This window comes from Tachysurus vachellii, chromosome 13, assembly GCF_030014155.1.
Source record: "Tachysurus vachellii isolate PV-2020 chromosome 13, HZAU_Pvac_v1, whole genome shotgun sequence".
Taxonomy (NCBI): domain Eukaryota; kingdom Metazoa; phylum Chordata; class Actinopteri; order Siluriformes; family Bagridae; genus Tachysurus; species Tachysurus vachellii.
In genome coordinates, this window is record NC_083472.1 from 13,643,580 (window position 1) to 13,704,527 (window position 60,948).

Consider the following 60,948-nt stretch of genomic DNA (forward strand, 5'->3'; position numbering starts at 1 on the left):
TTTATTACAGTATAAAGACCACAAACAATAGTCTGCTTCTATGCTATCAGTCTTTGCTAACAGTCCAATGAGTAGCTAATTATGAGGCTAAGAATGAGTAAAAAAAAAAAAAAGACACAGCAGTACATTAAAATGAGAAATTGACAGTAGGTACAGAGAGTGAAAGAAAAAGTAAAGTCTGATGGAAGCGAGAGATTTGCCTGGAGCCTTTCAGCAGTACTGAGCCCACTGGGACAGATCTGGGAAGTGTCTGCTTAACATGCGAAGCTGACATGGCCTGACAGGCAACAGGCCGCCCCACAGGGCAAACACACCCCAATCTGAAGAGGTTATGTCATCAAACTCGGGTCAGCTGTATAATTGAACAGAAGGTCACCAAGGTGATACGGAACATGACAACGAAGAGGCAGAGTTTTAGTGTAGCTCTGGTAAGAGGCTAAGCCAGGAGGCAGTTAAGCATCCCAGATGGCTCCCCTTACTTCTAGGGGTGAAGCAGTCTCGACACTTCATCTGCTACAATATCTAGTGGACACTTAAGTGTGCTTGTGACTTTACTGAATGTGTAAAGAGTCCAACTAAAGTCACATGAGTGGCTTATGGGTATCAGACGCATGACTATTAAGTGCCTTGCTTAATTATTCTTACTTTTAACTTCAGATTACACCAAATCAAAAACATGTGGGAGAGCTACAGGCACCAAGATTCCACAGGAACATAAAATCATTTAATTTTGGTACAGTACTGACTGATGAATTGATGAATGCGGTTCTGGTTTCCAGCACAGTTATTTTGGATCTTTTACATTGCACTGGATCAGACATCACATTATCAAATCAATGCCATTTCAAATGTCAAAGCTTTAGAATGAACATTAACATCTGAGACAATTAAACACATTAGAGATGCAACAAGGTGCCACTTGAGGTCTGTCACTGCAGTGAAGAGGAAAGAAAACATTGGGACTGCAGCACTAGGCCTGGAGCCAGGTATAAAAAAAGGAAGAACAACAAAAGCCTAATGCACCTCAGCTGTGTTAACAGTGGCAGTTCTGCAGAGGTGACGGTTCAATGAAGTGGTCAAAAAAACAAGACCAGCACAAACTCAGAGTCAGGGAGGTTGTGGTTAGGCACAAATGAGTGATATGTAGAATGTCTATGGCTTTTTTAGGCAGGTTTTCCTCTCTGGTTACTGCTCCAGCCAGTGTGTGGATGTCTTGTGTTTTACTTAGTGCCTATGGGAATGATTGGTTTTGATGGACTACTTCAGAATAGGTGTCTGGGATACACTTGTCCTTGAACTCATTTGCATTATGACTGAGCCAAAAAACTGTCTTCAATTATTATACAGGCAAAGCACTGCTTTGTTACATTACATGTCTGGGCAGATTTGGCACAAAGCCAGGGCACTGTCAGGCTCCTACCCATCATTGTATTATTACAGTATATTATTCAGATGGTAAGTAACAGCTGTTGATCTGTGAGAGATTCAGTACATCCTACTGACTGTTTACAGCACACATGGTGTTTGTGGAGGAAGAGCTGTAACCAGGGAGACTTAAGGGTTCTGAAGGGTAAGGGTGTGTTTATGCCAGTAAACAGGAGTTCTCCAAAGGGACATGGTGACATTGTAAAATGGGACAAGGCCTTGTGCTAAGTAGAATAAAAAAAAATATTCTGTTTTTATATTGGCACAGGAAGTTTATGCAATTATTTGCTGAAATCCTATATTTCTATTTTTCAGAGTGGCATCGTCTGAAGTGGCAACATATCAAATTCATCACATTCTAAATATCAATGTCTCTGAAAATTTCAGTTAATTATTATTTTTTTTACAGCAATGCCTTAGCAAAGCATTACAAGTTTTTTGTCATAGATTAGTAGCATGTAACTAATGAAAAAATGTTTTTAACAAATACACAAAATGGCATGAAGAAGCAATGCTTGGGCTGAAACACTGCATAAAACAACTCCAAGATGTGAATGCATTTTGGGTAAATGCTTGGTAGAAAAGTTCTTTCTTTCTTGGTCAGACTTTGTAATAATTTTCTTAACATAATTCTTCTTATGCCATAAATGAGACATCAAGATATAATGCATCATCAACTCTGAGTTACACTGTGAAGCAACTGATAGATAGCTAGTGACTGATATTGATTTTAGTCCTCCCATCTCACATCATGATCAGCCATCACTGATGATGCCATGGATGTCCAATATTAGCATTTCAATGTGATGTGAAGATTCTTAGTTCTGCAAATCAAATATCCTGAATTCAGAACCAAATATCCAGAACCATTAATGCTTCTCTCTCTCTCTCTCTCTCTCTCTCTCTCTCTCTCTCTCTCTCTCTCTCTCTCTCTCTCTCTAATTTTGAATTGCAATTGCCACAAATAACGTCAGTTAATAACGTCAACAGAATTGACTTCATTTAAAAATTTGAACAAATTACCTGGATATGCATTGTACCTTTTCAAGATATAGTACACAGTTATATACATAATCTATATACACATAGGAGGATGAGTTTTGAGTCTGGTTCCTCTAAAGGTTTTTTCCAGGAGTTTTTTCTTGCCATCTTATCCTTTTGTTTGCTTATTAGAAAAAAATGCTGCATTTTTATATTCCTATAAAGCTGCTTTGTGACAATGTACAATGTTATAAGCACTTCACATATAAAATTTAAATGACATGAATGCCAGTGTTGTATGGCCACTTCTAACAACTTTACTACAAATCATAAGGAACTGTGCAGCAATTTTTACATGGGAATTTTTTTTCAAATGCTACTATTATATTCTCAACTGATTAATTTCATCGACCTCTTTTAAAACTGAAAGAAAGTTGAGTTACATGTTGCTTTGAGGTTAAACACAAAAGTGATTTCACTGCATAAACAATAGAGCAAAACAAGCTGACCTATAATTTGTAGAAGCACTAACCCAGAGCTCTGCCACTGACTGCCATTAGGAACTTAAAAGGATGGGAGCCGTCATGAAATTACATAGGATGGGGAAAAATCGCTGTCAGATGGCTTCGACTAACAAGCGCCTTTTAACAGTGGCTTTGTGCAATGCCATAAACACGCAGATTGCAGTAAGCACTACTGCAGATGTTAATTAAATGAAACATGGCAACAAGGCATTAAGCAGCATCTGTGGCTGTAGAACAGAATCTGACTAGAGGGTTAGCTCTAATGAGTTAACCCTACTGTAGGATTATACTATTCATTCATTCACTCATTTTCTACCGCTTATCCGAACTATCTAGGGTCACAGGGAGCCTGTGCCTATCTCAGGCATCATTGGGCATCAAGGCAGGATACACCCTGGACGGAGTGCCAACCCATCAAAGGGCACACACACACTCTCATTCACTCACACACTATGGATAATTTTCCAGAGATGCCAATCAACCTACCATGCATGTCTTTGGACCAGGGGAGGAAACCGGAGTACCCGGAGGAAACCACGGGGAGAACATGCAAACTCCACACACACAAGGCAGAGGCAGGAATCGAATCCCCAACCCTGAAGGTGTGAGGCGAACGTCCTAACCACTAAGCCACCGTGCCCCCCTGGATTATACTATATAACTTTAAAATAATGTAGCAATGCTTTATTTGTAATCAGCTTCTGAAGTACACCGTGTTTACACCCTACTTACTACACGACTGATTCTTTCATTTAATAATGATGTCTTAATGCGGTTCAATTCTCTGAGACCTCTGAAAAAAGAAAGTGATCAAAACTAGCAAGCGCAAAAACTCCCACTGCATCTCATTCTTATCCATGTTCACAGCCAGCTGAGCCACACACAGACACAGCAGTGCCAGAGTCAGACAAGCTTTTCTGGAACAGCCTGTACTTCACTTCACAGCTCGAGCTCAGAGTGGGGCTGACAGCAAATTAGATTGCAGCTGGAGTGGACCTGCTGTCTTGGTGCTCAACATTGCCTTGTGTGATTGCTCGAATAATAAAAGAGCATACCTTCAAGAGAGTCCACACACTGATATTGAGAGACACTATGCCAACACACTTCCTCTGTAGAACTTTGAATTAGGTTTGAATTTCATCACCTTTACTTTAGGTTCTTAATGCATTAAAGATTTCAGCGTGTGATAATGTTTGGCAAGTGAAGAGAAAGTGGGTCCAACAGCAAATTATAGTAAGTGTTGTATCAGATAATTGCTTCTGGTGAATTGTTTATTAAACACAGACCCTTGAGAGTTTTTTCTTTCTCATTTCCGAGTGTGTGGTGATAGCAGTGCTTTGTCATGTTTGAGACAGACTATAAACACAGACAGTGGGGATGTACAGAACACACAGATGTACTGGACCTCCACCATACTGCCCAGTGTCAGTGTCTGTGGGATTATCACACCACCGCCAAGCCACTGCTGCCACTGCATCACTCCATTACACCACTCACAGTCTATACAAACTGGAAGATTATCAAATATTCACACAGAGAGATAATGAGAGCAGCAGTGAGAAGCAGTTGGGCAAATATATGTGATATTAACATCAAGTTGCGCGACTCGAACAACATGTGCTATAGCGTAATGGCAGTGAGATACAATGTATGGCCAAAAGTATACGGACACCTGACCATTATACCCATTTGTGTGTCTTCCCTAAAGTGTCTCCACAAAGTTGGAAGCACACAATTGTATAGAATTACACAATTTCCCTTCTCTGGAACTATGGGGCCAAAACATGTCCCCTGTGCACAACCTCCATAAAGACATGTTTGGTTAAGATTGGAGTGGAAGGATTGAGTGTCCTGCACTGAGTCATGACCTTCAACCCCACTGAACATGAACCGAAATGCAGACTTTGTGCCTGACCTCACTAGTGTTCTTGTTTTTTAATTTATTTCTGAATCTTTCACTTTATATTGTAAATCGATATATCTGACTCTCCCAGCTGTTAAATACATGGGCTTCTTAAAACATCTGTCTAAACAGGGTGAATAGAACAAAAATCTGTACAAAATATCTATAGAATTTCAATTAGAGCACAGTTGTGACTCGAAACACAAACACTTCTACTAAACCTAGATCCTATTGCCATATGGAACTACAGCATAACAAACCAGGCATTAAAACAAAAAAGAAAATATGTGTGAGAAGCAACAGAACAAACACACATGTAATAATACACACAGATAAGGTTTTCCACATGAAGGATGCTTTAAATATGATTTATTCTTAATGCAAAAAAGAAATGAACAAACAAATAAAATTTCATAGTAACATCTTTATTGAGTAAGCTGAGCTGAATGGTGAAACATGCACATGGGACAAACTGTGAAAATGATCTGTTACAATGAGGGGAATTGATTTAACAAAAATAAAATGAAAATAAACAAAGAAAAGAGGTTTTTTGCTTTACAATACAATTCTGGGCAAGTATACTATGGTCAAAAGAGCGTTCAGTTGTAGAAGTTGACTGGAAAGAACTAATACAGAAAGCATCAGTTTAATATGTATGCGTTGTATGTATATTTATGCGTGTGTATGTTTAATATGTACGCAAAATACTTATATATACACACATAGTGGAGGAGGGAGTTGAACTATGAGGCAAACATGACTTTCAATGACCACCAAACCACTGTGCCCCCTCTGGGCATTATAATTAACAAACAGTAAGAATTCAAACAAGCTACTATTTTTATGGATGCTCAGTATCCTCATCATGCTTCTCCTCACTACATTCTCCCTCACCGTGCTCATCTTCACCACACTCATCTTCACCACCATGATAGGATATGAAGTGATTTAGCACTTTTTTCTTTGCACTTCCACATGAGAACCCCACAGATTACAAATCCAATGATTCTGTTTTCAATTAAATACTATCATATTTTGATTGATTTGATTGATTACTTCCTAATGGACTGTAGTAAATCTGTAGTTAGTATTATCTGAGCTAAATTATTGATCATGTCCATCATAGCCAATCCAGCAAAACCCTGTGCTCCTGATGAACAGATGTAACAAAGTGACCGGAAGTCATTCAATCTCAATAAAAGGTGATTCCAGATAAAATAGATGAAGTGATGGTTAGGGATGCAGGGAGCATGACAAAGCCATGCAAAGAGTAACCTTGCAAATGAAAACCGATTCGCTTTGCCATTTACCGCTAGGAGTGAAGAAAAGTGCTATAATTCTGTCTTTATACGTTATACATCAATAAATATTCCTTCTTCCTTGTGGAGTTTAAGACAGTCAGTGAGATTTGGTACATTGCTTCAAGCTTGATATGATTTATGTAAAACAGCCCTGGCTAAGCAATATGCACTACATGTAGATTTGAAAACATTCACAGTTCTCAACATCCCCCAGATATGTAATCTTGTTCGGTAAACCACATTGTTTTTCTGCACAGGAAATGTGTACAGTATGTGTATTACATGCTACATACAAAACCCATAGCCAAAAGTGTAAATACAGCAGAACCCCCATAAAGAGAAATGCTATCAGAAAAATATCCCTCACTCTTGTTTAGTATTTGTATGTCTTTGTCAGTTGCAAGCAATGTTAGCAGAATGACAGACCATGTGGATGTTTGTGGTTATTTAGAGTCGCTCTTGCAGCAAGATCAAGATCCAAAACCAACTCACAAACATATTGTGTGAGGATACTTTGGTGCAATGTAACATGTATATTTCATGAAACGGAGGACAAAAGTGGATGCAAATTTCATTACAGCGCTAACAAAGCAGCAACATGAAAACAAGGAACATAAACAAGGATGCATTGGTATGAAGCCATACAGACGTACAAGCTATGAGCGACACTAGCACACATGACAACACAAGAACATTACAAAAACTAAATCCTGACAAAGAAACACAGAATCCAGAAGTTTATATAGGAGTGCTAATGCAGAGAAACATAAAACAGGTAGGAGAGATTAGGATGTGACGTACTGGGACTGATGGGCAGTGTTGTATAAAGTACTAGAAAGCAATACTTGAGTAAAAGTACAAGTATCGTACTAGAAAAAGACTTTGGTAGAAGTGAAAGTTTCCTTTTAGGATATTACTCAAGTTAAAGTCTTAAAATATCTGATATGTACTGTACTTAAGTATCAAAAGTAATTTTCTGATATTTAATGTACTTAACTATTTGAAGTAAAAAAAAAAAATAAAAATTTCAGTGATTTTCGGTAGGCATAAGAGGCATCCGGTAGAAAGAAGTCCAATGTACAGAAACATTTCTTGCAAATGCGGCAACGAGTGTATAACGTTATCTTCTTCACCCTGTTCACCGAGTTCACCACTATCATTGGGGTAGTCATCTACGATAACGGGAGGACCTCCAGTAAGTGCTTCCATGGCGGTTTCAGTTGTGCTTCCTACTCCTTTGGCAACATTACGCTGAAATAGAGCGTGCGGAGTGTAATGCAATCTAGGAGCAGTGATTCGCTAAACCTCCCTTATTGCAGTCGCACACATTTTATATTGTAGTAACGAAGATGCTTAGTGGAAACATAACAGAGTAAAAGTATACATTTTATCTAGGAAATGTAGTGGAGTAAAAGTGAAAGTTGACATAAATTTAAATAGCGAAGTAAAGTACAGATACGTGAAATTTCTACTTAAGTACAGTAACGAAGTATTTGTACTCCGTTACATTACAACACTGTAATGTATTTCAGGGCCCTTTGTGAGCTTTCATGACGGTAGACAAAAATCTTAATATCTTAACATATATTAAGCAACAATCCACCACAAACACTCCCTACTGCATTATGCAGTTAACTTAAATGGCTTTTCTTCATCCTTTAATCTCAAATTTCACTTTCAAAATTGTCTCAATGCAGAGCTCATGTACAGGCTTGAAAGAGTTGGGCTATAATAGGACAATACTTTTCCTGGACTCACTTACTACACACACACAACTTCCACTGGACTTTTTGTTTTGCACTGCAAATAGATTGCTCTACACAGATTGCACACATCAGCACTTTATTCCTAATACTCATGCTGTTCTACCACTAATCTGCCTCATGCTTGCTCATTAGGAATAAATCTAAAATTAATTTTCAAATTTTTTAATTGTTATATTTCTGTAAAGTGCTGTACACATAAAACTGAATTGAATATGTACATTTTATATTTGTCCGCGTACTTTTTTCTCTTTCCCACCTCGATTTTTTACACCTCTAGTTTTTAATCATATTTGTATGCTGTAGATGTTTCTATGCTAATTTTTGTGTTTTATTAAAATTTTTATTTGATTCTCACTCACTTTCTACTGCTTATCTGAACTATCTTGGGTCACAGGGAGCCTGTGCCTATCTCAGGTGTCATTGGGCATCGATGCAGGATACACCCTGGACGGAGTGCCAACCCATCGCAGGGCAAACACACACTCTCATTCACTCACACACTCACACACTACGGACAATTTTCCAGAGATGCCAATGAACCTACTGTACCATGCATGTCTTTGGACCGGGGGAGGAAACCGGAGTACCCGGAGGAAACCCCCGAGGCACGGGGAGAACATGCAAAGTCCACACACACAAGGCGGAGGCGGGAATCGAACCCCCACCCCTGGAGGTGTGAGGCGAACGTTCTAACCACTAAGCCACCGTGCCCCCCATTTGATTCTCTTTTATTCTTATTATTCTGATGATGCGGACAGTCGAGCAGCATTTCACTTCATGTCATACGGTAAATAAGTTTTGAACTTGAATTCACCTGCAGAACTTATAAAAATATCTTTTCTGGCTGCCATTCTAGTTACAAAACTCTAACTGACTATATACAGTCGTAGAAACGATACTAGTTATAATCACAGATGAGGATGGGTTCCCTAATAAGTCTGGTTCCTCTCAAGGTTTCTTCCTCATGTCGTCTCAGAGTTTTTCCACGACTCCGTTGCCTCAGGCACCAACAAACAACCAAAACAATAGCAGGTTGATCTAAAGTGAGTGAGACAGCATCAAGTAGAACACACCACTCTCCTTTCCCTCATTTGCAATGGTTCATTACCTGTTGCGTAAACATTTCAAATCTTAGCTGCAAATACAACAGCAAATGATAGAAACAATGGAGCTGTGTAGATATGTACTGTAGAAACTCCTGCCAGTGAGAAGCAGGATAGAGCCACCAGTCATCCAGACTAAAACACTCTGTACAAAATTCTGGATTGAGTTTCATATTCAGAAAACATGTCAAACATCTCTTTATTGGAAGCACAAGAGCTTGTTTATCATACCTGTCACTTTCGAATCTCCCTCAGAGAACAGCGGGTGGACAGCTGCAGAAACAGGACACAGCCACAGGTTTGAGCTGCCCTCATTCACTCATTACACCCGAGTTCAACCTATTTGTCATCATAGACAATACTCTGAGACAATTCTCTAATACAATTTTCTCCAAGAATTACTGCATTAGTGTGGAAAATTAAGATTATTAAGAATGTTTATTTCATTAAGACTTTTGAGACAGACTGTTGCCAAGTGCTGACAATGCTAAATATATGTTTACAGAAAGTTTCACCACAGAATCTATTCTGTACATTCTTTATGCATACTAGAAAGTTTAACAATAAAAATAAAAAATAAATTATTTTATCCAACAACACCATGTGAATGTATTTTTTAGCCCATAGAGACCACATTTCTTTTTCAATACCAATACTGACACTGAAACCTTGTGTATAAGCCAAAATCAAGTCCCAACTACTAAGTTTTAAAATGACTTTGCAGCACTTAAACTTTCAGGAAAAAAATGACTAAAAACACGACAAATAAATGTTCTACAATTGAAATATAACAAAAATCAATTCTAAGATAAAAAGTCAAGACTCTTTATATGTAATCATTTCCAATTCCGAAAGTATATATATTTTCAAGCCCAATTCCAATCCCGTTTGTTACAAAATTGCCTGAATTCATTCATTAGCATCAATGTAAAGCTGTTCATTGTTGTCTTGCAGCCAGGACTCCTGTTAGAACTGTGCTATTCTACAAAATGACCAAAGAAATGTTAAATAAAAATCAATGAATTGGCTGTGCTAAACAGCTGTAGGTTTGAGTGTGTGAATGTGTGTAAGTGTGTCATACAGTGGACTGATATCTAGAGTGTATTATTACCTTCCACACAGGTTTTCTGAGTTCCACTGTGATTGTGATTTATATAACAGACTTAGTGAAATTGGCTGGATAAATGGATGGATGGATGGAAAACATTTGTCTAACCCAAGGCTACAAAGCAGAGGAATTACCTCAGTAAGGTATAGATGATATATTAGCCGTTTGCAGAGTACTTAGCCTTTACATTCTAGAAAGTTCCAAGTCGATGAAGCCATTTAAGTTTCGATACAAGCTTTGATGAGTGACAAGGTTAGGACCATCATCTTTACATTATAAGAGGGGAAATTCTGGTGAGTACGTATAGACATTCGAAGGTCACCAACTATTCATGCATACTGTGTGCCCACAAGACCGATATTAACCTATTTAGAAAGCAATCACTCTTTCAGCTTCCCTGGGGCTATGAAAATCTCTGCAGTCGGGTTCTGCTGCACAGAAGCATAATCCCCTGCTGATGCTTCATAAATTGCACCTTCAGAAATTCCCTGCAGATTCACCCTGGGAGAGAGGGTCTGATGTTTATGCAGTTGCCATGGCAAAGGATGTCCTTTGGAGAAAGGCTGAGGAAGTGTTAACCGATCAGCACCATTCTCTGGCTGAAACTCTTTTTCTATTTGAGCCTGTAACACTCACTCTCTCTATACCTCTGTCAGGTTCTGTCTCTCCTATAGTCTAAATGTTGATGGATCCAACAACAGCTCTGTCAGACACTGATATGTGTTATTGTACATGTATACACGTCATATATTCTATGCACATGTAGAAAATAAATATACAGAAAATGTATCGTTATTTACTACTTATAACTACTTATTGTTATTATAAATGCCACTGTATATTTCATAAGAAACATTTAAATTTCTAAAACTGTACACTTATAAAACCTATAATTTCACCCAAAAGCAGTTCCCATTAACCATGCAATGTATCAAGCCTGTGATCCTCCATTCACCGTTTTTCTGTATTTCTTGTACTATGCTGGGTCGTGTGAATTTGAAGTCTATCCCAGGAAACTCAGGCACAAGCACATGCTATGGACAAATTTGAGGTGCCAACCAACCTACAGTGCATGTTTTTGGACTGGGAAGGAAAGTGGCAGACCTGGAAGAAACCCCCAAAGCACAGGGAAAACAAGCGAACTTCACACACAGGGTGGAGAAGTGAATCAAACCCCCAGCCCAAGAGGCGTGAGGCAAATGAGCTAACCACTAAGCCACCACCTAAGAGCCTTTGAGTGCTATAATAATAAAATAATGTTGATATTCAAACCATTCACAGGCATTAAAAATTCCCCACTTTGTTGTTGTACCACTGAAAAGTTCGGTTCTGGTGTGTGCAAAATACTGTATATACTTTTGCTGTGCTGTTCACTTTTGGCAAAACCTCTGCTCTAGGTACTTTTTCTTAGATCACATTTGTTGAAATATATTTTAAGCAGCCACTGCTTTTGGTTTGGCTCAAACTCAATGCATTTTTATTAAATGACTGAATAAATTTTAATTTGCTGTGATGGAGTGTAAACTTCCTCCACAGCTCACCCTCAGCTCTGGCCTCTATACCTGAGTCTCCCAGAGTGCAGAGTGTCAGCATCATTATTAGCCCTTTAAATAAGTAGTGCTCCGAAATGTCTATTTACTGATAAGGTCTGTTTTAACCCCTCATTTATCAGTCTGTGGATTTGTATAGGTCTGCCTCTCTGCTTTGCTCTCTTTCTTCCCGACAAGGCAGACCTCAGAGCCCTCGAGAATAGAGTGTGGGAATATTTGCCAAATTGGCTGCAGATGTTGCATGAGATTGAAGTAAGACCTGTTTTGTCTAGAAATTGGAGGCATGACAACATCTCGTAGTGAACTTCTAGTCAGTGATTGAATTAAATCAATACCATAATGAACATTTAATGGTTACTTAAGACACAGATTTACAAAGCATAAAGCAAGAGGAAAACATCTGAGTTGTTATAAAGCATATGGACAGTATTACTTTAAAACACCTAAACTCCAGGATAAGCATCCTTCCATCAGTGGCTAATAACTATAAGCTCCACATGCTGTTGGTGTTCTCTGCAAAATCATCCCATAGCTTTAGGCAGATAATGGGGGACATATAATGTGCAATAATTTCTTTACAGTAGATGCCTCATGCAAGATAACGGACACTTTCATCAATAAGAATAGACGGGTACCAACACATACCCTGAGCGGCTGCCAAATCTGATAGCATCCCTTCACTAAAGCTAAAACAGAGCCTCCTGCTTCCTGGGGAATCATGTCACAGTGCTGAGCATAAGCAGACCGGTGCATGCAGTAAAATGAATGAGAACGTGTCTGAAAATTATTTTAAAGTTGTTGTTCAAAAGCCAGAAATATATATTTACTCTTGGACAGAGACAAAATACTAAAAGAGTGTTCACACAACGATTTAAGGCAAGCCAGTTGCCAGGTCAATTCAAATATATCTAGTGATATGGAATGGTAAAACTTTACAGTGACAGTACAAGAATAATCCTGCATTAACTCCTGAATTAATATTTACATATAAAGTAATGCTGCATTAAGGCATTTCCTAATCAGGAACTAATAAATTAAACTTAACTAGAACATGAGTCATGAATTCATGTGTAAAGAATACGTTAGTACATTTGTTAAGTAACGTGTTAACACACAGAGGTAAACTAAGTCAAAACATCAACACTCAATAAAAATAATCTTAAGCAAATTATATAAACAATTAAAAATCATATTCTTTTATACAAAGTGTGTTTGATTTAGTTTGTTTATCTCCACATGTTCATTAAAATATTACCTAACAAACATGTACTTCTTCCTTATTCACACACAAATTTATAAGACTCCTGTCATAGTTTAAACCATCTCTTCGTTGCTTTGTGATTAGTTTATATATACCTAAGTATTAATTCAGGTATTAGTGCAGGATTGTTTATGTGCAGTTATTGTAAAGTGCTATCCAGGACTTGGAAAGAGACATTGAGACAAACAAGCTTCCAAATCAGTTGAAAAAGGACGTTCACTTATGCAAACATACGAATATGATGGAACTTGGATAGAAAGAAATGTTGCGTAGATCAAGTGAATCAAGATTAGATAATAGACAGAAAACATTAATTGTAAGGGGGCATTAAAAAAAAACAAAAGACAAAATGCAATAACCTAACATGTTGAAATAAAATGATACACACAATCTCCCTATATGTCTGAGCTCTAATTATCAGTTATTGCATGTTTCATTGTTTTTATAATTTTCACTTTTGCTGATTCTCATAAAGCGCACAGTTGTAGACATATTGGCAAAACAAAACTAATCCTACAGTGTGAATGAATGCCACTACAATATGGAACTGCTGCCAATTCACAAGTGGGAACGTATCAAGACTTTCTAATTTTTCACGAAGATCATCATGTAATATACAGTAGCTTAATTAGGCACATTAAGAGAAAGAATAAGCCTTGTTATTTCCCACAGTTCTAATGTTAAAGAAATCTGGCAAATAGAAATAAATCCACCATAAATGGCCCATTAGGTGGCACTGACACAGACAATCTGAGAAAATCATGTAGAAGTAATACATTGAATATTCTGCCCTGGCATGTTGATTTAAAAAACCAACAGAGTCATTTGCATTGCCAATGCACAAGTGCTACTGATCTCCTCCAGAAAAAATGGAGGTCCACTGAGCATCTAAATCATTTATTTAGTGGAAGAACTCAAGAGTCATCTTGCGGTCAGCAGTCTCATCATTAACGGAACAACGGTCATTAGAAAACATTTAAAACACCCAATCACCTCATCAGGACAAGCACTGTAGACCAGGGAACAAGCAGCAGTATAACTCTTCCAGTGAAGAGAAAATGTTTACTCAGGGATCTCCTTCCCAATAGCTCTAAGAATAGATGGAAGAGCAACTGAAGAGAGAGCTAGAGATGAAAAGGATTTCAGTCATGCCAGACAGAGAAGTTCCCATAATTTATTATTGTTCCACTGTTAGGGAAATACTTCTGAATAGTCTCCCCTTTTTGTATATATCTAGTCTTTATTTTTCTCCTTAATCACCATCCCTTCCCACCCTGTTTATTTACAGTAGAAATATCTAACTCATTGCATACTTCTTACAACCTGTATTGAATTGTAAAATATTCCTCTCTTTCAGCAGGACACTGTTTGTTTGCATAGCCATCAGGCTGCTACGTATAAACCCGGTCCAGGACACCTATCAGGAGAAGAGAGTTGGATTGAGTTATACAAGCTGCTCAGGTCAGCACCACCACCATTCTCTAATTCAATTCTTCATGTCCGAGGCAGAAGAGGTGTTGACTGATAGGGCTTGTTTTACTTGGTTCAAATATCAGCAGGCATAAGCAATGTCTGCTCTTCATGTAGGCAAGCACCATGGTCCTACATGTGGTATCTGATGTGTTACCTTGCTATGGTCAGCATACAACAATCACAATTTCCATAAACTTACTTGTATAGTTATATTTCTACTCTCTTCACAAAGCCCAGTTGTTTTGCTCAATTACTTTCTGAAAATCTAGTCAAGAAACGTACCTCCAGGAAAGAAATGTTAACAAAGTTTTTTTTTTTTTTTTAATCACGGATGGCACTCCCACTGTCTTCCCCCATACTCTATCCTTATGAATGGTATTGGGATTAAAAGGCCAGACCTGTCAGTGACCATTGACCCAAGCTCTTTGATGACCAACCTCATGACTGAATACTCGAGATTTGGGTGTAAAGGGAGGAATGACCTCAAGGTGCTGCTAGGCTGTAAGGGTTAACAGCTATCGTGCTGGTGTGGTGGAGGGTAAGTGGTAAGGCATGCTTGATGAATCCCCAACCCACCAGCAGGTCTTTAATCAACAATCAGGCCATTAAATCAGTGTTTTGGAGTGCTGCGACAAAGAGCAATCATTTCCATTTTAATGAGGCCATCTCGGCGTAGATACGTACTTGTTTTCCACTGAGCTAAAACTAAAAGGATGAAAATGGAAAATATGATTAAACTGTTTAGTAGAGAATATGATTTGAATTTGCATAGCACAATACAAGTATACAAAGACTTTTATCAAATCTAATTTGTGCTTCAGCAAGTAGAGAACATATTAGGAAATAATTCTATTACAGCATGTTAAATGCAAACAGAGATGTCAGCAAAGAGAGAATAACCTGAGGGAGACAGAAAGGCACACAATCAAACTAACATAAATCTTACCACAGTTCCACAGTCAACCTTTTGCTTGCTCTCCCCCTCCACTGAACCCCATAAAGGCCAGGAACTGCCCGCTTGCCCAGGGGGCTAGGCTGAATGTGCCATACTTCTCCAGAAGGTCCCAGAAGGCACGTGTGTGTAAGAGTGTGTGTGTGTGTGTGTGTGTGTTTGTGACAAAAGTGGTTGGGGGAGTAAGTCATAAGAGATCTGGTGCCCTGAAGCACTAAGAATGATGGAGTGCCTCAGCAGCAAAAACAAGGGCCCCAAAGACAGAGTGACTTCCTCCCATGTCTGTCATGTTTCATATCCACACAATTAAAGTAGTCAGCTTGCCTGACTAGGTCGGTAAGGATAATCTTAAATTCATTCAGTTCACCAGTAGCTGTAATCTTATCTGATCCATTATTAGTAACATTTTGCAGAGCTAACAGAACATTAAAATTGTTATCTCATAGCACAAGTTTAAAGACAAATGAGTAAACTATAGTGGACATAACTCAAGACAGGTTAAAAGAAGGACATTTAAGAGATTTCTCAGGTGGTCAGCAAAATTGGAGAAAGGTGGAAAACATGAATTAATTAGACTGAGCAAAAGATTTAATCATAGAATTTGACAAGCTTATTAAGTTGCACCTCCAGCAAAAAAAAAAAGCTCAGTAGCATTTGGACAGTGCAGAAAAGGGCAAAGGTTTAAGAGGATGTCATTGATCAGTGTCAGGTGAGAATTCAAGAGATGACTTATTCCACAGTGCCATACTTAATTATGGGTTTCTATGCATGTGCTTCAGACCACTGTTTTAGGAGATGTAGTTTTTGAGACTCTGAAGCTACACATGGAAATTTCCATCACTACACCTACACAGAAAAGCACAGACATTTCCCTTCTTTCACAAGTTGCGGTTAACAGCCACTGATTACTATGAGCATTATCAATGATCTGGAAAGATTCTTAGATGCCATTTATCTTTGGGAGCAGGTCTGTATTTGCTCAAAATGTTGTGTCTAATGGTCTTATTCAAGTATGACTCACTTGCATTGTAGACACATTCAGTACTGAGTTTTTAGGCAACCCTAGCACACAGGTTCACTTTGTAGCTTTATACAGTTGTAGCTTATGATCCACCACCGTATAATATATGATCAATGAGCATTGGTCCTATATGTGTACCTTGATGGATAAGGTAGAGGGAGGCTGGAAAACTGTGCACAGTAACAGCTAGGCTGATTATCATTTAATAATTACAAAGAAAAAAAAGAAGTAGAAAAAGAAGGGCTTTCCATGTAAGGCTTTGGATCAACAGTCCTTGTTGTACTACGTTGCACAGTAGACCTGTTTTTGCTTTTCAGCTCCTTTTTTCTTTTTTTTTTAAATGTGCAGCTATAAAACTAAAATAACCATAAACTATCAACACATCCTTCATACAAAAAATTGTATGAGTTTTAAATAGATTTCCGGATTGCTGTACAACCAATGATGTTGTGTCTTATTGCTATTTTAGACATTTCAAAACTGAGCATATATTATAATTTTTTTATTTCAGCATGTTAGCACCATCTTGAGAGTTCTATATGTGTTAAGGTTAAGAAAACAGTAACAAATGTGATTATTTGTAAAACAAAACAAAATGTAGCACCCTTCAGGAGTCTCACAATATTAGAAATGACAGTAATGTATCCAGTCAGAGATGGTTTAACTTTCAAATACATCTATACACTATGTGTACTCGATAAGACATCCAGTGAAAGTAGATGCAGGTACAGACACCTTTTAAATGTGCAATTTGATGTAAGTCTGTTAGTTCAGCAGCAATACACAAGATATTGTATGTCTTAAGGGTAGCACAATCTCTCCTCCTCCATCTCCACCAAAACCCTGGGACAAAGACATAAGAGGAAAAAATACAAGTAAGACTGCAGTTATTTGACCTTAGCCCTAAGGTTTTAAAACACTGACTCAGTCTGCATTGGATCACTGTTTTTCTCACTTAGATCCTTAATGCCAGTCATGAAACACTATAGGGCTCAAATCCTCTTACTAATGAGAGTTGTTTATTGTATACAGTGTGTTCTGTGTGCAAATAAAGCTAAAGCTCTACGGTAACTCTGTAATAGGCCGGATATGTAGACATTCTTTTGGACAAACAGCTTTAAATATAAACTGTGGGAAGAGCAGTTGCAGAGAATCTTGGTCTAAAAGGACTTTCATGAATAAGAGATGAACACGTACGGTATGTAGCCCTTCTGTATTTTAATCACAGAACAACCTAACAGCTGTCAGCTAAAAGAGAATAAAAATAAAGACAGCCTGGTAAGAAAATGGAGTTTCCAGACCTTGGAGTTTCATGCAGCGCTGAAGTAGCAGAGCTACTTTTGCTGTTTGCTGCGAGCTCTGACATTAACAGTCTGACAAGGCCAAGTTTGCCTCCCGCCTATTTTAATGAGCCATTGTGTGCAAATGCGAAGAAGGGCCACGTGCGTCACAGTGCATAACAACAGGTGACGGTTAACAATGCAGTGGAAGCACGCGCCTTCAAGGATACAGGAAATGGCATCATGGTTTCTACGACTGCAGACGGATGCATTTCCTGCAACCGAGTTCTTTCTTGTAAATGATGCTATTCTTAGTAATGTCTTCATCTAAACACGGGTTTGTTCAGGTGTGAAGACACATAATGATCTCATCTTTGCTATTCCCACTCTTTCTATTGGGACTCGATTTTAAACCACAGCAGGAGCTGCACATTTCTATTAATATTATATTTCTATTAATATTATTATAGAAATTATATTAATATTATAATATAATATTAATTCATAATAATAATAATAATAATAATAATAATAATAATAATAATAATAATAATAATAATAATAATAATAGTGTGTATTTGTGCATTGCTGATTGTTATATTTTAAGAAGATAAGCTTCTCTATTAGGACTTAAATAAACTTATACTACCTGATTAAGCCTAGCTACTGAATCACATTTACACTGGTATTGTTTGAATCTTACCTGTAGGCTTCAATTTCTATGTCCAGTGCCATCTTCTCATTGAGCAGATCCTCATAGTCCCCCATCTGTTCCTTCATCTGTGCTTGTAAGTCAGCCTCTTCTTTCTCCAGCTGGCAGATGCAGGTCTAAACACACAGAGTGTGTTAGTGAAATGGGTTCATGCCCTTCTACAGCTCTGCGGTATGGAATTTTTCTCTATATAATAGTCAGTGTTTTACTTCCAGCTCCTCTATCTCTAGCAGATGAGCCTCTTTTTTTGCTTCAGTCTCTGCCTCTAGTTCCTCACCACATGCCTCCAGATCAGCGAGCTCCTTTTGCAGTTTAGCAATCTAGAATCACATGTGGTGCAGATGGTTGTACTTTCAGTGCAAGTAACTGTACATGTTAACACACAAGAGTCAGACTTAATAGAGTGTCGACATATTTTGTTTTGAAACTTTGTCTATCAACATAAAATGTCTAGGCTGCCATGATATGGTATGCATGTTAATATGAAGACTGCCAGAATGTCAGGTTGCTTTTGTTTCCTTACAACAAACACAATGCAGACAGCTATATGGCCCACCTCAGGGCAGTCTAATGCTGTGAATAATTACTGTAATCAGGTAAGCTAAACAGTCAGCTGGCAGAGATGGATGGAAAAAGCTGCCTCTGTTTCTCTTTGAGGTAGATCACAGGAGCCTCCAAGCTGCCTTATTAACTGCCGATGAGCCACACCACAGAGGTGGTCGTTGCTCTGCTCCAAGATTGATTGGTGAGGTGACTGGTGTCCTTTGTCGATGGAAGAACATCGGTGATGCTTCCCTTATTACACAAAGCCCAGGGCGATCTCGTTTCATCACAAGCAGTTTGCTTAGCCATACTGGGTCTTAGGAAGTAACCTGCCTGAAAGCATTGAACACTGACCACAAGATGAAGAGAGAGAGAGGGAGAGAGAGAGAGGGAAGGAAAAATATAGTGAAAAGAAGAACCGAAACCAAGAGCTGGATGCAAGGTGGACATGAAAAAGAAATTGAAAGACAGGTTTGAGTCAAAAATAAGAGTGTGATTGTGGGAGAGAAAGAGAGGAAGAGGAACAGGACAAGGCAGGCTGTCCATCAATGCCGGCCTGCATGAAGCAGATTAAGGAAGAGCACATGGTGTTATGAAAGCAGCCAGAGTGGTTTATTTTCTGTTTATTTTCAGAGTGGGCTTTGACTACAACCAACATAATTAGAACCAAGCCGCTGTGTTTGTTATTGCAAATGAAAAGGTGTCAGCTGTGATCAACTGATGATTTCCCTGTCTTTTAAAACGTAAACTGAGAGAAATGAATGGTTTTTAATCATGCAATGCTCAAATTCGAGATGCTTCTCGCTACAGTGAATTATACTTCTTTTAAAATGATTAATAATAAGTGTGTCTTAATAAACAGATACAGTAACAAACACACATATATACACACACACACACACATATATATATATATATATATATATATATATATATATATATATATATATATATATATATATATATATATATATACAAAATCTTAAGTGAGAAATGGTGACTTAAGGTGATTTGATAGGAATTGATAGGTGAAGTGTTATTATTACTGGGCTTTATTTTTTCTGCTACCTTCTCCTGAGACTCAGCTGGAATGTGTGAAGTTTATAAAGTATAAACGGGGAAGGGCTGGTTGGCAGACTGTGAAATGTGATAACTTTAGAAGACAGATAAACACTGGTATGGAGACGCTGCAGCACTCTCATCTCCCAGTGTTATCACTCAGTGTAAACACTCCGGTCACAGGAACACTCATGCTTTATTCCCTGCCGTTCCTGTTCAGCCTTCCGACCTCTCATGACTCTTAAGCACTCGTTTGGTTCATTCAAGCAGAAACATCGAAGGGCTTTCAACACTAAACTGGGATAGGGCCATCATAGGCTTAAAATCGTTTGAAATCATGAGGTATCAAACTGTTCCAAAACAACAGTAGAAGGATCAGGCTGTTAAAACAGCAGGTCGATGGCTCGAGTGTAGCACAGAGGAAATGTCACTCACCAGCTCCTTCAGACCATTCACGTCCATCACCTCAGAATTATCCTTAACCTTCCCTCCAGTAAGTTTTTCCAGGTTCCTCCTCTTCTCTTGTCCTCTGGCAATCTCAACAGCCCTGGACTCAAACTATTAACACAAGAAAAGCATACTGCATCAGTCATGTCCAATCACTCAGATCATCTTACTACACAAAGTGACTCTGGCATATACGAAGAGTAGGCCGTGGGCACTGCCGAATTAATCCCCACTTACATTACCTCATACTTGTTCCCAATTAACGCAGGCATAAATAAGAGTGAAAGAAAAGCAAATGAGGGGCCATCACGTAAGCTAACATGATGAGCCAAAATCAGCTGGTAATTATCATTAGTCCAAGACCCAATCACTATCAATTGTGACTGAGACAATTGGCCCTTTGGAGCGGTAATGAGGCCCAGACTCAAAGATGGGCCCTGGATCCAGGTGCCACAGGGCAGGAGAAGAGAAGACAAAAAGTACAAAGGAGAAGAGAGACATAGAGAAAACAACTGTAGAGTTTAACATAGCTGTTTAGAAAGGAAAACCCACTCTCTCTCATGCCTTTGAAAATCTCTCTAATACACACACATTCACAAACACTGAAGGCTCTCTAGGGACTCCTGAAACCAAGCTCCCTGTGCAATAGCCCTCTTACCTCTTACCAAACTCCCAAGGAGCCTGGGAAGGAGGCCAGGACACTGATTACTGGCCATGACCCAATGTAGAGCCACCATTCTAGGGGCAGGCAGGGTCAAAGGGGAATGGTGCTAGTGGATGACCTGTGAAGAAAAATCTCTAAACACACAATAATACTCTGTGCTGGAAAAAAGTGGACAGAGCTTCTCTAGAGTGGGTAAAGTGAGAAAGAAAACACGGATGCTGGTCCCACAGAGACATGTGAAAGCTCAGGTTTGCACGGTGGGAAGAGAATTGAGACTCTATGTTTGTGTGTGTGTGTGTGTGTGTGTGTGTGTGTGTGTGTGTGTGTGTGTGTATTCATAACTATTGGGCAGGACTGTAGATTAGTTTTCAGTGGGTACACAGATTCTAGAAGATTTGCAGTATAAATTAAAACAATGTAGCGCTGAGTTAATAATACTCTCCACATAATCAGCCCAATTATTCAGTCTAACGGTATAAACACATAGAATAGAAATCAAATTACTAGTTTATTGTCTTTAAAATGGACAGAAGAATTCATCAGTGATTTGCCTTCACTTTTGGATTGTTTTCACCTAAATGATCATATTTCCAACTTGTGCCTTTTTTACATTGAGGAGATGAAATATCATGTCTTAATTACATAATTGACTTAAATGCTCTTTAGGCCTTGAACATACTGTTGAAAGAAGATATGAAGGCTGCACCATGTACAACATGCATTCTCTTGTTTGTTTGAGCACAGAATAAATCTTTGCTAGCCTGTGCAAAGTGACCATGTGTACACAATTGCATGTTTAAAAGGTTAAGTGTCAAGGTAGAATAGGCTCTAAATATACCCCATAATGTACCTGTAGGCTTTCAGCCAGCTGGCAATAATAGTCGTTGATAACCGTGATGGCTGGAGTGAGGTCGATGGAGGGGAATTGCAGAGATACGGTCGGATCATCCCGATCTTCAGCTGCAGGCTCACAAAGACTCTCAATACTCTGTGGACCAGCACACCATTAAGAGGATACATTTCTGTCTTCATGTTACAGTTCATACTCCTCTGCATTCCTAGATGCCTAGAATAATTGCCTGAATAATAATAATAATAATAATAATAATAATAATAATAATAATAATAATAATAATAATAGCAATAATAATAATAATAATAATAATAATAATAATAATAATAACAATAATAGTGCAAGAGTTATCCAGAGAATGCAAGTTGCTTTGAATACCCTGTCAATGGGAGCTAACATAAAAATGCCTGTCCTTATTTAATACTCCAGATGAGTCCATGGACTGCAAGCATGGCTATGAGGAAGTGTGTTAAACATGAGATAACTGGGGAAAAAGCATAATGATTAAGTTTTCTCTGCCTCCAGCTCCCATTCCTGATATGAGGGATTTGCTAGTCTATCACCTCCTGTAGGAAAAGCAGTGAGGGTAGAGAATAACAGATGAGAAAGGTATAGAGAAACTGTGAAAATATGGTTTGCATAAGAGAATGTATAAAAAGATAAAGTGAACAAGAAAGAAAAGCCGGGAGAGAGGCAATACAGACAGAGAGAAAGCTTCTTTCAAAGCTTATGTTGTTATGTGGGCCAAAGCTCCATCAGCTGTGACATCTAAGTCTCTATGGCCAGGTCTTGGCTGTTATTTGCTCTCTCTCACTCGCTTCCATGTCAAAGTTTAATGGAGTGTGCTAACAGCTGATGAGAGTGGCTACTTACCACAGCACCCTTTCTCTCAGCATCAATGCATGTTTATGAGTGTGCGTGTGTGTGTGTGTGTGTGTGTATGCGCACGTGTGTGCATGCTTGCGTGCGTCTACTAACCAATCATACATACACTATGACAATCATCTACTTATCATCATTTACATATTGCTAGAATCATAGCAGAGGATGGATTTTTCTTGTGTTTTGACTTTTGTTCTTGAAACCAAAAGAAGCAATATGATTGGAATGACCAGTGTTATCCCTTAGACCAGAGGTGTCAAGCATACGGCCCATGGGCCAGGACCAGCTCAGTTACTCCAGCCTTTTAGACTAGCAGGCAAAACAGAGCAATAAATTCACGGCCATAAACTTGACTACTGAAAAAACATGCTAACCATATAAAAACCATCTTTAGCAAGCTTAAAATTTGACATATGATCCCAATGAAATTAATTCCTAGGTTGTAACACTGCAGAAATGTGGAAAGGTAAGCAGGAGTGAATACTTATGCATGACTCTATGATAGGACTGTAGAAAGAAACATGTGTTTTCTGGGAAATTATTATGCAGTCTGTTCATCTATTCTGTAGGGGATGTATACTGATAAATATATATGAGATATATTTCATATATATGCTAATGAAGGAGCACTTTTGAAAGAGTTCTTGATTTTCAACTGATTCTTCTGGATCATACCCACTTCACAGTGGACTAAGAGTTACGTGGACTGTTACCTAAAATTAGTCAGACATGTGGGTACAAAATATAAATAAATGAATAAATGCATGGCAGAATAGGACGTCAAGTAACAGTAACACTTCGGAACTGAAATTCAGATAGAAAACTGTATAAAGAACAACTGCAATGGAAAAATCTCAGAATACAGTACAGTGTTTTCTTACCAACTCATGCTGTTGCTCCATGGTAGCTAACTGCTCCTCATAGATCGTTGCTTGTTCTCTTAGTGCCAAGCAGTCAGCAGTCACTGAATCTACCTCCTGCAGAGGGCAGCACACACCATCAAACTATGTGCTTCATAGCCATTGTACAAGCAGCATGTTAACAATATGTCAAAATAGTGCAGAAATGATGGATTTAGCCTAACCGGTCTATACACATACTGTAGTATTATAAAACTATTTTGACCTGCTTATTACACTGATCACACCTACCACATAGTAAGCAGTGTCTAATATAGTGTCAGTGCACCCTTAGGTAGCCAGCTATTTTGACAAACTATTTAGTGTGTTAGCATGTGCTTTTGGCATACCATTCAGGGAAGTGGGAGTGAAACCCAAGTTGAGTTACTGCCTCTCCAGCTACTGTGTACACACAACAATGTATGGCAGAGGCATGGTCCTTGTGAGACAGTCCTATTTCACTTAGCTCATCCGGGCTTCTCAGGGTGCCTGATTAATTGGCGAAGAATTCAATTACTCTGAATGAAGGCATTTCCATATGAATGTGCCAGAGTGGTGATGGACCACAGGAAGCTTGGACTCATGACACAACACACACTTTTTCTCCAGCTCAAAGATGCCAGAGGCTAAATTCCATATGATGACCTTATCTGTTCTGTGGCCGTATTAAATCTGCCTTAATCAGCTAATGATACATTTCAGGATGATTGAATGCCATGCCAGCAACCAAAACTTTTTAAAGATTTAACTATTTTCACCAAAGTCTGCCATCTCTATTTTTGACCTATTTCCCTTTGAGTGCGCTGTGTCTCTCACGCTCGATTTCTGTGTTTTATAGCAGCTTTTTTCATTCTCCATTCAGATTTCAGTGCAGCCAAGCACACCATAGAGCATGTGGCAGTGAGAGATGAGAGCCTGCATGAATGAATTATAAACCGTTGTAGCAGCTTTCCCACATCTGTTCTTTTATTGGAAGAGACATGTGTGGAGTGATGAGATGTTCGATGAACACAGCGTCTCATGTTTCGGCATGGCCGCTAGCCCAGAGTCAGCATGGGAGTGCTAATCAACGCTCTCTAGAACAGATTTGTGCCGTTTTTGTCCTCTCTTTTTCAAAGTTATTCTCTTCTCATAGTAAGGGCGATGTCATTACACACTGATCTGGATGTAGAGGCTGCCATCTACTGGAAAAACTCAGTGAAAAAGGTCTGTTCTCACAAACTGAATAGTAAACTGAAAATTAAATACTACATATTGTTTAGATTTTTACAAATTATATTTTGCATGCCAGTCTGGCTCTGGAAGAGATGAAACATTGTTTTATAACAATTTACATCATTGAAAAATGTGAAAAATAGAACAAATGGTGTGTGGAAATTTCCACGGTATTACACATGAAGGAAGTAAGTAAATATTGAAATATATGTGAAGGTTCCCCTATACCACTAAGGTACCTTACTAGTGCAGATGCCATTTGGTTTACTAGAAGAAGAAATGAACAAAGAATAATGGTCAATGCACTGTTCAGCTCCATAAGGTTTTATGGCATTACCACGGCAACATCCTTGCGCTCCAGTTGGAGCTGAGTCCGTTGCTCTACAACCTCTTCATACTTTATTTTTATATGATGCAGGTTTTTCTTCAGCTCCTCCTTGTGACACAAAATTTCGTCCTGAGGATAACAGAGCACAGGAGACCATATAAGGCCTGGATTTGAACTTAATTAATAACTCAGCATGTTGCATTTCTAAACTCTGTTTATTATATCAGTGAGGGAAAATTATTTCCAAGAGTCATGACTATGCTAATGAAACAGCCAATATGTGAATGTGATGCATCCATACTGACAATATTATGCATTTTGTATTACTGGTCCATGCCATATGTCTATGAACTGTGAACATGATCTGATATGTAAAATGGCGACATTTGGTATGTCTAATGCTGGTGAGTTTAAACACCTTCTCTCTGCGCAGTCTCTCAATCACAGCCTCCAGGCTGGAGTATGATGGGCAGTCGGGACTGCTGGAGCTGGAGGCAATCGGTCTGGCTGCCAATCTCCCTTCCATCTCAACAATCTGAGCCTCCAAAGACTCATTTTCTTCTTCCAGACATCGTACCTGACATACACATACAATATGAAGCTACAGAAGTACTGCAGGGTCTTCTAACACTAAACTCATAAAATAATAACTGTTATAGTGATATTAAAAACAGACAGACACCCAAGTTAATTACTACCCTCTGTAATCAATCACAATAATCAGTAGTATCAAAGTAATAGTCTGGAAATAAGTTAATTGGCTCTAGAGAAAGAATCTATTACTTTCACAAATGCGTAATAAGCTTTTTGTACTGAACACAGGAGTAATAAGGTTGTGCTCTGTGGAACCTTTAACATGTAGCCAGGTATTCTGTACCCGGTTGGCAATGTGCCACCACTCCCAGTCTCACCATGTCGATAAGGACCGCCAGGCGATCATTAAGGGCAGCGATTATGGAGCGCTCCTGGGAGAACCGCATCAGACTCTCCCTGTTTAAAGCTCGAGCTGCAGAGAAGTCCGGTTCAGGGCAGTCGATCATGGAAACTCCAGTCCTACTAAACAGACTTTATGATGATGTTTGACTTGAAACCACAAGCAAACAGAAGAGCATACAAGCAAATGTCTACAATGTGAAGGAATAATCGAGCAATCACGCCATCAGATATGACTAATGTGAAGTATGTTTACCAGTCAAATGGGTGAGGTCAGAATTTCATGACTCTACTATTTAAACAACAACCCCTACCCCACCCCCAAAATAAATAAATAAATAAAAAAGAAAAAAGTTAAACAAACATGGGCTATAACATACGTCCTGATTCTAATAACTGGACATAGTGAAACTGGAATGCTAAAAACAGTGAAGTTTCAGTTTGACTTATCTTAGCACAGAGCAAAATAAAGAAATACACTGGAAGGATTTCTATGATTTCTAAGAACATAAGGCAATAATGAAAATACACTCCATCACTAAGCCCATTTCACTTATTCATGCATATCATGATATGCATGATATCAATTGTATTTGATATCATGCATATCATGATATGCAAATACATATGAATATCATTTAAATGTGTACAACAGTATGTTTGGCTGTTTTTGGAAAAATAGAAGCTTGGGTTAAATCATTTCAATTCAAATGGCCTGTAAATAAACATAACAGTTTTGTTAATGGTGGGTTTATGGAATGATTATGGAGCATTCCTGGTAGAACCACATGACAATTTTCATTACTGTAACAAAACATCTGTTTCCTGAGTCCTTGAACTCCTTTCCTTATATAAAGAAAACGTAAATAAACTTAAAATTATTGAATAGACTTTCTATCCCTCATGAAAGCAAAATGCCATAAAAATGAGTTTCATGTCTTCAGTATATCTGAGTAGCTGTAAAATATTGTCAGATACAGTAGGTCTGACCTGGCAGAAGAGGAGAGGATCTGGGTTCCACAGCGCTGGCTGAGCCATGAAGTTGATCTTGGATGTTCCTCCTCAAAGAGTTTGCGGTATGAGGACACTCTCAGCATGGCCATGGCTGCTCCTAAGCTACACAACAGGTGGGGAAAGCGATGGCTTCTGCTTCAGCCTGGAGACTTTATACACGGCTGGATGGAGAATGTCACACACACACGAGGGATCTCTCATAGAACACTGAGCAGGCTAACTATAGGAATGGTATCAGAAGCTAAATGTTTCACACAGGAGAAACAACCCTGCAACAGCAACAATGTCGAGTCCATTGCTGTCTGTAATAGAGAAGAGAGCACTATACAAAGACTAGCATTTGATCTTCATTTCTTTCAAACAACGTTGTCTGACTGCATTTCCTATATCACCAAGGGACAAATATACATTAAACACACCCGGGGGATGTGGTAGCCTAATGGTTAAGGAGTTGCAATTGTATGTCCACCAAGCTGCTACCACCGGGTTCTTGAGCATGGCCCTTAACTCTCAACTGCTTAGTAGAATAAAATTAAGATAAAAAATGTAAGTCGCGTTAAACGTAAACACTCTCTCTCTGCTTAGTCTCTCTACACTACACTAAAATCCACTGCAACACATAAAGGTATGTTCATATATGGTAAACACTATACTAAAAGCACACTGAAACACCAAAACTCAAATTTATAACCCAAGGCTACATTTTGCAGTCAACTTAAAATGACACTAATCCTAGTGACTCTTAGCAAAGAAATAACATCAATTATTCAAATGACAAAACTCAAATGACATACAATCACAATGTTAGGTTTGAATATTTTATTTCCATTAAATAAGTTAAAAAATACCAAAAAAAACAAACAAAAAAAAAACCAGAAGTGCAAGTTGCATTTGTACCATAATTAGAAGGCGAATCAGTGCAGAACCCAACCCATGAAAACAGAAAAAGAATGCACGACAGGAGACAATACGAATCAGTAACCTTCCAATTCTATTTTCCCAGGGAGCTTGATGAGTAAGAACATAGTCATCATATCAGCAAGCAGACTTCCATATAAAGAACATTTCAATTCAAATCTCAGGTCGCTGAGCGTCTCCCAACCAGAGTCGACAAGCTCTGGCAAAGCTGAGCAAGTGCTTAACACTTTGAGGAAAGCAGAAGCTGACTGCTGTACCCTTTTCAGGAATATATATGATCTGTATTTTAGAGGAAGTTTCAAAATAAGTGACTAAATTTATCCAGAGACACAGGTTTAGAAAAAAAATGCTAGACATGGATAATTGGTCAGACAGTAAAGATCAGCATGTCTGTGTCTGAGGCAATTTGAAGAAGCTGAATGTGAAAGCAGAGTCTGGTGGCATTGGATCAAGATTTTTACAGTGTCAGGGAAAAAGGTTTTGGAAACAGCAATAGCTTATACTTCTCTTTTAGTTTTTCAATTTGAGCTGATATTATCAATGACCTTTCATTCCTTGCTCTTACATAGCTGGCATACCACAAGTGTCTTGCATTGCTAACTTCAGGGCCAACAGGTTTTACTGTTCAAGTTGGTTTCTTACCAACGTGACGTGGCAGATTATCTCAATGTTGCTATGCTACATAAATCCTGACCTGTAATCAGTAAATGTCGCAGTGCAGTGCAAATCCAATGACTAATCAAACTACATCAAGTCAGGTCAAAGGGATCTCCTCATTTCCTCTTCAGCCTAAAAATATAATTAAGAACTGATTCAGTGACCCTCGGGTTAACTCATTAGCAGTATGCATGATTAGGATCTAGAATTCTAAGTAATATTTCATGACAAACCTAAACACAAGCTTTAATATGGACCGAAATACAGAAATGACTAAAGACAGAATTTAAATACATGGATTAGAGAGCTATATACAGTATATGTAAATGTTCAAGTAACACCCCCAAGAGACTATTTAGGGTGTAGACATTTCTATTAAAGGAACAGTACACAAAGGAAAATTCCTCTAATGATTATCTTATACAGTTTTGTAGGGTTTAGGTTACTGCACAGATAGGATCAATATTAAAATAACAGGAGACATTTTGCACCAGTGTTAAAAGTGAAGACGACACAGAAAACACCCATTATGTAACAAGAGTAAAATTTTACATCAGGTAAGACATCAAGAAGACATGACTTTGACAACCAGAATGCTCATAGCTGGACTTTGAATAAACCATCAGAAACATGCGGAAAATGAACAAAAGTGTCCACAGCTCTAATACGCCACAGCTCTCTGGAGTGTAAAGTGTCCGGCTGAATCACAGTGTGAGGGATCCAGGTTCATGGTCACAATGTTTAATAGCACTTTAGCAGCACTGGCCAGAAAATGCTGAATTCAGCTATGAAGGAGCTAGAACATTCAGTTATACAGATATACATGATGAACGAGAATGGATGGGTCCAAAAGCAAATTTCAATGTACAGAATATGATTGAGGTGGGATCTTACTAAGTTTTGAGAAATCCCCATAGTCAAGTGGTGGAAAAAATTACCAATATAGAAAAAGAACATAATATATAAATAAATGTTTACACTACAACGGATAAACACCACTGTGACTCACTGTGATTCACTGCCACAGAAAGCCTTCCTTCAAAAGTCAAATAATTGTCTAAGACACCGGAAGAATAATAGAACCCCACCCAATAATACCAAACTGAGAGAAACAGTCTCTCTGTAGTTACATGGTAAACTCACACAGTCCACTTCTAGCTGGATTGGGGCAAAAAAAAAGAAAGATGCCACAACACTCATGATTTCTGTCAAAGCAGTCAAAATTGTACTTACTGGTTGTATTTAGTGTACAAGTCAATTTATATTGACTCATTTCAGATACAGGTAACACATACATACACCCACACAAATAACAGTTTTTGGTTTTGGCATTAAAATTTCTGAAAAGTTTAAACGTCTATATATATATATATATATATATATAAAAAAAAAAAAAAAAAAAAAAAAAAGGTACAGACTGAAATTCTCATATAAATTACGCAAAGATGCAGATATGCAGCTATAACTCAGAGCGACACCAGTTCGACCTGAAACTGCTTTATTTATCAATGGACAAGGCTCTAATAAACCAAAATAATATTAGAGCCAATCGCAGCATTTGTGCAAATGAGATGCTGCCATTTTTCCAAATGGGTATGGGTGTGCAGGGAGGGCTCATCATCTACTCACTCACTCAACTCACTCAATCACTCTCACGCTTTCTCCCTCATATATCACCAGGGCACCTCCTTCATAAAAGGTTATGGCCTACGATCTCACAGGAGCTCCTCAGTCATCATCGGTGCCCATTAGGAAGCCTAAGATGAAATCGTTGGCTCTCTGCCGATCGTTTGAGGTCTGCCTGCTTGTGAGGTTTGGTGGAGGTCTGATGAGAAGGCTTGCAAAGAGAGTAGCTAAAAGAAGAGAACAGAAATTACATTCATAGCATTTGGCTGTAGATGTACGGTAAATGAAGCTGAAAAATATTTCTGAATAGTTAGTGTGGGTATATAGAAGAGTGAATTGCTGACATACCTATAAGGTTGGCAGTGAGGTTGTTGTCGATTGCATGCTTCAGCAGCTCCCTCAGGAAAGCCATCAGGTAGCGGAACACGTTGCGGTGTGCTCTGGGGAGCTGTGATATTAACTGTGAAACAAAACCAACAGCAATAATCCAATAAGTTTGATGACATTTTAAATGGTAATTTTATGGTATTCTATTTTAAATGCTTTGAGAATCAAATGAATGCTGTATTGTGTTTGATATACAGTACATCTGAAATAACCTCCTTCAAACTCTATGAATATTCCTAATCTGAGGCCCTAACTTTAGAGACAAAAATGAATTGCATGTGGTTGCTAAGCAATTATAAGCATGTGTACATGCATAGTAAGTAATTTATGTACAATTGTATTTCACTAATTTTTTAAGTGTCCTTTTTCTGCCTGTAACAAAACTGTCAGCCTAAAGGTAAAGGTGCTTTAATGGTTATCTAGCCAAGTGTGCTTTTCTCATACAGCGTTGTTTACACGCAGCACAATGGACATAAGCCCAAGTGACCCAGTTGTCTAAACTAGCACAGCTTAGCTGAACATCAGCTGTCAAATTCTCAATGAACACACACAGTTGATTACAGTGTTCAAACTGCAGAATGGAATCTTTAAAAGCAATTTCGTTTTCGGATTCTGCCACTTTAAAATGGAACAGCCTTTTTCTGCTTGAGAAACATATTTCCACAGAAATTCATATTGCTTCACATTACACAGAAACTGTCCATATGAATGGGTTTGCTGGGAAATCAGCTGTGTAATTATTGAACAATGTTCAGTCATCGGCGGTTTTAACTTAAAAAAATCATTAATATTTTAACAATCGTGAACTACAGAGAATTAGATTAATTTACAAATATCCTTCTAGAGGAAATTTACAAATATCCTTCCATACCTGTTTACAGAGCCGAGTGTCATGTGAGGATTCAAGACATCGTTGATAGAGTTCATAACACACCACAGGCTCAGGCAAAGCCTCCAAGAAGATCAGTAGTGCTTCAGCTACTGAGTGGTTACTGCCAGCTGATACACAAGGTTAGGGTGCAAACACAAATACGAAACACACACAGTAGCCTAGCAATTTGAGAGCCATGGTGACATTTAACAAAACTGGAGAATGGAGGACAAAGTGGACTGAGAGGACCTCCGTGTCAGTGTGCAGTGACAGACTGCAAGAGAAAGTAAAGCAGTAAAGACACAGAAGGAGGGCAAAACATTGGGTGTACCGTGTCTTCTTAAAGTAGTTATATTGTAAAAGGACCAAAAAAAAAATACCATAAAGAAAAAACCCCCACAAAAGAAGCCAGGTTAGGGTGCAGAATTAAATCATGTGAGAGGAAAGCAGGTTTTACGCCTGACTGCCATGTTTCTAATACTTTCTAACAGCTACATGCTTTGTACTGGCTGCAGTTACTGCAGAGAAAGATTAACAAGCTCACACTTAGTGGTTGTGATGTGAAAAGAAGATAAGGACATAACATCCTTGTTCTTCTATTTTTATCCCGGAACAATAAATAAATGAAATATGGAACAAATAAAACACTGCCGCATGATGTTGTAGAAAAATAATCATACAAATAATTGGTTTGATACAAATCATCACAAAGCAGTGTTACTATCACCACTCCAGTGTTAATTCTTTTCCAGTATGCTTAAGCTTTATTCCTCTTACACCACAGAAATTTGCAAAATATTACAGATTTTTATTTATTAAAGAAGACACCATATGTTTTATCTGAAACAAGTACCTGTAATCTCCTGTTATAAGCAGCTAAAAAGAGACTTTCATTGACCACCATGTCTCTTGAGTTACCGATAATTAGCACAAAGCCCTAGAGGTTTGTACCAATATAATAATTAATCATCTTGCAAAGCTCCGATCAACAATAACATTTTGTGTATATAGAGCATCTGCCATGTAAGTAAAAAAATATAAATAAAAAAATAACTAAAAAATGTGTGTGTGTGTGTGTGTATATATATATATATATATATATATATATATATATATATATATATATATATATATATATATATATATATATACACACACACACACATATATATATGTGTATGTATACGTGTGTGTGTATATATATGTGTGTGTGTGTGTGTGTGTATCTCCGTCTACAGGAGAAAAATCGTGCTTGTACAATTGTGCTCAAGCAAAATATGCAGTGCTAAATAAACATTCAACTGCAGTGGAGGAAAAAGGATACGGATGGAGTCTGGAATACTGGTGTCCAAACAGTCAATAATACTCTGCAATTCTTCCTGCAGGCCAGGGGTCTGGAAAAGGTCCTCCTAGAAGAATAATTATAATTTTACTTAAATCATGATCTGATCAAGTAGTATATAAAAAGATCTTGGGATTAGCAGCTGCACTGCTCATCTCGTCTTGATAGAGGGGGGAGGGAGGGAGAGAGAGAGAGAGAGAGAGAGAGAGAGAGAGAGAGAGAGAGAGAGAGAGAGAGAGAGAGAGAGAGAGAGAGAGAGAGAGAGAGAGAGAGAGAGAGAGAGAGAGAGAGAGAGAGAGAGAGAGAGAGAGAAAGACAGCATGTATGTAAGTATATAGAAGAGTAAGTAAAACTCAAGTGGGTTTATTGATGTTAAACATTAGGACTTGTTTAACATCACTGAAGGTTGGTGAATCTTTAATCTGGTCCTGTTTTTGAAGTCTTTACTGTAGAGCAGTGACCATCAGTCCTGTTCTCTGTTCCTATAGAAGTAAATGGGTCTCAATGTTCAATACAAAAGTTTCTTCCTACTGACGTGTAAACGTTGATGAATGACTATTATTAATAAATTCCCAAGTGCATGCATGATACATCTGATTTGCATATGGTAATGTACTCACAAGTCTATAAAACACAAAGCTCACACAGCTGACATTAGAAGCAAAAGGCCAAACTTGACCTTGTTAAATGTTGAATATTATTTAACATTAATAGTGCACCCGAATGAGGTGAAAAGAATATGGGCTGACATGAAAACAGAGGAAAATAATAGATATATGCTGTCCTCAGGTGATGATCAAACTTTAAACAGAGAAGCTGTTTTTCACTTGCTTTATGCATCTCAGCAGATGTGCTGGAAAGTTGAACAGAATTTAAAAAAAAAAAAAAAAGACCACACAGACAAAAAATGCAGGAACATTTCTTTTGCAAAATTGGATTCAACTTATTTCTCTTAATTTGTGAGTTTTGTGTTGCCACGCTTTCTTTGCTTTTCATATGATTTAATTACTGTCAATAATAGGATAATAATTAGTCAGTCTTTTTGAAAAACAGGACTGATGGAGGAGTGAGTATGCCACCTCTCGCTCCTTGAGAGTATGCCCATGTTTCACCCTCTTTGCCACTCTACCAGAAATGGCTGTGGCATCAGCACTTGAATTCAATCTCTTGGTGATATGACAAACACTTTTTTGTTGCTCTGTTTGACAGTGTGAGGATGTGTTTTTGATGGATTAGACTAGATAGACTCTGGATAAGTAGCTATAAGATCTAACTACTGTAAACATAATAAAAATAAGCAATTTAAACTTGACAGTATATTCCTTGTATACAAGTGCAAGTTATACAGGCACATTATATGGTATGACGTTCATCAAGTCGAGGTTAACATCAATTACTTTTCTTATGCAACTTTACACCCACTCAAGAGCAGGATCAATGTTTTTTCTTTTCTTTTTTTTCCAATTATACCAGATTTCTTTGTTAAAACTCACACACACAAATAAATATGTTTCTATCCATCTTGATTAATGAGGTCCATTGTGTGACTGGATTAGGGTTAATGCTTAGAAACACTGAGTACAAAGCAGCTTCTATCTAGCAAGTTCTATCATCATCAGAAAAGAGCATGACAAATGCCATTTTCAAATATTGTTTTTCTTATCTTTTTTGCCTATATCAATATGGCAGCTTTAGAGTTGATTCAGATGAATATGCCAGCTGTGGAAGCTGTGGTTTACCTGGTGACAGGCCCTGGTGAAAAGATGGTTGACAAGCAGCCAGATCTCCTTGGGGATCTTTAATGGTTTGTCCTCGGTGGTGCCACTATCCAGCAGGAAATTCATCTTGGATTTCTCCTGAAGAGATTCATGTTAACATGTTTTTTTCCCCAGTGTTTACACTGTGCTGATAATACTGTACAGAATTTTGACAAAAGAATCACTAATTCCAGCAGGAACATTTCACACATTAGCGGTTAGAGGGAGCTTAAGCCAGTCACATATTATTTACAGAAGATTGTTAGAGTAAAGGAGGTCTCTTTTATACCAGACATATCACATTCCTGTGGACACTGTAAATGTATCCCTTAGAACTTAAAAATACACCCTGATGTGCCCTACATTCTCTCTCTCGCTTGCGCACACAGACAAACACACACAGTGCCATTACTCTTGCTCCCCTTCACACATCTCATAGGAAGCACATGTTCCCCCGTCCTAACCCTGGTGATTAGGGTGTGAGAGTTAGCTAGTGAGTGAGAAATGGCAAGACCAAAACTGGTGGATAGGTAATTGACATGTGAACTGTAAAAACCATAAAAATAGCATACGTTCACTCATTTCACTTCTCTTTGTGCTGCAAGGTTTATTTTTAACTACTCCTTAGTTAGAAAGTATAAATCAGGGCACCACACATTTTGACATGTGATTAAAGGGCAGGAGCAGACAAATCATTAGGAATATCAAAACTGAGCAAAATGAAGGCAAACAATTTGAATCTTATGTCGAGTGAAAATGAACATGTGTCTAGACTTAAATAATGTGCTGTGCAAGAGCAACACAGCTCAGACTAAAAATGTTAGCTAAAGACAAAGAAATCAGGACAGAACCAGGACAATGGCTACACAGAGTCATCCACGTCTCTGGACTGACTATAACAACAACAAAAAAAAAAAAGGAAAACATAGTTCATTAAGTTTCTGGGCAAACCAAACATGAGAAAGGGCAAGTATACTGGAGTTTTCACTTGCACAGGGGGCTTCAATGGTCATCAACGGAAGAGCTTTTTCTTTGTTTGGGCCTGACAGAGAAAACGCCAGTGTTGTTCTGATCCGATTAGTCCTAACAAAATATTTCTACAGCTCACTCTAAAGCTTAGGCAACCCCTGCAGTAAACACCATCAACACCTGCTACTTATACAATATGAACAATTTATTAGACCAGTTGTGTTAGTCTTTAAACACCACATGAAGTATTGTAATGTCAGTGCCTGTGAGTTTTGGAGATAAAGCAGTAGCGTTGTTTATATACTGGACATGCACAACCAAGCATCAGAACTGAAATACCAGACAGGCTTAATTACTGACTGAACAACACATTGAGTCTGCTGCGTAGAAAAATTTGATGGGGGTCTGCTGATCGTTAAATGTGTTAGAGGAGACAGCGCAAAGCAAACAAACCTTTGCAAAGTGCTTCCACACATGCAAGAATGTTAACTGATACGTACACAGAAATAAACAAAATCACACCACACATACAATGTAAACAAACTGTCTAATTCTGTAATGCCATTTAGCAAGACAGACAAAACACTGCGATAGCCCTTACAGTACCACAATCTATAGAGCTTTACCTTCTCCGTGTAGCTATCTTCTCCCTTAGTGTGAAGCAGTCCCGAGAATTATTGGTTGGAAAGGAATGGACAATGCATACGGGGGAGATTGAGGAGGACAGGGAAAGAAAAACAGTGAAAAGAAAGCATTGCATAAGAGAGGGTAAGCATTTTCACTCACCACTGGTAAGCAGTTTAGAAAATAGAAAAGCAGAAATGAAAGAAGAGATAATTCATGGTCATTCATATTTGCACGTAAGAGATGTGTCAAAAATGCAGATGATAAATGCTGGCAAAGAAAAAGAACAAAAGCATTCAGAGTTACTAGATCATGCTGTAATCTTTTGGAGCAGTGAGCTATACTGGAGACTTACAGGCATATGAAAACAACATAAAGAAAGACTAAAGTCTACATTTCTATACAGATATGACAATGCAGTGACCCTCGCTAGTGCAAGCTATGACCTCTCAATACAACTGTAGTGCATTATAAGACACTGTACAGCACTTATATCCATGTGAAAAGGGGATTTTAATCCAGCTTAATCCCACTAAACTGGATTTTATCATCTTTATAGATGGGAATTTATAATACTGAAAGAGGTTTAAACAAGACATCCAGTCTCATACACTCTCATTACATTTTATTAGTCTTAACTGGCTATTAGACAGGAAGTCATAATTATGGACAACATAATACTGATTCAGACCTAAAGTTCACTTTGATTCAAGCTGTAGAACATCAATAATTTGCCTAATTACAGCTACCTGTGTGATTTAATCTACCCATCTTTGTTTAACACAGAGACTTTTTTAATGTGTGAAATGAATATGATTTCAATATTGAAAAGCCAACTCAATTCTGAAATTTAAAACTGTATCCAACTGGCCTTCTCTAAGGATCTCTCTCTTTTATTCTGATCCACAATTGGTGTGTATTCTATCAGAAAAAGAAGGGGCTTGTCCTCTACGCATACCCACACTCAATCATAACGTTGTTCAGCCTTGATGGAAAATAATAATGAATATCTGTATAGGAACTGAGCTTGTGTTTTTGTCTCATGCATCATTTCCTATTGCCTTCGCTCATAAGGCATGCTGCCTCAGTAAATCCCTTGCATGTTCTCTGCAACTGATATTTAAGACGAACATTTGCACTGACAATAAAACCGTGAAATAAATTCCAGCTGATCAGTAGGTGATGACACACAAGATTACTACTATGTATAGCCAGAGCAACAAAAAAAAAAAAAAGAAGTTGGAGCAGCCTTACACAGTCAACTTCAAAATCACTGTGTAGTACCATTTTGGGTTTTGTGCTCCACATGTACATATTGCTGACAGAAAAAGAAGACAACAGCATTACACTACATGTGTTTCCTGTGTACTTGCAACACAGCAAATATAAGTTAAAGACATTGACCTTCAGGGGGGAAAAAAGCAATACAAATGCAATTGCTTTCATTATTTTTGATTTCTATCTATTTTAGTCAGGATTTTGGCAATTAATAAAAAAGGTTTAATTTTCTGGCATTTAATTAGCATTCCTGAACAAAAGTAGGAGATGCAAGTAAGATGGCACAGTAAGATTATTTCTCTTTGCATCATTCATACAGTACAGCTACATGATTTACCCTCTGAATAAATTACTACATCTAGATGCATGTGGCTGTGGTGTATCCCTCACCAAGTCGATGAGTTTGGTAACAGGAATTTCGCGGATGGGTTTCTTCATACGGCACAACGACTCCAAAGAAGTTCCAAAACAGCTATGCAGGTAGTTCCCTGACACAGTGATGAAATAGTCTTTCCCCCGGTCCAAGTGTAACACCAAGATGTCCTCAATTTTATCCTCTCCTGAGTTGAGCATTGTTACTGAGTCTTTACTCACATATACTTCCAAGGATATCTCAATGGTCTCATCTGCAAACAAATAATTAGTGATTAACACTATTAGTACAGGGTCATATCACAAGCTTATGTGGACTGTTGGCCTTGTGTGTGCGATCAGTTGTCATTTATTTACACTCTGGTTAAATACTTCAGTAAATCCAAGTTAAATAACTGGCACTCACTAGGGTCAAGAACGCCATCGTTGGGATCTGCTCGTAACCAGGGTTTGCAATACTGAGAGTCTGTGAGTTTGGGGATGAAGGCAAATGTGCAGGGCACTTGACCGTCATTGGTAATAAGAAAACTCTGCTTCTGTAGCTGGCGAAACTTCACATTCTCAAAGTGGAACTGTCCAGAATGAGAAAACCCAATACAGGCCAAGATTAAACACTCACTTATTCTCTCTCTCTTACACACACACACACACACACACACACACACACACTTCTTATGACAAATAAGAGCCTTTCTATAAATAACATTGACACCTCTAACAATTAAATATCAACCAACATAAACATTTCATCAGACAACAGCACAGATCTAAAAACGCTGATCACTGATGTAATTTTATATGTTTAAAAATTTGGCAGACCCTAATAGCTTAAATTAAAAGGCAATGCAATATGAAATACACAAACAGAAAAAACACTTAAAGATAATTATAAATGTGTTGTCTCTTGATGAAGACTGCTTTAAATACTAGATGCTGTCTGGCCTGAAGACTTTATAAAGCCATGTGTGGGTAAACCCTCTATAAATCCTAAAGGAAGAAAAAATCGTAGCCTGTGTTTACTCTCATGTCTTTGTTTTTATTCTGCATGTCTTTAAATGGTAGATGTTTATGCATTTAACCTGTGGAATTAAAAGCTCAGTAAAATGTTATGACCACAGCAGCTTTAATGAACGATCCTTTATTACTCGAGGTGTAGAAAGCTCTAAACACCATATTGTCAAGGCAATTAACTTAGTTTGATCATCTACAGTAATAAAGTATGTTTATGGTGATCAGTAAAATACAGACAATTAATGATGCCTTTACTTATTTATAGTGAGAAATGCTCCAATAAAGGAATAATATAATGTCAGTGTGAAAAGTGTATCAATGATTCATGGACAATAAACAAGCTGAGACATGACAACTCCATTTCTGTAAAGATTAAGCTCTGTCGTTTGGCACTGGGCTCTGCTTAATGTGTACTTGTAGGTTTAGAGCAACACACTTGGGAAAACAAAAACCTCCTTAAAACTATGCACACAAAACATAAAAAAAAAGCCTGGAAACCACATCCACACTTCAGATGTCTTTGCAAGAAATATAAGACATATCTGTGTGGATTTTCAACTACTGCTATACAAACAACCACAAAACACAAAATGTGTTATAGTAGAATTTGATGAGTCCACAGTAAGGCTTTTTTGGTATAATTGTAAAAGATGAGATTCCTACAGAAGCAAAACAGCTTATCACCCAAAGAAACATCATACCCACAATGAAGCACACTGATGGCAGCATCATGCTAAGAAGCTGCAGATAATCATCTTTGACTGGGGCTCTAATCAAGAAAGAGAGATTTATGGAAAGTGCTAGCAACCAAAGTATGGTGGCACAAAACCGAAGACAACTGAAGCTGAAGAAAAGCACAAACCCAATTCAACAAAGGAATAGCTTCAGAAGATAAAGATCACAGTTTTGGAATGGCCCAGTCTGAGCACAGATCTAAATCCCATCAAAATCCTGTGGAATGACTATGTGAAGGGACTCAAGTATGGACTTGAAGAGGGCTGTGCACAGGAGATCTCTCACAGTTTGAGAGACGCGGACCATTTGTGCACCAATGAGTGACATAATATACCCAGACATTTTATATCCAATGTTTATCTAATCAACTTGAAGACCAACTACTTAAAGAGGCAGTAATCAGTTATGGCACTTGGTCAGTTAAAATGAAAACCTGGAGTGAAAGAGAGCCCTTTGTAGGTTAGATTGAACACACCTGCATGTCAGGTGCTTGGCATGCGTAGCAGGATGGTAGGTCAAAATTCTCTGAGTTTACACCAAGATGTACAATCCTGTCGTTTGCTCTTGTTACTCACCTCTCTTTGAGTCAGTGACAAAGAGGGTAGAAAGTCATTCTCCATCCTATCCATGTCACGAACTAGTTCCTCAAATACCCTCTTATAACGTTGTTCATTTACCATCTTTACCTGTTAACAACAAAGATAAAATACAGACCCACAGATTTGCGAAGTGTCAAAATTAGTAAAATAAAAAAGCCAAAAAAAAAAAAAAAAAAAAAATGTTGGTCGAACAGTGAAGCTCACCCCGATGCTAAAAAGAGAGCTAACGGGTTTGTGGTCACTGGTCTGTAGCTCCATATGACTGCGGTAGCTCAGCTGCTTGACATTATTACCTCTCCATAAAATACGATCGCACCAGGCAGGAATCCGACATTTGCCACTAAATCAAAAGAAAGAAGCACAACAAATGAACAAACAAACCAGTCCTGTTTAAAGTAGCTCACAAACGTGCTCTTATTTGTTTTGCATAATATATATAAAAACTGTGATGACCCTGGATCTACTTTAATACCTTGAGTCCCATCTGTCTGATTTTGCATCATATTTGTAAGTGGGGATAAAACTGATTTCTCCTTCCATGAAGTCAGTGAAGGCGCGTTTAGTCTTTCTCTGGATATTCAGCTGCCAAAAGAAAGCAACAAACAATGGTCTTTATAAGGGCAGAGGAACTCTCTCTTCATTCAGGCAAATCTAACAAAACATGCAAAAAATATGACAACAAGGAAACAGGAACAACAACAAGGAATTCCAGTGGCTGACTGTGAATTAGTTTCCCAAAACAGTTTTGAGAACTGAGAAGCCATATTCTTACTATATCCTCAATGACTTCCTCTTTTTAACCTCACTACTTGATTAAGCACATAGAACGTCCTCTCGCAGCAGGTACCTGATCATACTCCTGAAGCTTCTGCAACTCATTATCAGCAATGAGCCTCTTCACTTGAGCTGCATCATTTAAAAACAGTCTGTAGTTCAGATCTCCCAACCAAAATACCACACTGAGACAAACAAATTAGCACAATCTGTTAGAAATAATGCATCTATATTTTGAAAACTGGGTTATACATTTGACCTCAGGATTAAATGGAACCTATTGATGTGTGACAAACTCCATGCGTGAGGAAGACTAATTAAAAACTTACTCATGTTTGACTATACTGAGAGGTGGATGCTCCATGAGGTGAAAGCTCATGCGGGCACAAATCTCCTTATAGTCCTGGTTGCGTCTCTCAAAGTCTTCGACATGGGCTGCCAGGTGGGAGTTTACAATGCAAAAGCTGGTGTTGTAAAACACAAACCGAATTGCCACACCTCCTTTATTTCCCTGTAGGTGTCCACAAATCACTCCGTAATTAAATCAGCAAATTATGTATGTATACTTGCCACTTGCAACCTTATAGTTTGTTCTTATTATCTGACTCACCATTTTGTTCATTAGGCCAGTACCGACTGTCTCAGCAGCAATTTCACTGATGTGGTTTTTGTGCTCTTTTTTGACAAACACCACCAGCATCATACCAACTAACCGAATAAGACGTACCTGAGGATTAAAAATGTAAGTCAAGTTAGTCAACAAGTCTAAACACCTGGTCTTTTAATATAGGCTATAAAAACGTGTTAGGTAGCTGTTATGTGGGCTGTCACTCACCTGTCTGTATCTGGCTCTGGAATTAAGACTCCGCTCCACCGCATCAACCCACATTTGCTGTCTGGATGAATCCATGTACAATAAAGCTTCTGTGCTCAGATCCAACTCCTGAAACCTATTTAGCCACAATGGCACAATGGCATTAAAAACACAACCAACCAAAACATACATTCTCCTGAAGGAGTCACTCAAAAATGACAGTGAAAGTCACTGCAAGTATAACCATGTAAATATGTAAAGTAGGTACATGAAACAAATCGATTTTGTGGAAATTCAATGACACGGACCCCACTGCATATATATCAGGAGGCTCAGGATCACAACACAACCAGGGTTCCAACCTGCTATCAGGAGACTGACCATTCACATTCCAAGTGCCTGCAAAAAGCCTAGAAAATAATGTAAGGAAAAAGATCAACCTTGCAAGAAATGGTACAAATTAACTTAACTATTTTCCATGATTTAAAAACAAAAAAAAGCAGTATTAACCTAAAGTCCTTGATGTCCACATACTCCTTCTCCTTCTTGCCTAAACGGTATTTGAGAAGTCCCTCTCTCTGGCCTGTCTGGTTACTTAACATAGCCTGCCTCATGGTTTGCGTAGTTGGACTGTTTGACCAAGAGGTGGATCGATCTGTAGTGTGATTGTGCCTTTAGGATTAAAAATAAGACACTATAACCACTATAAGACACTATAACCACTTCATAGACAGAGAGAAACTTCTTTAAAGCTAGAGAAGCTTGCTCATACTTACTCTGGCCTAACTGGTGTGGCCATTTGTAGCTGAGGAGGTCTATCTTTAGGAGGCAGGCCTGCAGCAGGGGCAACAGACAGAGAGTAACTGCCTTTCCGAGGAGGAAGAGGAGGCGTGGGTGGAGGAGGGGCTTCTCTTGGGGCAACTATCCGATTTTGTCTGTTCTTCTTTTCCTCTACTCTTAAGCCGTGGTTAAAATGATCTTCAAAACCAAAGTCTGTCACCAGTTGGCATGGAGAGTCTACAGAATCTGGTGAATGTACAAAAATGAACTAACGGCTTTAACTATGGGTAGATAAAATAGATTGTATTGTATTAATTAAAGCATGAATGTGCTGTATGTACCAGAGTTTAAAGTCTTTCCTTGACGGTTACTGTTGATATTGCCTTGTATCATGGCCTTGGATGAACCGCTGACTGCTTTGGAGATGCTTCTCTGAGGGGGGATTGGGACAGAGCTTTTAGCTGGGACAGAAACAACAGGCTCCATCTTCTTCGGCAGTGAACTTTTTCCATCAACTGGAGAAAAACAAAAAAACAAAAAAAACAAAAAAAAAACAAAACAAGCAAAACCACAATCAGCACAATGACCAGACTTATCTGCACAGTTTTCAGTAACAAGGCAAAAACATTAACCTGAATAAAAGAATTACGAATACAAACAGTTATGAAGTAACACCAATTATTAGCATGTAATGCATCTTAAATATGCTGGACAGCCTGTACAATTCAAACTCCCTTAAATAGCAGCAGCAATCGAATGCTCTACTTAATATCTTAAAAAGATCACCTTTAATTTACAGTCACTAATGCCTCTTTTCCACCAGAAAGAACCAGGTGCTGGTTCAGAGCTAGCACTGGTGCTGGTTCAAAGTTGGTTCCACTGGCGAACCTTCTAAGAACCGGTTTGCCTTTCCACCGGCTAGAGAGCATCAAGAGCCGAGTGTGACGTCACGTGTCACGTGTCCCAGCAACTTTAGTGCAGCAGCGGCAAACACAAACACAACAACAATGGCGGATGTTGCTTTACTGTTAATGCTCATGGCTTTGTGAACCTACATTAATGCGGCGAAAAAAACGTTTAGGTGCAGCTCCATGTAATCTGTATAAACGGAGGCTGTAATCGATAAAGTACATAACGTTATTTTATCGCTAACACAGAAAAAAAGTTAGCCTTAGCATGTAGCTACCTACTATCATGTGTGCTGATAATGTATCATATCGCGGTAAAGTAAAAGTGTATTAAACATTAGTATACTTAAGGTACATTATCAAAGGCACTAACAGTAGCCCCGCCCACAGCCCCTGACACAAGCGGTTCTTAAGTCTAGACCAGCAACGTTTTGGTGCTACTTAACCACTTTTCCTGGTTCAGAGCCGGTGCTTTGGCGGTCGAAACAGAAAGAACTGGTTCTAAATTAGGCTCTGGCTCCGAACCAGCACTCGAACTGCCTCGGTGGAAAAGGGGCATAAAAGGGCTGAAGCACATTAGTCTGAGTCTTAGCACATATGGCTCTTACTGGTGATGTCTTGCGGTTGTTGTTCCTAGTGATGCCATTAATATCCTAATAAATTAACCATTGCATGACCAAAAGCCAACAGGAAACTAAGATCTGCCTACATGAACCTATCTAAATGAAATGACCAGCAGTAGTAACCAGGTCCAAAACATCCTATTTTTTTTTTTTTTTTAACATTTTAACCAAATGCACAAATAAATAGCCTCGTTGCCTGCAGCAATGGAAAAATTCCATCAAATTATAAAATCAACTCCTGTTTGTTCATTTAATTTGTATTTATTTTAACATGTAATAAACAATGAATACAGATTGAAATGATCTGTTTCTGAATACTGACTGACTTTCTCACCTCTTCGGCAGGCATTTTTTGTTTAACCATAAGATCTGTTATTTTAAATATAAATGGCAAACATGTTTAGTTAATGACAAATTACTAGCCTATATTCACCCATGATCTATTTTAATAACTGCTGCAATCGCCATATTGTCTCAGTTGTATTATTTTAACCTTTCATAACCTGCCAGACTATAGAAAGCAAACATGCTGCCCAGGCTGACATTTGCAATCTACTTGAGATCATTTTCATTGGTGCCTGCTGCTGTGTCAGTAGCGTTACAGGCTATTTATGTAGCTTGACTACAGAATAAAGCGGGGACGTTGTATTTTACATGGTAAATAAATGCAGTTTTGTGAACGTGTATAATTGTATAGGATTCATTTAAGTTGATAAGCAGAATGAAGCTAATTAAAACGTATAGACCAAAGCTTGCCACCAGACATTATGGGAGTAGAAGACTGATCAACATGAGTATGAATGAGACATGGAGTCAAAAAGTAAACTAATACTTTTGATGTTTTTGTAAAAAGTTAACAGATGCTGGCTGTTCTAAAACACAAACCAGTCCCTCTATTCACTATTCCCTCTAAATCCACACCCAAAAAAGATGCCTAGTCCAGTTCAAAATCCAGTATGCTAGTGTAAAAGAAGCATTCTGAATTAATGGCCAAAATGTTGAACAGATGAAATGAAATGTCTGCTTGTCCTAATTGGTCAGATGTTGGTGGACCAAAGCTTTTTATATTTTCAAGCTGTTTACAGACCCTTGGATGTTAGACACTGCTTTGCATTTCCTTGGAAAGGATATTTTACTGACAGCACTGTCTTTGCAATAGAGTATTTAACTTTAAGAAATAAGCAACATGCAGATGATTCATCGTATTCTCAACTGCTTTATTACATACACATACATAATAACTCCGCTCTTAAGGCTTTTAATTTCTTTAAACACTGGCTGTCCTTCAAGCAAAATATCTAAAGATACACAAAACATAATGATATAATTTTTACATCCGATAAAAAAAATTGTGTGTTTACATGTCTTTTGGTTTCTCCGCTAATGTCCGTCATCTGTGTGAGTCATCAAACAAAGAGTGCAACAATATCCCAAATATGCAAACTTAGTCTACAACCACTTGGTCTAATTTTAACACCAAACGTAGCTGCAGAGGGCAAAGCAATTTGTTCTATAGAAAAAAATCTGTCATAACAGAAAGCCATATTAACGTAGCCTTAAGCTAAACTAAAACTATCTGGTACTTCTAAGACTTCAAATTGGAGCCATTATAAAGAATTATTGCATTTGTTCAGGTTAATAAGCAACCATGGAAAATAAAAGAAAAAGCGTAAGTTAATAAATAATCAAATCCTCACCTTGGTGCTTAGCCTTCATCACTTGCTGGAAAAAAGTGTGACTGCGTTCATCATCCTGTAACTCCAGCAGGAGCTCTGGAGCATGCTCGCCTTGAATACGGATCCTGAGCGTCGCTGCCAAAATAAAGAGAGAAGTGCTGTTAAACAATGCATAACAAAGGGGAAAAAACCTGTTCTGAGAACGTATAATAGAATAAGCTGTAGTCAATTACTGACAGTACAGAGTAAACTGACATAGCATGCAAAAAATAAAAGAACTAATTAAATTGACTCATACAGGATATAGAATCTTTCCTAGTCTCTCATTCCCCATTATAAAATACTAACTTATCTGTCAAGCATAATATTAATAAAAACTAGTTTCCGAACAAAAAAAGAAACCCTTGTTCTTACTGCTTATGGAGAGGTCAATGAGAAGAGCCTCCTCTGCTTCTGGGGGGGGGGGAAAGAGACAGTTACAGGAAGTTGTGACTCGTATGTGCAAAGGTTGCTAGGGGCTGTACTACTGTAAGAAAACAATTCCTACAGGCTCTCTGTAAATGTTTGCTTTCACATTTACAAGGAAGCTTGAACACAGACCTGTAATGATTTAAATAGTAAGAACTGTTCTTCAAATATAATAATGCTATAAGAGAAGTAGGACTGGATTAATATTGTTTAAAAAAAAATTATCCCCCAAAAAAACCTGATAAATAAAATAATAATAATATACTTACCACGTACTACATGGAAATGCCTATTGATTGGTATGGACAACTGAGGTACCGGACTGGATATGACTGCATCAGGATTCGCCAGAACACTCAACCTTAGACAGAGAAGGGGTAAGAGAGAAGACATAATTATAGTGCTTTTGCATTGCACAGTGTGGCATGATCTGGCAAATTATCCATGATCCTCCAAAGTTTTCATCACTGTGAGTTGTGCCATACTAGTACACACATTTGGTTATTCTGCTTGCTCAGGTTCAGTCACACACACACACACACACACACACACGCACACACACCCTAACACAATGTATTAGTAGGTGAGTATAGCATCTGCCAAAGGATTTAGCTTGCTTCATTTTTATTTCACTAAACATTAAAGTATTATCATGATTGTGTTTAGTTGTGCAGGCTGTAACAATCACGCTGTGTCTTATGCTTACGAGTTCCCTTCCTTCTCCAATGGAGACGTGGTAATAATCTACAGTCTTAACCACACTTTAGGTTTTCTTTATTACATAATCATCTAATAAAAAAGTTACATAAAAACCTAGTAGTACAAATTGTCTAGTTATGCACTTATTCCCATATACTTTTATTTTCTGCAACACTAAACCTAAACAGTTTGACTACATGCTATTATTAACTGCACCATGTTCCCACATTGCATCTGAGGGCTGAGAGAGAGAAAAAAAAAAAAAAAAAAAAAAAAAAAAAAAAAAAAAAGTGTTGTGGCTATAATTTTCTACCACAGACAAGTTTCATCTCCTCCATACAGCTAGTGTGAAACTCATTACGAACACTAATATTTCCTTTGTTGCCAAGTTTTTCCCAACAAGTGTTCCTCAAAACATGCTCCAACTTCCTTTTAACTTATACAACTGGAAGTGTCACCAACTGCATATAGGACAAAAAAACCCCGACAGACTCCCGTTTTCTAAGAGGCATTTAAGGCTGAAAATACATGCATAAAACTCAAATGGTGAAAATAGTGAACACATAATGTTAGTAAGAAATCACTAAAAATATCCATGCATGGAGAATTCAGGGCTTGTGTGAGCGTACGATAAATTACTAGATGATTATATAAATATCTATAAATACTTTTTGTTACATATTTCTGCACCAGTTAGCTCTGTGCTTTAGCTCAGTTTAAGCTTAGCAGCACTATTGAGTTACTGCAGTTGATTTATGATCTAATTGCTTTCTCACTGCAGCCAAACAGAGCGAGCGTCTAAACGGAAGTGGATGGAATTCAGGTGGTATCAGGGCAGTTATTTCAGTCCACACTTTAGTGAGACACAATCCACCCCAAAGAGGAACATATATGACGTGTCTACGTACTTGCAGTGTAAAAGTGGGGATGTGGTAGCCTAATGGTTAAGGTGTTGAGCTACTGAAGAGCAGGTTGTATTTGAATCCAAGGTCCACCAAGCTGCCACTGCTGGGCCCCTGAGTATGGTCCTTAAGCCTCAATTGCTCAGTTGTATAAAATGAGATATAAATGTAAGTCACTCTGGATAACAGTGTCTGCCAAACCTTGTAAATGTTTTCTGCCAAATGGGTTAAATGTCTATAATGCATTAGTATCACACTTGTGATTCCCATCTGGTGCTTGAAGCTCTTCACAAGCTTTAACTAGCAGATTAAGTGCAGGCTTAAGTGTTGTGTCTTGCTCACTCCACATTTTGGAGTAAGAAACACTGCTGTGAGGTAGAGGTGATTACACGGTCTCATTTACTGCTTCTGAATGCAGTGCGAGTTTGGTGTGGTGAAATTTTAATGCAGTTAGGACGTCTGTGAGCTCATGTGAGGTTCATTTAGGCTTTGTCACACCACAGAGGAATGCTGGATAATTGGCCGCACACTGCCCACTGCCTGACAGCAACACTACTCACTTTTTCTTTCCGGTGGAAACACAAACACACAATCTCTACAACTCGGAAATCATGGCTGCTGAAACCTTCTGCATAACAATACTACATACAGACATCGCCACACATCTGGAATACAAGGATATCTGGATGACAGAGAATTATTAGAGTGTTTTACAAAGAGCAATAACCATAAAACACAAAGCAGTTGACTTTGGACGAAAGAAGAAGATACTCACGTGAACTGTCCTGAACTCTCGAGCAGAGACAAGAGTCGAGGTTCTCGTTGCCCTGCCCTCAGCTCATGTCCCTTTACCGTCTGAACATTGCAGTTGAGGATTTAATAGTGTTAGAGGATAATAGTAAAAGAGGATAAATAAAAAAAATAAGGTAGGGTGATGTTATATAACACCTGCATACAAAATACACTGTAAATACATAATTACAGGTAATGTCATGAATTTGTGTGACAATGAGTACAAATGACAACCAATTCACTGGACAACAAAACACTTTCACACAGACAGAATCATGACTGCAACTTTTCCTACTTCACAGCTAATAAACTGAAACAGCATTACACTAAACTGTATCAGTGTCCATTATTTCTATTGTGCATAGTATTATACAAACTCTCTACATTGTATTGCTAATGTAAACATTTGATTCGAGAAGAGAAACGGTATTTCCATTAATCTGTAGAGCTGCACATATGGTGGCATTGACAATAAAGAACCTTGAACCTTATATTCTTAAGACTAACTTATCTTTTGCAGCAGCTGGGTTCACCTATTAAGTATGTACTGTTATATATTACATTTCATTACATTTATATATGCCATTGATCCAGTTATGAACTGTAATCTGATTAAGGAAATGTAATGTAAACCAGTATTAGGGTGCTTGACACCTCACATTAACTAGGTTTCTGGTTCAGTCCTGAGCTCAGCTGACTGGCTGTATGTTCTCCCTGAGTGTGTGTGTGTGTGTGTTTCAAGTTCATCCAAAATGTTATAAACAGGACTAAAAGGATGTTCACACAGCAACCGGTGACCGTTTCTTTTCAACAATAGCTGGTGATTTTGGACGAAAGGAGCAATGTCTTGTTTGCCTTTGTGTATAGCAACAAAACAAAATTGAGGAACATTTAACTTTATAAAGTATTGACGTGGTGCAGCAACTGCAAACGGGATTAAAGACAGTATGTGATCCATGGCAAAGAAAACATACCGCTTCTATTATCGTATGATATGATGCAATGCTGAATTTTACACAAATCCCTTCAGGATGTTTCATTTGAGAGGCAACAATAGTGATTGTGAATGCTAGATATGTCACCTAATTACTAGGCAACCAGAAGCATTACTAGCCAACCTCATAATACAGTGACTGGTGACTTGTTGAGATAAAATCACTGTGTCTGTGAATGTAGCATATAAGTGGAAAGACAGTTTAGATTTAATTTCACACACACACACACACACACACACACACACATACATATATATATATATGATAGAGAGAGATATAGATAAATGAGAGAGAGGGAGAAACAGACAGAGAGAGAAAGAGAGAGAGAGAATTGCAGATATGTTACAGTTAAATAATCGTTCAGCTAATATTTCATTGCACGTTTAGTCTTCCTGGTCAAATTGTCAACATTCCTTAAGTTTGTTTAGCTAGTTATCTGCTGTCGATAGCTACATCTGTTAAACTCAGACACGCACAACTCCCAAAGGATACTGCCAGACACTTCTGCTCACAGATTCCAATAGAGGACAACATCGTTCAGGTCTCCAGTTAGCTTCTCGCCAAATATTTAGCTAGCCACTGACCAGCTGGCTAGTTAACTGGTTAAATATTTGTCTCATACCAGTCCACACCCCTGCGGTCCCATTCTGTAACCCTTGCTCGGGTTTACTCTTTAGTTAGCTAGCAGGGAAACCCCTAATTTTTTTTAAAGTGTAATTTAGCGAAAATAATATTTACATTTTACAAAAAATCACTAAAAAACACGATTTTTTCTTTACCTAACTCTGTAGTTTCGTCGGTGACCGGCTGAGATGGGGCTAGCGGCTAGCTAAGCTAGTTCTACCCCGAGAAGGGAAGCTTGCGGTCTGGGGCACGAAAATAAACTGACATTACCTCGCAATAGTAGAAGGTATTCCGTAAACGTATTCTTGAACTTTACTACCGGAAAGCTTGCGTCATATCTTGTTAAGACACGTCTGAATGATAAACTAAGACTGCATTCGGCAGCAACGCTAGCTTCGGCTTCCACATCTGTGTAAACCATAGATATATACACTAGATGTCGCATTTGGGTCCTAAAAATGCGTCAAAACCGCAGCCATCTTTGTACGGCGCTCCTTTACCTCAAATGCATGGACGATGCCGGACTTCTGTGCTGCATATGGTTGTTCAAATGAAAGAAATCTAAAAACCAGACAGCAAGGGATTACATTTCATAAGTGAGAATGTGTTTTATGATATTGAATGTTAGGAAATTATATTTCTTGTTCTGTTGGTTTGTTTCAGTCCTCGGTTAACGACCGCAGCTAATCCATGCTAGTTACCCATTAGTTTTTGACAGTTAGGAAAACAATGTTTGTAGATTCCGAAGCTCTTAATAAGGACATTAAAAATTGGCCAATGCTTTTTTTGCTTAAAGGTGAAAAGACCTAACTTTATGTATGTTTTGTAAGATTCCCTTATCTGTCAAACGTTTATTAGATTTTCCTGGACTTAACACAAGCAGAACGCTCTTTTATCAAGTTACTTTACATAAGACACACAAGACATATTTAAAGACATTATGTCTGAAAATCGTTTGGATTTTTTTTTTTTATCTTATGTTAATAAAAAAATTGTATAATATGACTTGCTGTTTATATTTGTTTTGTTTTTATTGTATTTATATGATATTTGTGTTTTTGTAATTGAGTTTTTGCCATGAAAATAGCTTTTGATTGCTGACATGGCATTAAATAAAATAATCTGAATCTGTTTGAAGATTCCCAAGTGATAACCAGAGATATCAGTCATGGACAAGTTGCAGGGACACTAAACACTTAGTTTTTCTGGTTAACTCAGCTGACAGTCCTGGAAGGATGTCACCAGTAGGTTGGCAGTTCAGCCTCAAAGTCAAACTTTGTGGGGGTTTTTTGGTTTATGTGACTTTACTTATTTAATGTTGCAAAAATATTGCGGGAAAAGAATAAATAAAAGATTTAACAGTCTTTGACACCTCAACTATCTAACTTTCACATTATGTTCTCAAATTTGTGATTTGCTTCCACCTGCAAATTGCCTTGTATATCATATTTAATAAACCAATACAATTTAAATGTTTAAATGAACATGTATAGTCACACCATTGTAGCAGTATTACATGCAGTAGGCTATAAGGTGAGTAGTGATTGTTCATTTGAAGTTTACTCAAGTGGAATAATGTAAGTAATAAACTTACACCTACTAGCACTATGCATTATATTGAGAAAAAGTAGATATCTTAATATCAAAACCTTACATTTTCTCCGGACTTAATGATAAATACATGTCTGACCTTTGGAACGACCAAAAAAAACTAGAAAATCGCATTCATGACGATTTATGGTGATTTTATGTCTTTGCCTACATTGACGCTGATGCATTAAGATCCCCTGTACCCATCCCCTGTACCAAGATGGCGGCTCAGTTGACGCATTCGTTCCAATGTACTGCCGTATACAAGGCGACATCTAGTGTATATATCTATGTGTGTAAACGAGAAACGCATGTGAGTATCAATGAACATACACACTGCGCACAATTTGCGCATGTTGATTGAACGCACACTTGGCTGCAGTGTAATAAAATCTCCACATGAGACGCCATGTTTAAGCAGATTGTTATATTTCAGTTCTACTCTATGGTGCATGAGTGCCGTCGTTATGTACACACGATCGTCCTCATTTATAAAGCTGCACAAGAAAAGGTTTCTTTTTAGAAGTTCGTAAAAGCATTTATACGAAATTTGCTATTCGAGAAATTTGTCCAATTCTGGAAAAACCTTTGTATTCTAATTCTACACTTATTTATGTGTGTATAAATAGAAGTAAATGGAAGAATAGAAAAGAATGGAACAGAATGGAATAGAAGACTAGAACTAATAATATCCTCGATTTATCAAATCACAAGGAACTGTTTCAAGTGTATATATGAATGACGTCAAGTTCAAATATGTAGTAGTTATAATAAGTTATAGACACAAATTTAACTTACATTTTGTGAAACCCAGTCATTTCATATAAATGGCATATTTAGTATTCAACAAAATAATAAAATAAAAAAACAAGCCTAAATAAATCCAGAAATGACTTGTTTTTTTCGGTTCTATTTCTTTTAACCCTTCTGCAGACCTGGGGTCTATTTGACTCATCTGGAAAGTTTAATGTGTCATAACTTGGGTTTCCTTCCACATATTTGCCTGAAATTTACCAGGATTGTTCCAAATTATGAACTTTGCAAGATTTGCAGGACACACACACTCTCATTCACTCACGCAATCACACACTACGGACAATTTTCCAGAGATGCCAATCAACCTACCATGCATGTCTTTGGACCGGGGGAGGAAACCGGAGTACCCGGAGGAAACCCCCGAGGCACGGGGAGAACATGCAAAGTCCACACACACAAGGCGGAGGCGGGAATCGAACCCCCAACCCTGGAGGTGTGAGGCGAACGTGCTAACCACTAAGCCACCGTGCCCCCCTTTATCCATGTTTTATTCCATGTAAAAATTGTTTACATTCATTTTTTTAAAGGCATATTTACCACATTTCTTACACGGTACTGTATTTCACCCCTTTACCTTCAGTGATTTTAATGTTATAGCTGATCGGTACATATCCCTGGAAATGTACTGTTTATATGTAGGGCAGCAGTGGTTGTGCTGTTTGGGCTCTGTACTACTGATTAGAAGATTTTGATTTTGATTTTGATTTTGGTCCTCAACCCTTAACATAATTATGTCACATTGACTAAGTGATAATACCAATGCCAATCCGCCAGGCCCTGACCCCCAACTAAATATATGTTCAATATTTTAGACAATCTGTATAGGGTACAATTTTACAATAACGGTGGAAAAGGTTCTGACCATTTATTTTGGTTTCATGTACACAACGAATACCTGCCATTTTATCAGAGATGTGTAGACATTTTCTATCTGCTATATGATGCACACAGTGGTATGTAGGTTATGAAGCAGTCATGGAGAAATTGCAACACCCGCTGACTCACACTGCAGCTGGATGCTGTGTTTAGCCTTCCATCAACTTGGCCGGGCCTCCACTTGCCCAACATTTCCATTTCAACATTATGGCTTTTCATGTCTTCCTCTGAGATGAGAAGTACACTACCTGTAGAGGACAGCAAGAGAACACAAACAGCAATAAGAGAATGAACATTACACTTATGCTAATGTGGCTAACCAAGAAGCAAACATAATGCTGTCTGTACATCAAAATCACATCTAATCAGAACAGCTATATAACTTAAGTTAAGTTAAGAATATTGCAGCTCTATATTTCTGGAGTTTATTTCTGGATTAAAGACAACATTATGAGTATGATTCAAAAAGTAGTTACAGTAAATAAAGTAGAGATTTTTTTATTTTAACCAAATAGCAGTGGAATAGCAGCAGCAGTGGGATAATAAACTCCATCTAAAACAACAACCAAGCAATATACAATCAGGAAACATTCAGGACCTTTTCCAAATCAGAAATATTACAGCCCTGTGAATACTGATTCTATGTTTTGTTTTTTTCTTTTGTTTTTCTTTTTATTTAAATTTACTAGACTAGATCATATTTCAAAATCAGTTTAAACTAATTAACATTACCAAAGCCCAACTACGTCATGGGTTAATATACAGTCCGCTCTGGATCCAAAGCTCATCCTGGTTTGATCTCTGCAGTCTAGCAGGTTGCACAGGTAATTGGTTCTCTTGATCTTCAGTAATTATTGCATATAATTTCGTCCTGATTTTGGTTGTCTTGCAACAATCAGAATCAAATCCCATGCTTTAACCAACTCTTATGCAAGGCTCATGCAGTAATTTAATTAATTATTTATTTTTGCTAGAATACATAATGCTGTATGTTTGTTCCTCCTCTAATTAAAGTGGGATGAAGCTCCTCTTGCTCCATTGCTTAGGCAAATGTTACCAGAAACTAATTTGTTTGTTCCACAAGATTAAATGTGACTATAAACTAAACAGTTGAAAAAGTTTCTCATTAATAAATTGAGTCTTCAGTCAATGACTCTTCAGGAATATAGAAAGATAGATGTGCTTTTTTTTTTAGTGTTTGAGAAACATGATCTTCAGTGGCGAAAGACAAGACCTTAAGGTCATCAGTCTAATGCTTTGTTTACTGAGCTTTTTTTTTATCCAGGTGTAATCAGCATTAAGCTCCATAATAATCCTCTTCTTCATAACTCCATTATAAATTCTTTTCACTGTGTTTTAATGCCTTACATTACAGCACAGTTCTGCCAGTGGCTCCAGCTCTAAATTCAAATCACAGACAGGATTATTTGCTCTTCATCATTTCTTTAGTAACCTCTCATTCACAGGGACGGATGAAAAGGTTTTGTTATTTAGTAATGAAAACATATTTCTCTGTAATATAACAAGCTGCTTTATGTCTTAACATAAGGCTCAGGATCTCATCTCATATTATCATCAGTATTTCACAATACTTTTTACTGACTGATTTACTAATACAGTGTTGCTGTGTACATACATGAAGAAGTCTCCCTCTGCTGGTCACTTTGTGTTGTCAGAAATAAAAACAAAAAATGTGTAAATCCAAAAAGAAACCATCGAAAAATAAAAATATTTACTACTTAAAGTGTTTCCCCCCATTTAATGTGACATTAAAAGTACAAAAAAAAGTAAACATAAAGGTACAAAAATTCTCACAAATAAATAAACATTTGTATCCCAATAGAAAAGATCCAGTAGAAAGTTATAGACACAAAAGTAACAGAAATATTGTATATACTTGATATTTTAATAAGGTGTTTGTTATAGGTAACAATTATTAATCATGCTAGACTTGACAAAGTAGTGGAATAAATGCAGGAGAATATCATTTTATTGCGTTAATTAATATAGATGAGTGTTAAAGCGACTGAATTCACTAGAAATCAACAAGAAATCAACACACATGAATAAACATCTCACTGTGTTTGTTCAAATCTTTAGCACAATAAGCAAGGCCATAACTGGTGTGTGCATTTCTGAAGTCAGGCAGATGAAAGCTTGGTCTTATGGATGGCATAAGGGTTGAAATTGCAGTGTGGCCAGATGTCTCCATTTGTAACCTCTGCTTTGTCCCTGTCCTCATCTCTCTTCTCCTCCATGACCACTGTCATGATCATGTCTGGGTTGAACATGTCAGCTCCACGGTAAGGGTGCGTAATGGGAGGAAAGGAAGAATCTAAGGAGATATTGTCATCATTGATCAGCCCACGGCGTGATCTGCGTGCAGTCTTAATCTCATCCTCTATATCCGATACCAGGCCCTTCACGTCCCGCACAAGGGTAGATTTCACACCAAACAGACACAGCAGGAAGACCAAACCAGCACATATGCCTGAGACAAAGTACAGAGCCACTGTCTCTGGAAGACCTTATAGAATAGACAAAAAGAGATCAACACTTTTAGTCTGTGTAAACATAAAGAATATATGTATACATATACAGTATATATATATTGTTGACATGATTAGTATAGGTATAGGAAAGGCCATTGCTGACTGCTGGTGTCAGTAAGGGGGAAAACAATCCTGTTAAAAGTATTTTTGATTAAAATGATTTGTTTTTATACAGTATGCATGCATAGGGTCCAGATTAGCTAACCTACCCTGGATCTGGAAAAAGATTTCCATAGTGTTGGTGAAAATGTTTTGTGGTCTGTACACACCAGGGCCAGTGTACCAGCCACCTGCAGAGGGGGAAAGCAACCTCAGCAGTCAGCATGACCAAGAAGTATACACTGTACAGCCAATATAATGTCATTAACACATCTATCAGAAAAACCCTTATATTTAATAGCAGATTGTGTCCCTATTGTGTTTTAATGGGATTTCAACTGCTGTCAAACATGCATTCATCTTCAATAATTCACCTTCACTCATGAGGCTAATGATTATGATGATAATTATAATTTTGAAGATAATGAAGATAATGAAGATGATGATTATATTATGATGATGATGATGATGATGATGATGATGATGATAATGATATTTTTGATGTATTTCAGTGAATATATATTAGGGTAATGTAGGGTAGTTACAGTAATTGTAAATGTAATATCAGTGGGACACACGGCTGATCAGTCATGTAATTAGCGAAACGTGTTTGTGAACTGGAGACCAGCAGTGATGGTGTGCTATACCAGTAGTATTAAAGCTTTAATGGGGGAATTCCCAGTTGTACAGTTCATATCTAGCCCAGACAATACATACAATACCTACTGTATATCTGATGCAGGTGTATATTTTATATATATTTATTTTTTTATATATATTTATGATGCAGGTGTATATTCTATATATATATATATATATATATATATATATATATATATATATATATATATATATATATATATATATATATAATTTTTGCCTTTGTGGCTCTTGCTGTGGTGTTTTATTGACATGCACAAATTAACGCAAAATCGAGCAAACTCCAAGATATATGGTGATCATGCAATTTCTCTTGCGATTTGCAAAGCCTTCTTCATTTCACATGCATCCGACATGAGTACAACTATCACAGGAAGTAATTAAAATGTCTTCACTAAAATCCAGTGCGTGAAGTTTCACCAATTCAAGTAGCTTCCCACAAAAAGCCATTTAATTAATTAATTAAAAACCTACCTAAAATACTGGTGAGACTGTTTATCTGTATATGCATAGGGTTGTGTGTATTATTTTCATGATTCATCATTCAATGCTACAATAGATTTAATATATTAAAAGACATGTATGAGTAATGTTGTGCATGCACAATATTGTAAAATACAGCATTTATTATAAAACAAATCAACAACAAATCCCTTTCCCATAGCTCCCATGCACATGCACAGTTTCAACCATACATTATGTGGCAATTCCTTTACTGTATATCTTTGCTCTTAAATGTGGTGTAGGTTTAAGATAATAAATATATAATATTTAATGAATCCTTTGAAACTTTTATTGGACTATTGAACGTTACTTGTATTAGAACTCGGCATTAAATCATTCAATATTCATCTTCTTCTTCATCTTACCATGTGTATAATCCGAGATTCGGAAAGGATCTGCTTCTCCACGTCCCATATCTTCCAGCAAATACCTAGGAACTGAATTCACAATAACAAGGCCATGGGATGTGAGAAAATTTCTCAAAGCTGTGTGAATGTGCTCATTTTTCATTGCTTGCTGTGGTATGTCTTGTAACGCACCACATGTGAAAGACACACGCAGATGTTTGCTGGTTCCAGGGAAGCAGGGGTCACCAAAACTCTGCACACTGGCCAGCACAGTGCAGTTTGTCCTGCCATGGCATTTCCGTGATACTCTTCTCAAGGCTGATGGAGACAAGCACTCTGAAATGGAAATACATGCACAAAGTATACCTAAGAGAACTGATTGTATTGGATTTGGATTGTTTATACGTTTAGCTTTAAAGATCTTAAAGTGATGGAAATATTCAGTCTAGCACCGGCTAGATTTGTTCATTAGATGTCATGACTGAGTTAATGTTTAGCCCCAGACCTATGTCAGGCTTGAGGTGCGAGTCTTCAGAGCATATTGGGGTGTCATGCTTCAGGTGGCCAAACGTGGCAGAGTAGATGGCCAGCACAGTGTCGTTCTTACAGGCGAGCCTCAGCTTCTCGTTCTCACACACTGTCCGCAAGCGGTGATGTGCTTTGAAAAGGAAGGACAAGGATTTGACTCATTATATCATAGAAATATACATTCAGTTTTAAAAGGATTATTTATTTCTTTTTTCTCTCTCTTCTGTTTTCTTTACTCCTGTAAAGCTGCTTTGAGACAATGGGAATTGTTAAAGGCGGTATACAAATAAATTGAATTGAATTAAATTTTTTTTATTGTTGTGGCATAAAATGATTGATTTTGCTACAGAAAGGATTTTTGTGCTTTCTTTCTTGAGAAAAACAATATGAACTGGTAAAATTACAAGCACATTCTCTTTTAAACCACTACCAGGGAAAATTTAGGTCATTACTTTCTATTGTAGATTATCTACAGAAAATCTGCAGTTTTTATTATTTTTTTCTTTTTGAAAATATTCAAGCTCTTCCAAACATTCGGGTGTGTATGATTGCAAAGTCCTTGAGGGAAAATTTTCTTTGCAGATGTGTGTGTGTATGTGTGTGTGTTTGTGTGTGCTCTAACCGGGCCGACACTTGTAGGAAACCAGGAGATACTTGCTGGTTTCAGGGCAGGGATCTTTTCCAAACACTGGACTCACCACAGGAATCTGACATGCCCTTCGATCCTGGCACTCAGACACCACTTTCTACTCATATACAAAAAAGAAGCCGAGGCCTACATTCAGAGAAAGCAGTACAATGTAACCTCACAACAGAGAAACCTTTTGTTCAAATTGTTATTCAACATTCGTCCTGTATTAAACACCTGCATGGCGATGGTGGACATGCATTCTGTGCTTTCCTCTGTGACATTTACGTTTGCGTTGGGGCATAAATGCTGACTTGGTATTCGCCGTCCATAGAATGCAGACAAAACAGCCACTGAGGTTTTCGAGGGACACCCGATGGTCAGCATCTCTCCCTCACATGCGTGGGCTGTGTGGTTCTTCAACACAGTGTGGAGGAAATCTACAGTCAAAGAAATTATTAATGCTGAACTGGGATTTAGGTGTTGACTGTGTTAACAAACAACCTGAGCACCGAAACCAAATTAAACACTGCGTTTAAGGTGTGTACTACAATTGCTGCATGTTTAGTCCGTTGTATGGCCGTGGGATGCCAACATAACACTTGTGAAACTGCCTTGCTTTCTTATCTTATCATTGTAGGCGTGGTACATAATTGGTGTATAATATTAAATCGTTCCCAGAACTGCTTTTATCAGTTTTACAGTTCATTGTGGGAAATCAGAATAAAGAACAGCAGCCTGGTCTTTTTTTCTTTTTAAAAATCAGCTTGAAGTTGACTGGTATGCAGAGCAACCTGAAAAGGTGCTCAGTAAATAGAAATTAATACACAACATCTCATGCAGTAGAAGCTATTATTCTTCATCACCTTCACTAACTGTATTATCCTGGACAGGATCTACAGCAAGGCGGGGGCCACCATGCACAGAGCCAAACTATTATAGGGCGCTATTACACACAACACTCACACTCCCATTTACATACTTCAGACAGTTGAGAGATGCCAATCAGCCTACAGCACATGTCTTTGGACTGGGGGAGGAAATGGAGTACTCTGAGGACACCCCAAAACACAGGGGGAACATGTAACCACATACAGGGTAGATGTGGGAATCAAACTTCCAACTCTGGAGGTGTGGGATGAAGATGTTCAGTTCAGTTTATTTCTAGAATCTTTTTAACATTGATTATAGCAAAGGTGTCCCTACTGATCGGAAAGCTGCCACTCCTTGGTCACTGAGCAAGGCCTTTAACCCTTAATTATGTAGCTGTATAAACGAGATAAATGTAAGTTGCCCTGAATAACTCCTCTTCAGTGGTATGTGTTGCAAAAAAATTATAGTGACCCTGACAGTCACTACTCTAAAGCTGACACTGCACAGCTACTTGGCACAGGATGTATGAAAGATAAATCATTTAACAAACACTTCTTCAGGAAGTGCCTGAGAGGCTGCAGTATTGTGTTCACTTGTCTATCACAGAATCTTAGAAAGAAAATCTTACCCAAGAAATCCGGAGCGGACCAGGCATGGTGTGAGTTGATAGCCAGCAAAAAGCTGAGGAAATACCAGGACAAGCTAGAGCTGCATGAACGAGACATAATGCAGGAGTCGCATAATGGTCTAGATTTAACACTACGAGGTTGCTTGTTTGTTTGTTGCTCTCTGAATTCTGACCAGGACAAAGCATTCAATGATGCCTTTGTACCAAGAGAAAAACAGTCCTCTTTCACAGGCACTGATGGCTGTGGCTGGCACACTTTGGAGTGTGTGTCATTTTAGTGTGAGCAGGTCAACAGTCTGAAGATTATATTGTTATTGGGTCAAAAAGATATTTTTATCTTTTTTATTCAGCAACTTTCATTTGCAAAGCAGGTAGGCAAGAGTGCAGTATCAGGTCTTGTGAAATCCTTGGTTTTATCAGTGATACATGGGAGTTGTATGAGCCACTAA

General features: G+C 38.0%; 3 protein-coding genes across 6 annotated transcripts; all 3 read right to left on the reverse strand.

Moving 5' to 3' along the window:
• Positions 1-17,114: 17,114 nt before the first annotated feature.
• vimr2 (vimentin-related 2) lies at positions 17,115-27,286 on the reverse strand. The gene is made up of 10 exons (XM_060885585.1): positions 27,174-27,286; positions 26,162-26,303; positions 25,669-25,827; positions 25,260-25,379; positions 23,690-23,785; positions 21,924-22,061; positions 20,398-20,520; positions 18,570-18,680; positions 18,352-18,476; positions 17,115-17,211 (listed from the first exon to the last, which is right to left on the reverse strand). The coding sequence occupies exons 1-10, from the start codon at positions 27,284-27,286 to the stop codon at positions 17,169-17,171; spliced, it is 1,170 nt and encodes a 389-aa protein (XP_060741568.1). The 3' UTR covers positions 17,115-17,168.
• Positions 27,287-30,172: 2,886 nt separating this feature from the next.
• On the reverse strand, positions 30,173-50,810 carry ocrl (OCRL inositol polyphosphate-5-phosphatase). Of its 3 annotated transcripts, XM_060884589.1 has the most exons (25): positions 50,554-50,810; positions 50,267-50,470; positions 48,763-48,842; positions 46,656-46,747; positions 46,333-46,371; positions 45,940-46,053; positions 43,053-43,226; positions 42,708-42,957; positions 42,442-42,603; positions 42,240-42,341; positions 41,953-42,067; positions 41,728-41,844; positions 41,447-41,628; positions 41,191-41,302; positions 40,816-40,925; positions 40,548-40,683; positions 40,320-40,430; positions 38,405-38,570; positions 38,017-38,252; positions 36,351-36,374; positions 34,738-34,854; positions 32,981-33,065; positions 31,657-31,784; positions 30,747-30,858; positions 30,173-30,625 (listed from the first exon to the last, which is right to left on the reverse strand). In XM_060884589.1, exons 2-25 carry the CDS (start codon positions 50,306-50,308, stop codon positions 30,501-30,503), a joined length of 2,931 nt encoding a protein of 976 aa, XP_060740572.1. In that variant the 5' UTR covers positions 50,309-50,470; positions 50,554-50,810; the 3' UTR covers positions 30,173-30,500. The 3 variants fall into 3 exon arrangements, with proteins under 3 accessions (XP_060740572.1, XP_060740573.1, XP_060740575.1); XM_060884590.1 differs by having other exon boundaries at positions 46,333-46,368; positions 50,267-50,810; XM_060884592.1 differs by lacking the exon at positions 36,351-36,374 and having other exon boundaries at positions 50,267-50,810.
• A 4,637-nt stretch (positions 50,811-55,447) lies between these two features.
• On the reverse strand, positions 55,448-60,721 carry si:ch73-335m24.2 (protein eva-1 homolog C). Of its 2 annotated transcripts, XM_060885479.1 has the most exons (8): positions 60,500-60,721; positions 59,236-59,438; positions 58,993-59,116; positions 58,348-58,500; positions 58,035-58,178; positions 57,861-57,932; positions 56,442-56,522; positions 55,448-56,207 (listed from the first exon to the last, which is right to left on the reverse strand). In XM_060885479.1, exons 1-8 carry the CDS (start codon positions 60,594-60,596, stop codon positions 55,822-55,824), a joined length of 1,260 nt encoding a protein of 419 aa, XP_060741462.1. In that variant the 5' UTR covers positions 60,597-60,721; the 3' UTR covers positions 55,448-55,821. The 2 variants fall into 2 exon arrangements, with proteins under 2 accessions (XP_060741462.1, XP_060741463.1); XM_060885480.1 differs by lacking the exon at positions 56,442-56,522 and having other exon boundaries at positions 60,500-60,720.
• Between the last annotated feature and the right edge of the window lie 227 nt (positions 60,722-60,948).

Coding starts and splice junctions, on each gene's coding strand:
- vimr2 (XM_060885585.1), bottom strand. CDS start 27,286: ATGGCCATGCTGAGAGTGTCCTCATACCGCAAACTCTTTGAGGAGGAA. Junction 18,681..20,397: donor TGAATGGTCTGAAGGAGCTG/GTGAGTGACATT, acceptor ATGTGATTCTAG/ATTGCTAAACTGCAAAAGGA. Junction 17,212..18,351: donor ATAGAAATTGAAGCCTACAG/GTAAGATTCAAA, acceptor TCTTTGTCCCAG/GGTTTTGGTGGAGATGGAGG.
- ocrl (XM_060884589.1), bottom strand. CDS start 50,308: ATGTTGTCCTCTATTGGAATCTGTGAGCAGAAGTGTCTGGCA. Junction 46,748..48,762: donor GAGAGTTCAGGACAGTTCAC/GTGAGTATCTTC, acceptor TCTCTGTCTAAG/GTTGAGTGTTCTGGCGAATC. Junction 40,684..40,815: donor TCAGACAGATGGGACTCAAG/GTATTAAAGTAG, acceptor CTTTTGATTTAG/TGGCAAATGTCGGATTCCTG.
- si:ch73-335m24.2 (XM_060885479.1), bottom strand. CDS start 60,596: ATGTCTCGTTCATGCAGCTCTAGCTTGTCCTGGTATTTCCTCAGCTTT. Junction 59,117..59,235: donor TGTCCACCATCGCCATGCAG/GTGTTTAATACA, acceptor GTATATGAGTAG/AAAGTGGTGTCTGAGTGCCA. Junction 56,523..57,860: donor AATCTCGGATTATACACATG/GTAAGATGAAGA, acceptor CCCCCTCTGCAG/GTGGCTGGTACACTGGCCCT.